At 39.4% G+C, this 65,810-nt stretch overlaps 1 protein-coding gene across 2 annotated transcripts; it reads left to right on the top strand.

The window, feature by feature from the left end:
• Window positions 1–5,553: 5,553 nt before the first annotated feature.
• Window positions 5,554–43,508, top strand: MED23 (mediator complex subunit 23). Of its 2 annotated transcripts, XM_048297503.1 has the most exons (30): window positions 5,554–5,699; window positions 8,479–8,510; window positions 8,615–8,702; window positions 9,483–9,607; window positions 9,748–9,859; window positions 10,626–10,724; window positions 11,277–11,378; window positions 12,324–12,393; window positions 13,987–14,099; window positions 15,271–15,366; window positions 15,906–15,923; window positions 22,342–22,542; window positions 23,969–24,112; window positions 25,575–25,720; window positions 26,286–26,531; window positions 26,709–26,851; window positions 27,385–27,559; window positions 29,276–29,439; window positions 30,578–30,702; window positions 31,187–31,392; window positions 32,333–32,513; window positions 34,026–34,196; window positions 35,398–35,614; window positions 36,447–36,683; window positions 37,769–37,934; window positions 38,867–38,939; window positions 40,071–40,285; window positions 40,815–40,935; window positions 41,601–41,732; window positions 42,393–43,508. In XM_048297503.1, exons 1-30 carry the CDS (start codon window positions 5,640–5,642, stop codon window positions 42,564–42,566), a joined length of 4,152 nt encoding a protein of 1,383 aa, XP_048153460.1. In that variant the 5' UTR covers window positions 5,554–5,639; the 3' UTR covers window positions 42,567–43,508. The 2 variants fall into 2 exon arrangements, with proteins under 2 accessions (XP_048153460.1, XP_048153461.1); XM_048297504.1 differs by lacking the exon at window positions 15,906–15,923.
• The last annotated feature ends 22,302 nt before the right edge of the window (window positions 43,509–65,810 follow it).

Below are 65,810 nucleotides of genomic sequence, written 5' to 3'. Positions count from 1 at the left end.
GTGAGAGCAGGAGCCTGCCAATTAATAGCCTAAACAGCTGTAGCAGCTGTAAATCCAGTATAGTGCGTTCCTATCAAATCTGTCGTTATCTTCAACCCCTCTGGCCTCACACTGGGTGCCAAAAAGCACACTTGTGGATTGCAGGCAGCTCAGACCCACACAGACACTCACACCGTCCCCTGCTGTGGGAAGCAGGGAAGAACAGGAAGGGTAGAAATGAGAAAACTTGTGAGTTGAGACACAGGCAATTTAATAGGTAAAGCAAAGCCATGCACACAAACAAAGCAAAATCACTCCATCGCTACTTTCCACCAGCAGGCAGGTGTTTATTCGAGGAAGGTAGAGTTCCACCACGTGTCATGATTACATGGGAAGGTAGACACCATGACTCTGACCATTCCCTATGCCTTCCTTATTTTTTTCCCTAAGTTTTATTGATGAGCACATTCTAGGACATTCCTTACCAACAAAATTAGATTACAATTAAAAAAACTTAATAAAAATTGGCCAAGAACCCAAACTTTTCTGTTTCAAGATCAAAAGCCTCACACGTTAAAAATACTTCTTTTTATCCCTACCAAAAGGGAAAAAAAGCAATCCATATGATCAATACATAAGAATAAAGAAAGCAACAAGAAAGAAAGAAATAATCATTCTTTCTGTTCTCAATTACTAAACCATAAATTTGAGTGACCATTCTGCCTACAGACTGACACTATACAAATGCAGGGAGAGGGTGAAAAAAACCCCATTCCCCTATAGTTACACTGCAGTCCTCAGTTCATCTGGCACTTTCAGGAAGAGGAAGGTGTTTTCAAAGAACACAGGCAGGACATCTCTGACATATACATGTTAACAAGCACATCAGGAAAATGGGGAGAGTAATTTCTGAATAGCACTTCGTTGTAGACACTTTCAATTTTCACTACTAAGAAGTCAAAAGTCCTCTAAGGCATGAAGAACTAGGCAGGCCCAACACACCATGAATTCTAAGATACCTTTGTAGTCATTTGTCATCTATCTTCTAAAATTAATGGCACTCACTTAGGAAAAAACACTCTGAAGTTTAACCATTTTTCTCATAAATGTTTCTTTTCAGCCATAAACATTAAAATTATCATTTTGATGAAGGTGGTTTTGCTAGAGTACTACGATATTTACAAGCATTTTGAAAAGTGCATTTCTTTTTCTGTATCTGGATGAAGTGAGTCATTTCATCCTCATGCAAATGCTGCTTTCCTGCTTTGTTTGGTGAGGTGTGTGGCTCAGTGATACCCAGTACAGAGTCTAATAGTGGTTCATGCCTTGGCAGGCCCACCTGGGTACAGTCGCTCCAGGGTTAACAGCAGTACTGTTTCTCCTCCTGGATACGTGGCTCCCTTGGGCAAAGCAGGATGACCTTTGCCTAGGGCCTGACCTTCTGTAGCACCCCTTGCTCCCAGCTCCATCCCAATAACTAGATTCTCTGCCAAAGTGTGACAGAGAGAAGTTAGTCAGGTCTTCAGGTGTGCCCTGTCCCATACACACACCCCCTCTCCTTTACAATTGTCTCCGATGGGAAATACGATTTGTCCTAAAATAAGAATACCGAGTGAGAATACTAAGATAAGAACACCCAGCGAGCATTCCAGGAGGAACTGTCTGGGTGTTCCTATAATGACACATTTCAGAGACAGGGAGCTGTCATGATTTCGACTGACTTTGGCACACATCAGCCTGCAAAAGTGTTTAAAATACTTCTGGAGACTGGGCCAACTGGGCAAACTGGTCTCCCAGGCTGCAGACAGCTTCCAGGCAGATCCTCCTGTCCTGGCAGGGGTGCCTGCAGGGTACATGCAGCCCAAAGGTGAGGAACACTCACTTCTGGTGAGTGGACAGGCAAGTAAAAGCACCAAAATCCTAAAGAGACAGAGACAAAATCCTAAAGCAGCTCCACAGGTGCTTTGATGCTTTGCCACTTGCCTTTGTAAGGCCAAAGACTGTGAACATGTACATTTCTAGCTGGTTATAATATAAGCTGGTTATAATATGTTTAGACATGCTTATATTGTATACTGCTTTGGCAATATTAGGATGTTGTATTAGCAATAAATCTAATCATACTCATCCACATAATATATCATGCTTCTTGTGCCTGACCAAGAGTCTCCTCTCTACCACTCTTCTACACAAAGGTAGGATCATAGGTAGTTTGGTTTTGTTAAAATGAGATCTGGTTAGACAAGGTGTTCATTCAGGACATAATTCACCATTTGAACCTCTTTGAGGGTTCAAGGCTATTACATAGTTGAGTGGTTGAATTTTAAAATTCAAAATTTGGTATAGTATTTGGGAGAAGTTGTGAAACAGGACCCTAGCTAGGATTAGACCAAGTCTGTCTAATAGAGGTGACCAGCTAGATTTAGGCTTGCATGCTAACTACTGTTGAGAATGCACGTTGGCTAATGACCTAACATCAAGATAAAGTTGTATTAGGCACAAAGTAGTGGACAGATTGTATGTTGGTAATATTAGGGTTGGATAGGAATGGCTGTTAGCCCATAAGTGTGACAAAGTAGTAAGGCAGAAAAAAGTAAGAATAGTAGATTGGTCCTCAAAATAATAATAAGGCATTATGATGAGTAAAACAACTTCTTTTGGGCTCAGTTTCCAGTCCTCTTATGGGTCACTGTGGGAATGGATTAGGAGCATGGGACAGAATTTGAGTAGACACTTACCCTGGGCATTGTCATTTTAATAAAATATGAGGTGATCTGTCCAGGATGGACAAGTACTGACACTGGGTATTGATGGAACATGCATGGTGTCCTGGGATGACTGTATGATACTGTATTCTCTATCGTCTTCCATATGTCAAACATGAATAATGTCAGATTGTTCTGCAGCATTCTTTAAATAAGCATACAATGAAGAGTATTATCAACATTTTTTACAGAATAAATAACTTCATGTTAAAACTGAGGCCAACCCAATTCTAAGAGCAAGACAAGCATGTACAAGCAGACCTTCAGTTGCATCCCCTCTGTTTTCAGTGATCATCTGTTACATGTATATGTAGGTAATAACACACATGCAAGCATTATTTGTTTCCTAACCAGGTACTTCCCACTGCTGACAAGAATGCACTGACTTCAAAGCATCCTGTACCTGTTGGCTGCAACACACGTCTGCTAGCTGTGCAAGTGCTGATGCCCCATGTATCACTGTCTTCTGTGGTACTTCTTAAATTCACTCACAACATTTCTCATTGTTTATGTGATCTGTTCTTCTAGGCCTGTTTACACAGAAGCCGTTTATATTTAAAACAAGCAATTGGCTACCCATTTCCATGTTCTGCTACACACCCTGCTACCTCCCGCTCAACTCCAAGCCTGGAAATGTTAACTTTTCACTGCTCTGAGGCCCCTAGTTATCAGCTTAATAGTTGATCAGACAGGGAGGTGAACAGCTTTATTTTTCCATTGAAGACATAAGTTTGTATCTGTTTACCAGCACTAGCTGGATGTTTGAAGCCAAACATCCACAGACAGCTCAGAAAATACAGCGTCAGCATCAAAGATACACAAAATTTTAAAACTGTCTTGATTTGGCATTTTATGTTTATTTTTAGTATAAAAACCTCTGGATATATAAATAGATATAAAATGCTCTCTACCAGATAGGTGGTTGTGGACAGCTGGAGGTCAGCCACATGTCTCAGGTAACAAATTACAGGACAAAAGAAAACAGCCTCAAGTAGCACCAGAGGAGGTTTAGATTGCATATAAGGAAAAAAATGTTCACTGAAAGGATGGTTAGGCATTGAAACAGACTGCTTAGGGAAGTGGTGGAATCACCATCCCTGGAAGTGTTCAAAACTGTACAGATGTAGCCCTTGGGGACATGGTTTGGCGGTGGGCTTGGTAGTGCTGGGCAACTGGTTGGACTCGACGATATTGGAGGTCTTTTCCCATCTTAATGATTCTGTGATTCTAATGTAATACTATTGTGCTCATTTTTAAATGTAATACTATGGTATTTTACTGTGTCCAGTTTTGGCATAGGAGCTCCTGGAGTGGGTCCAGTAGAGGGCTGTGAGGATGACTGGGGGACTGGAGCATGTCTCGTATGAGGAAGGGCTGAGGGAGCCTTTTCAGCCTCAAGAAGAGACAACTGAGAGGGGACATCATCAATGTCTGAAAGCATCTGAAGGGAGGGTGCCAAGAGCATGAAGCCAGGCTCTTCTCAGCAGTGCCCAGCAACAGGATGTGAAAAACGAGGTTCACTCTCCTGTGAGAATTTAAAGGGATTAATATAAAGACAATAAGAGAGACATAAAATAAAGCAAAGAGGTAATGGCCGGGTGCCTTGGCGCTCTGCCAAGAGCACACCTGATGCTCGAGGATAGTCCTTTTTATACCATTTTTACTGTCTGTTCTCTATGCATATTTTCCAGGAGCTGTTCTGCATGGCCACTCCTTGGGTCCGCCTTTTTAGAGCATGCGTATTCTTCTGCCTTGCGGTTTTATTTCTTTTGATTCTTGGGGTTGGGCTCGCTAGGTAAGAGTCGATGGTAGGGTGGATCTCTTAATTCTCCAGACAGTCAGGGCTGATTGCAGCTTTGGGCCTCTTTGCCCCCCGGGCAGAGCGGTGATAGTGGCTCTGGGCCTCCCTGGGCCCCCGTTCTCCGGGCGGAGCAGCCTTTGGGCCCTTTTGTTCCCTGGACAAAGTGTTGATTAGCAGCTCCTTGGGCCTCATCCTCTGCTCGCTTGGAGGTTATCTTACTTGCTCACACTTGCTAACATTCTTGCTAAAAAAAGAGAAAACTACATCCACACAGCAAAAAGCATTTCTAACATTATATGATATCTACCTTTATACTTGTGAGAAGCCAATATTATAATATATGTTTATATCAAGGACAAGAGACAACAGGCAGAAACTGATGCCCAGGAAGTTCCAGCTGAACACGAGGAAGAACTGCTTTATTGTGCAGGTGACCAAGCACCAGAATAGATTGTTAGAAAGGTTGTGGAGTCTCCCTCACTGGAGATACTCAAGAACTGTCTGGATGCAATCCTGTGCCATGTGCTCTGGGATGACCCTGCTTGAGAACGGAGACTGGAGCAGATGATCCACTGTTGTCCCTTCCCTGTGATTCTGTATTCCTGGATGTCTTTAGATAAACGCATTTTCAGTTTGTCCTATGACTAACTATAGGAATGAATAACTCCACAGTAATCACACCAAACTGGGCGCAAGTACAAACCAGGAGAGCAGTGGCTGGAGATCAGCCCTGCGGAGAGGGATCTCATCATAACGCAAGGAATCCTCGTCGTAAGAACCAGAACCAGCATTTCGCCAAAATATTCTAAAAAAAGATTATTCTAAGAAAAGATTATTCAAAAAGCAAAGAAGCCTAAGCAAATATTTTCGTAAAAAGAAAAAACCAAATCACTCCCAAGTTTTAAGCGGCTGATGCTTTCCCCCCGTCGCGGGCAGGCCGGGGCGGGCGGTGCCGCCCGGAACGACCGGGCCGAGCAGTCGCTTCCCGGGGAGCGGGATCCGCGACGGAGCTTCCGGCGGGGCGGAAGGAGGAGGAGGGCTGGGCGCCGCCGCCTGCGCCTGACAAAGGGCCCGGTAGGGCCCGGCCCGGCCCCATGGCGATCCCCATGGTTCCCATGGAGACGCAGCTGCAGAGCATCTTCGAGGAGGTGGTGGTGAGTCCATCCCCGGAGCGCCGCCGCTGCCGGGGTAGCGTTGTGGGCAGACCCGCGGCTCGTCCAGGTCCCCGCGGCCCGCCGTGCTCCCTCTGGGGAGGGGGTTGGGCCGTACTGAAAGAGATTAAAAGCAGGTGGGAGAGGCGCTTTTGGTTTTCCGGGCGCAGTTGGTGCGGTGGAGCTCCGCCGCCCTCCCCGGCCGTGTTTCGCGCTGTTCCCGGCGGGGGCGCCCGGGGGAGCCGTGAGGGAAGGTGCTGCTTCAGGGGTGAAATCTGCCCCCGCTAGGCTTCATAGGAGAGCTGGGACAGAGCAGGACTGGGCATAAAACAGCGTGCTTAGCCAATACCGAATTACAGTGCGCTGAATTTACTGTAAAATAAGCAGTTTAAGGAGTTTTGAAGAAGACTGTGAGAGGATGTATGTCGCGAGGAGACGTTTTTCTCCAGCCAGCATAGTGGCATGATCAGATTGTGGAAATACACACGCTCAACGCTGCCTGCAAAATGAAGTAGTTGGCCCAAAGTCTTCCTCGTTTCTCCGTACGACATTCCTTCCAGCACTTTCACCAGCTTTACTGCCTACCTTTGGATGCATTCAAGGATTTTCACATCCTTCTTAATTTGTGGGCCCCAGAACTGCTCAGAGTACTCAAGGTGTGGCTGTACCAAAGCTGAGTGCAGCAGGATAATCGCCTCTTTTGTCTGGCTGGTTGAACACAGTGTTTGATGCATCCCAGGATGGCGTTTGCCCTCCTGGCTGCCCAGGCTCTCCCTGCTGGCTCACACTGAGCTGCTGCTGATGAGCACCCCCAGATCCATTTCTGCAGGGCTGGTCTCCAACCACTCTTTTCCCCATTTATACTTGTGCTCAGCATTACTCTGTCCCAGGTACGGAATCTGGTATTTGCTAGACTCCATGCCACTGATTGCCCAGTGCTCCAGTCTATCCACATCCTTTTGTAAGGCCTCTCCTCCTCAAGAGAGCCAACAGCACCTGTCAATTTAGTATCATCAGCAGATTTACTAATGGCGCATTCAACTCCTGCACCAAAATATAGATATCAATATATTGACCTCTAGAACTGAGCCCAGAGGAGCACCACTGGTGACCCATCACCAGCCAGATGCAGCCTCACTGACTGCAGCCCTTTGAGCTCTGCCTTCCAGCCAGTTCTTCACCCAGCACACTGTGAACCTGCTTATCCCACAGTTCAACAACTTGTCCAAAAGGATGCTGTGAGGGGTAGTATTAAAAGCATTATCCAGAAAAAGTACTTCCACTGCCTTCCCTTTGTCCTCTCTAGGTGGGATAGGAATGGTGGGATGCCTTATGGTAGAAAGATATTAAATTAGTTAAACAGGACTTTCACTTTGTGAACCCAAGTCAGTGGGTCATTAATCACACTTCTGTGGAACACGAATGAGCTTCTTGGTAGATGTCAGACATTCGCAGTTGGAAACCCTGGGATGACAGTAGCTGACAGTCCTGAATGGGGGCCTGACTGACATTTCAGACTAAAGAAGCTGATCGAAATATCTGAACTGGAAAGAATATGTAGGTCTCAGAGAAGCTGAAATTTATTTCCATATGATGAATTTCAGTAGAGGGAAGAAAAGCCCAACCTTTCTGTTTTAAGTTGGCCTTATAAAATGTGTGATGTACTTTTCTTTGTGTGGTGTTAAGTTGCTTGTAGCATATTAATTGCCTACACATGACTGATTCCTCATTTTGGCACTGCCATTCAGATTGTTTTCACATTTTTAACGTTGTCATTTGCCTGTGTTGTCACACTGCCCATTTTTATGCACTGTTACTTGCCTAAAATTGATATGGAACAACAACAAAATAGTTCCTGAGAAGATGTCACTGTATTTTTGGAGCCACGACTGAAAATATAGCAACTTACTGCTTTCTCTGCTGCTGGTACCGACTTGGGGGACAGCAGCAAACCTTACCTCGCTTACTGGGCAGAGCAGATGAGTGTCAGTTTCTCCTTTTCTTCTTGAGTAGCAGTGACAGGAAGTTCTGGGCCAAGTGATGGAAAAGGACCAGAAAGTTGATTTTGTTACATGCTCTTATGTCTGTAACATAGCAATGAAAATACACTGTGGTCAGTGATAGATCACAACTGAGCATAATATGAAATTCTTACGAAAGGTAGGAAAAGCTTTAGGACAGTATTTTCCAGAACCTATTTGCTGAAGTTTTAGAATAACAATGTAGAAGCCTTTGAGCAAAATGGAGTTGAAAAAGAAAAGGGAGGGAAAGGAAGGTCTTAGAAGAGATAAACTGGATATTTGTGTTTAGCTTTTTACCTAGTACAAGATCATTGCATCATTCAATGGAATTTAAAAAGCAATGGATCTAAATTTGGATGAGAAAGTAATTATATTTAATTGATCTGTGTAACTGAGTGTTGTGGAACATAAGTGAGACAAAAAATTAATGGGATTCAAAAATACTAATTTTTCAGATTATAAGAACTGTAATCATACAATAGAGCAATTTGTCCAAATTTGGGAAGTGAATTAATCTCTAGGTGTTTAGAAGACAAAATAATAACAACCCAAAACAAAGAAACAGCCGTAATCTGGATCTACAAGGTTTATATGAAAACAAAGCAATGTCATCTTTGGAAGAATGTGATTTAGCAGAAGAGATCCATTGTTCTCTGGTACAGTCCTGTAACAGCACAACTTACTCTTTTGTGCTTCATCGTGGTGGTGTGATAGTGAAAGCAAACCTTCTAACAGTATCACTCGGGGTTTTTCTCTTACAGAAAACAGAAGTAATTGAAGAAGCTTTTCCTGGGTAAGTGTGATATTACTTTATTTGTAGAAAATTTTATGTATAAATGTATTTTTCTACTTGTTTCATTGGGTACTGCTAAAAACTAATGTTCTTATTTGCATTAGGATGTTTATGGACACTCCTGAAGATGAGAGAACCAAACTGATGAGCTGCCTGGGAGCTTTTAGACAGTTCTGGAGCAGTCTTTCCCAGGTTAACATTTGATTTGTTGCTTATCTGTGTGAACTTTATATGCTTTTTTTAATATAAAGATACCTTTTCTGGTAGACAGACACTTAAGCTATTAGGGCTGTGTTCAGTCATTCAGAATCTGGTTTCAGACATGCCATAGTAAAGAATATAGGAAGACATAGCAAGGAAAAAAAAGGTAGTTTTGAGATTTGTGAGATTGTATAGTGTTCAGCAGAGGTTGTGCAGTGCAAATAAAGATAAGCAAATAGAAATGTTACAGTAAAGAAATAAACAATAAAAGGTAGTTTATTACAGAATTTCTGGTAGAAGTGAATAAGTAGGTAAAAGAAAAAAAAAATAGATGTTTAAGTTCAAAAATCACCTTTCAAAAGCTAGATACTCCAGACACTGCTCCATAATTGGACACCTGTTCATTAAATTTCACTGAATTTGATTATAACTGTGAAAAGGAAAAAGTAATATAGAACAATTGTATTTTACTTTAGTCTGTGCTAACTTACATGTGAAAACCAAAGATGACTATAGAAATCAGTGGTTAAGCTGGGAAATACTTCCTGTAGTGGACAGCTGACCAACTTCTGCTGGATAAGTGAGCTTCTTCAAAATAAGATTAAAAGACTTGTAGGAAAAACTGTTGGTTGGACAGCTGGATCACTTCTACTGATCTGTAGTCTTGTTCTCGTGTTAGTTTCATTTTTTCATAGTGGGATACTATATGAATTTTATAGTTTGTTTCACTACCTGTAAATACATTCTTTCTCCCCTCTATTGCTTTTTCAGGAGTCCCACGAACAGTGTGTCCAGTGGATTGTAAGATTCATTCATAGCCAACATAGTCCTAAAAGAATTTCGTTTCTTTATGACTGTCTAGCAATGGCAGTAGAAACTGGACTTTTGCCACCTAGGTAAGCCATGTTGGAATAATTGAGAAGATATGTGGAAGATGTTATATTGGAGGTATTTTTACAGTGCCATTGTACAGTTACTACTGGAAAACACGTGCTTATTACCTGCCATTCATTCTTGCATTGTGTTCTTCTGCTAGGATGGTTTGTGAATCTCTGATAAACTCCGATACACTTGAGTGGGAAAGGACTCAGCTGTGGGCATTAACATTTAAATTGGTCCGGAAGATTATTGGAGGTGTAGATTACAAGGTATCTTCCACTTATTCCTTTCTTTTTGCAGAGACATGTTATTTGCTATCTTTGTTTTTATGATTTTATCTCAGACACATCCAATTTTTCAAAGTCTGCTTTTCTTACAAATGAAAACTCAGACCACTTTTAATGCTTTTTCATGGTTGAACTTCACCCTAAGAGAGAATTTTGTATTTGTGTATATTGTGTAACTCTTCATACTCTTTTCTCTGTTACAGTCCCTTTCCACCTTTCTCAGTTACAAGCTAAATAACCCTAATTCAGTTGCAGAAGTGGTAAACACTGGAAAATAAAACTATCAAGCATTAAGACTGGAGTTCTGTCATCTACTTTAACCCCTGTTGCTACATAGCAAAAGCTCCTGAAAGCTGAGTCCTTGATGTGGCCCTTAGCTCCATGAGAAGGAGTAGGAAACCACACGTCTTGCAGAGAATCACCTTGCAGCATTGTTGATCATGTTAGAGCAGAAAACACAAAATAAAACATTGGTCAGGCTGCAAAAGGCATTGTAGGTTGAATGTCTCTAGATGTACATCAAAATACCAAGAGTTACTTTCTCTTTGGGAGCATCCTAAGACTGGGAAGTTCCATAAGGAATTTAATGTAATTAGTATTAATATAGTCAGTAGCAGTTTGTCTTCTGACGCTTAGCAACAAGAGCTAATTTGTCTGTCAAAATATTGTCTGACCATATTGATTGTGTAATCATTCTGCCAGAAATAAAGAATATCTGGGAATGTTAATTTCATGTGCTTGCTTTCAGGGTGTGCGTGATCTGCTGAAAGTGATCCTAGAGAAAATCCTAACGATTCCAAACACTGTGAGCTCAGCTGTTGTACAGCAGCTTTTAGCAGCAAGAGAGGTAACTATATGGGTTTTATACCACTGTAGAGGAAAATAGGCCTCATTCTTTTGTTATTAGTGAGTTTCTGATGGTTGGGATAGCTCTGATTGTTGGTATAGTTCAACAGGAAAGTCTTACTCTTTGTGTTCTAATTCTTTACTGTAATTGCATTTTATATAATAAACAAAGTGCTTTTGTGGGATATTGTAAATAAGTGTTAAAATCCCTGTAAGAGAGTCAGGCCCAATGCTTGGCTTGCCTAAGGTAAGATGTATAGGATATAGTAATGATTAATATTTTTTTCTTAGTGAATAGAAATAGTAATTGTTTTCAACACTTTGTGGGCAGACATAGAGGCATGGTCTTACTTAGGCTCAAACAGTCTAACTTATGCTTGTACAATTAAAAACAGGTTTTAGACTGAAGTATTACTGTCAGAATACAACTTAAGAATAAATATTTTAATTCTTGTATCTGTTTTAGTGCGCTGTCTCAGACTAATAGACAGATTTCACATTTATTTACCCTATCCAGGGTCTTTTACACAGATGTATTTTTTTTTATTTATAGGTGGTAGCCTACATCTTGGAAAGAAATGCGTGTTTGTTGCCTGCCTACTTTGCAGTTACAGAAATCAGAAAACTATATCCTGAAGGAAAACTTCCCCACTGGGTAATGATAGGATATCTAATGTACCCGGGAATTTTGTTGCACACAACACTTACTTTTTAAAACAAAGTTTATGTGAAAATTTAAACTCTGTTCAACAGTAAGCTCTGTGTTTAGTCACATAAAGGAAGATACGGTCTTGATGTGATTGCAGCAGTAGCTCCCTGTGATCTTGCATGAAACTGGTGACATAATTTTGTCTTATGGTCTGATGTTCAAAACTCTTGAAGCACTGAGTTGGTTTTGTTGAATACGTTTGGAAATGCAGGTCATGCACACCTGCCACTTTGTGCTTTCTCTATGGCTTCAGGATAAGAAAAATCACTTTAAAGAGCTGACCAGTGTTTTCTGTGTTTAAACTTGGTTACACAGAGATATTTGGGGCTCTGGTGGGATGAAAATGGTCATTGTTTCAAAAAAAGAATGTAGTATCAATCTAGTTTTTAATTTTGCATTCTGTTAAAATAACTAGGTGTTTGGAAGAGGATAAAATCCCAACTCCCTTGTATTAATGGGAAAACTGTTACTGTCTTTTGAGAGATTTGAAGTAGACTGTACTAATCTGGGTCATTTTTCTATGTGGAATTGTTATTCACTGGCAGAGATTTATTATGAACAGAAATTGCAGCTTATTTTAAATAATCTAAGTGTTATGCATTCAAATAACATAGTTGGTATAGGAGACAGTTCTTATATAAACTCCTACTTGAGTGCAAACTGGGAAGAGTGTTTCCTGCACTTCCTTTCTAATGCCACATTTTTCCTTATGTGGTTTTATGTTCCAGATGAATTTGCCAACTTTTTGAGATGCATAGGAAGCTAGTTATTTTAGCAGATTCCTGCATATGTTATTAAAATGCATATATATATATATATATTTAAGTCTTAAATATTCCTTATCAGTGTCTGGAACTTAAACCCTGATTTTTTTCTCCTCTTCTCACCCAGTTACTAGGTAATTTAGTATCAGATTTTGTGGATACCTTCAGACCTACAGCAAGAATAAATTCTATTTGTGGTAAGAGAATGACTTAATGAATGACTTTACAATAAATTCATTTATGTTGAACTATTTTGTTTCTTAAAACCTTTTGGGACATATATCTCTAAGCAAAATAATTCAGATCTTATGTTTCATGTAGTACCTCTACCCTTATCAGTTTGTTCTCAGACTTGGTTCTCTTCAGTTTTTGTTTTGAAGGGGAAAATTCATATTGATGAGATCAAAATAATTTTTTGCCACCAGCTGGTGGTGGAAGTGTACTAGTTGTTACATGGTTGTATGGTTTCTAACTACAGGTGACTAGTAGAGTAGGAGAATTGTAGGTTTTCTGTGCTCAAGGATTTTGAGTTAATAAATATCCACTGGTATGTTAGTCATGGAGTGTTTTGACTTCAGTTTCCATTGGAGCTTTTGTAGCTGCTCAGCCTGTTGTCACAGGCTTCTGGGTGAACGTTTCCTAGCTCAGATGAGTACTGGTTCTACTTTTCTGTGAAAGAAATGCTTATCTTCCTTTACTGTTAGAAATGTGATGATCAAAATTTGGCTGTTCTAATGTGATGCCTGCTGCATTTTTCTTCAAAAGATAAAAATGTCTTCTGTTTGCTTTGAGTAGTTTAATAACAGCTGCATTAGTTTTGAGCAAGGTTTGTTGTGATGGAGCTTCTTTAGTGCAGAGATTAAAAATGTAAATTCATCCGTAATGCTCCTAAAGCTTTTTGTTTCAGAAGCATCCAGTTATTCTTCTATTGAAAGTGTGGCATAGCTTTTATTTGTATGACTGACAGGGATCACATACTATTTTTTCCAAGTGTTGTGTGTGTAAATGACCTGTATAGATACAATTGAAGGGGAGAAATAAGCATTTATTTACATCTTGTTTTATGTGATAACAATATGGTCAATTTGGATAATAGAAATCACAGAATTTGAACTGAGAGAGGTCAAAGTTGAGGCACCTAAATTTACGTGCTGATACACAGGTTTGCTTGGGGCTCAGTTCAGAGGCTTATGTTTAAGCAACTGAAATAAAGGCTAGTTGTCTAATCTGCACTGACCAACAAGTGTAAATGTAGCCTACCAAACACACTTCCATGTGTTTTGGTCTCACTGGGGTACACTGACTGAGTTGACTGGACCTCCATTGACTTTAATTGGAATACACACGCTTGCATTTGAATGCTTTACTGAACACAACCTTGCCCACAGGGTGAATGAAGGGAAATTGAAAGACTTAGATTATACTTAGGTTTATAAGGCTATAATCTTTGTGGAAAGGGTCAGTCTGCCAAAATCAAATGCCTATGTCAAGCAATGGTAGGGGAACAGTATTCTGGTAATCTGTAAGGGTACTTTTAGAGTGATATTTGCAAATACCTTTATTTTTGGGGTATCCAGTCTGAATAAATGAGGACTTTATTGCTTAGATATTTTATTAGTTAAAAATTGATTAGAAAAATAAAATCAGTTTGAAACAATCCTATGGTAAAGAGCTTTAAACAGTGGAAATTTCAGGAGAGCATTAAAGTGGCCAAGGCCAGCTTTTGCATCAAAATTATTAGGCAATGGGCTAGTCTCACTGGTTGAGAATTTATGTTTCATTGCATGTAGGTCGCTGTAGTCTCCTTCCCGTGGTAAATAACTCAGGCGCCATGTGTAACTCATGGAAGCTGGATCCTACAACCCTTCGTTTTCCTTTGAAAGGTCTCTTACCATATGATAAGGTACGCCTTATTATACTTCCCAAACATGTTATATTCAGTAAAACAAAACTTCTATGTCATTAAAGCAGGGAAAAGTTTCAACTGTGAATATCCATTTGTTCCACTTAGGCTAACTTCGAAGGTGTAGATGTTTTATATTTCAATGATTTCAAGCTGTATACAGAGGACCTTGAAAGTAGTGTTTGGTGTAACTGCTGTCCAGGATGCTGAAGAACATGAGATATAATTTAATGTGCTTTGTGGGTGTATGCATGTGAGAAAGCAACTGAGAGCAGAGAATTGATTGGAAAATTGGCTAGATGGAAGAGAATGGGAAAGGAATTTCTTCTTTTCTGTGCTCTTCATTATTCCGCAGGAAGGATAATTTTACAATTCAAACTTAAAGTTTGCATATTTAACCTTAAAACTCTGAGTGTGAAGTAGTGATGTACTGAAAGAATTTAAAGGATCAGGACAAATATCTATGTTGTCCTGCATCCCATTCCCTATATCCTAGATGTCTAAGAAAGGAAATAAATACAGTATATCTAATGACATGTATAGTGCTGACAATCTACAGTCATTATCATTTTGTGTGTTTCCTGAGACATATGTGGTTTCTCTGTATTTAGTAAACTTTCATCTCCCAAATACTTGTTCAGTACTCTTCTTGAGTCCCTGTAGGCTTTTAGTATCCTCAACATTCCTTTGACAAGGAGTGCCACATTTCAGCTTCATGTTGCATGAGGAACCAGTTCCTTCTGTTTGTTTTGAAGCCAGCTTCAGATAATGTTTTTATTTGAAGTGATTCAGCTATTGGAAGATGCAGTGAGCAGTTGTTTCATATCTGATTTCTTCACATTAGTCCTGATTTTTATGCACTTTGGTCCATTGCCTCAGTTGTCTTACATTTTTTTCTTTGAGTTCAAGGCTGTTCCTGGAATTGTACCATCCTTTTATTGGATGAAGAATGTACTTCTACTTGGTCCTCATAAAATCTGCCACTTCTTAGGAGCTATGATTATCTCCTTATTTCTTTTGGTTATCAGAGAGCAAGACGATTAACCAGATAATACATATCTGCATAAATGAAACATTCATTCTTACATTGTTCAATTAAATGTAAACTCAGTATTAAACATCATCTTGAGGCAATATATGTTTGTATGTGATTGCTTGTTTCTTTTTCAAGGATCTGTTTGAGCCACAGACTGCTTTGTTGAGATATGTGCTGGAACAACCGTATTCAAGGGATATGGTCTGCAATATGCTAGGTCTGAATAAGCAGGTACTGTACTGTGCTGTAACGTGATTTAATTCTGCATAGAATCTGCACTATTCTTTTTCTCTTTTCTTTGCTATAGCTAACTAAGCAAAACAGTTTAGGTACAGAGAGTGATTTTTTTTTTTTTTTATGAGATCATATTAGGTTAATTGGACACTGTTATTCCTATCATTTGTATATTGCTTTACGAATGTTAAATTGAAAAGTAGAGATTTAAAATATGATTTTTTTTTGCATTGCTTTTTTTTCCTATAAGGCCAGCCTCAAGTACACCTTTGACAGACAGTAGGAGACTGGTTATTGTTGGTTAGTTTTTAAAGCATTTTCGTACTCTGTTATATTGGAATGTTATAATACTAGAACAGTTGAAAGCTGGGGTTTGTTTTGTTACATTTTTTCTTTTGAAACCTTAGAATGGGGGGGCTTAGTCTGACTTGGGGATCCTTGAGGCTGGCCTCATAGTCACTGTTTTGTCTTTTCTTTTTTTCTTCCTTTATTTTTGTTCTGTCCTGTCTTGTCCTGCCCATCCTCCAATGCTCTAGACCTTGAACATTGCTCAGGTATGTTCACAACCTTACTGTTGTATTGTGACTAACGATACGCTGGCCGCTTTGTAGCCACTGATTCCAGGTAGAGAATACGTGTACAGCCAGGGCTTGAAATTGGCAGGACCATTAGTCAAGGGCAAATTCTCTCTACAATTCTGTAGAGATATGAGAGATGTAGCATAAAGCTGACAGTTAGTGGTCCTTTGATATTAAAATTTTCGTTGGAATGGACTGCTACCATTTCCCTTACCAGTCATAACTTACTTTGCTGGAATTTTCAGATGAGGAGAGATTTTTAGTTCAAAACTTCTTTCCTTAAGCAGGTGGAAAAAACATCCACTGGACTTAATTGTAAAAATATAAGGCTGTAAATACATCATTTAAAAAAAGAAAGGTTTACTAGTGGAGTTTTCTTATCATTAGGAATCCTCTGTAAAGAACTTCCCAACAGGTAATTATAATATTCTCCAATCTAGGTGAAAGAACAGTAGTGCAGAGTACCACAGAAAAAGTAGTTCCTTAAAATTTTGACTACTTGTTTAAATAAACACCTGAGCAAATCAACCAAGTGGACTTCTGCTTGAAATTTGAAGTTATGTGTTACATTTACAGTTTATCCCTCATTACGCTAATAATTGCCACACCTACTTTAAAAAAACAGTGTTTAAGATTTTATAAAATAGCGTTGCTGTTTGCAATACTATAGTGAAGGTTGTGTCAGTGTTTCCATTTAAGAAACTTTTTTCAGGTTTGTAACTTGACTATAAAATTTACATGATCTTGAAACCTTGTGTATATTTCCCAATGTAATGGAATACACCAGTGCATTTTCTGAACTGGGACAATGTTTTTGAATGCATAGATTCCTACATCTTGGCTAACAGTACTCTGTGTTGTATATGACGATCTCTTGTATCTGAGACTTAAAGCAGCTGAAATGTTAAACCCTGGAATTGAGCTGCTTGGTTTACTGTTTAAATGAGTAGTATTTGTGCGTCTTTCTGTGTCTGCACTGAGTTGATAAATCAAACTATTCCTCTGTCCATCTTGTAGCTGGTAAATAGTACAAGACCTAGGCAAAAATTATTTTGAACCCATTTTATTCTTCTAACTATGGATGGTCTGTCCTTTCATGTAAAAAACCACTTATGTTTAAAATGCTGGGTTTTAACTCCTACTTCACTGTCCTCTAAAAGTAATTGAAGAAATAAAATGTATTAAATTATACTTCTTAAAATTTGTTTGCTAGTATAGGAATTCCTACACAAAGTTTCATCCTGGCATGAATTTTTATGGCCGAGGAACAAACGTGAAGAATGTAGCTTATAAAGGAAATGCTGACAGAACATGAACTATAGCTGTGCTACTACAGTTACACCAGCATAAAGATGTTGAAAATTTGTGAGTTGAAAATATGTGAGTTAAAAATACAAATATAGAGGTGGGTGGTACAGTGGTATAGGACAGGAAATATGTTCCATTTAAATGTTAATATACTCTGCTTAAACTGTGGAAAACATTAAAATTTTTCTCATTTTTAGGTACAAATTAGTGTTGTGTTATAGTTCAATTTGTTAATGTAGCCATGTGACAAAAATAGTAGCATGCTTTTCAGAAGTTGTGTAACTATATCAATGCTTTCAGTAAAATGGCTGATAATTTTGTATTTTATTATTAGAGAAATAACCTGCAGAAATGAACTGTCACTATAATAGAAGACACTTAGAAATGCAAAAAGTGCCAAGTTTGTTTCAGAATAAATACAGAAACAACACAATGATCATTATTTATTTATGATCATTATTTATGTGAAGTTGCTTGTATGCCCTGTCAACTATTTACACAGATCCAGTTGCAGGATTGGAGCCTTCATTTGAGTCTTTTGGCATCACAATCTAGGTATGGTTCAGCCAGATTTGTCCTAGTTCTCAAATATTCTTGAAGATGAACAATGAAATTTTCTGGTTCAGTCTTAACTAAGCAGATCTGTGTTAGAAAACCATTTACTCAAGCCATCACTGAGTTGTGTAAAAAACATACAAACCCAGCTGTCCTGTTAACCTTGCAGGGAGAAAAATGAAGGTAAAATTTCTTAAGTTTACAGATTCATGTGTTCCTTTCCGGATTCTACGTTTTCTTGAGGGATGAGGTTTTCTAATACCCTTATCAAGTATATGGCTTTAAGTCCAAATGTAATAATGTGGACTTCAAAACTTTTCTTTTGTTGGTGAGTGGGGTCTCTGAGTTTTTGCTGCTCTGTACTTCTGTGTGGGACAGTACATACTCTTTTATATCTGTTTGAATTGGTCAATAGGAAGTAAGACTCAAATTGTATTTTATCCTGTATGTTATCATGGTTTGCAGTTGGACTCTTAAGGGTCTTTTCCAACCTAAGTGACTCAACAATTCTGTGTCAATTTATATTCTGCTAGTTGGGGTGTTAATTTCAGTTCTTAGTTATTTTTTAAGTAATTTTTTGAACTATATAACAATTTTGTTTTTTGGAAAATGATTAACAGTTCAAAGTGTCTTAGTGCACTGATACCACATTAAGACTTGGTTTAGGGATCTTACAGTTGGTTCTTAAAAGGGAACTAAAGTAGTGTCTTAAGGATATGAACTCACTTTGGAGGTTTTGGATTATATCTTTACCTTCTCTGTACAGACTTGCATAAAGAATAAAATGCCATTTTTGCTTGCATAGTTGCATAGTTGCAGTTAGGATCTTGTTGCAGTCCTCCAATCAAAAACTATTATTTTGATTTCTCTGGTTTGGGGAATATTTGAGAGAGGAGGTAATTTTCAGGTGTCTTGTTTCTGTGATATACAAATGTTTAATTAGCAGCTATTGTATTAATGATTTTGCTCTTTAATTAGTGTATTTGGCTGGTCACCTTTTAAACCAGCAGTGGTAATCTGCAGCTTATCTATGCCTTACTCTGTGCAGGTGAATATGTAGTTGTGTTCTCTGCTAGCTACAAATCAGGATAATTAGCATGGGGACACGGTTGTAAGCAGAATCATTAAGTGAAAGGAATGACATAATGCAATATTTAAAAATTTACTTTCCTTTCACTTTTTTTTTTTTAAATTTAGGTTGATGCTGGCATCTTACTATCCAATTTTACTGATGATAACATGGCAAAATACTTAGTTTAAGGGGTGTGATTATTTTTTATATGTTTCTGATTGTAAGGGTATGTGTTGAGAACACTCAAGTACATGTTTTTTGTTGAAACTTACTCCTTTTTTTAATGAGGGAAACTTGAGAATGGCTGCCAAACTTGGAAGAGATTATAGAATCAGGTATAATATAAACAATAAGCTTTGTGTCCTCTTAGCATACAGTTTTGGAAAATGGAAGTGTGGGAGTAGTTCTGTCGTGTTAACTACTTTAGGCATTTTGAATTGGACTTCTGGAGATGCCATTTACTCTTGTAGGGAACTTGGCATCTGTGGTTTGGTCTTCTGAGTCCATTTCTTAAGTGTAGATACTTACTAAATGTTGTTTGTTTAAAATACTCAAAAGCTATCACAGCCATCAGCCAGCCTTACTGACTCCTTAAAATATTTTTCTTTTAGGAAGCCCTTTTAATGCTAGCCATGCCCCTGCCCCACTCTTAGATACCCACCCTGTCTCAACACCCCAAAAAAAGAAGGAATTAAAAATTCAAACCCAAATAAGAACAGCAAGCCACCATCGAAGTGAAGCTCTGATCCACTCTAAAGAAATACCACTAGTCCATCAGAGGGCTGGTCTTGAGAAATTTTGGGTTCAAGTTGTCATGGAAGCGCTTTTTTCCCCCCTGTATTTCTTCATGGTTTAATAATGTTTTAAATGAAATTACGTATTTTCAGATCTTTAAATGTTATTTTTAGAACAAAATGGGGAAAATGTTAGTACAACCAAATTGTAAAAATCTGAATCATGTTTACTTTAGGGGAAAAGCATAGTTATTTTGAATGCTGTATTTTTTCATACATAATCCAGCGTTCAGAGGTTTTTAGTTGTTCATTTTTGTTTTACTTAAGCCATGCCAAAACATGAATTCCTGCTTAGTAGTGAGGGTAATCAGCTCTCACCTATAATTTTATTCATCTCAGTTTATACTGAGATTTTCTTTCACTTATGAGCAGTTAATAAAACAAGGACCCAATCCTGCAAATTCCTGTGCAGCACAGTATTTTATTTCCAAGAGTTCCAAAACTATAGATACAAAATCTGTGCAAAAATGTATATTCACTGAAAATACAGGAAAAAAAATTGACAGAAAATTAAATTAATGAAGATAGAATAGGATGTACTGCTATTTTTCTGATGGAAAATTGTTTTTAAAACAATAAAAGTTGGTTTTCAGTATAAAAGAATTCATTTTTTTCATTTCCTGGCTTCTAAAATTTTCCCAGTCATAGAATTATTCAGAATAGTGAAAATTCCTACTGGAAATTCTGGCTGTCTTTTTAACAGTAGTATTTTTCCTGTTGTATTCTTTGAATAACTTTCTAAATTAATGTAGCCTAACCTGATTAGGCTTTAGGTTTACATTAACGCAGTGCTTAGCAAACTATTAAATTTCAAGCCCTGTACATAGTAGTTTTGCATGCTGGATTATAAACTAGTCTGTAGTGTTGTCTGTTGCACCCTGCTCTGCTTCATAATTAGTTGCTTTGGGAGGGGGAGAAAAGCCACAAAAGACCCAAAGAGTTCTGAACTGATGGTGCCAATACTGCTCTCTGTAAACCTGTACCGTGGTTGGTCTGTGATAATGACGTTGCGTACTGGGAGAAAAGGTATCATCGGTGCTTCCTGTTTTAGCTAGAGGTTTGTGTTAAGCATGCTTCAAGAAAGCACAGCTGGAATTGTAGCTTTCTGCAGTTTTGAGCTCGCAAAGAGCATGCAACAGGGGATGCTGTTCACTGTATTTTGTCAACTTCGCCAATTCTGTATTCTATTTTTAATTGAAGAGAATCTCTTTTTTTTCATAGCAAAAGACTACCATCAATGAAGGTAGAACAAGCATCTCCTTTCAGCATCTCTCTTTACTTTTATTATATCTTTCTAGTAGCCTTTCTTTAGGCTGCCTGGCTAGTAAGTCAAAGAATTCATCTAAGGCATCCCTAAAATGTTTTATGAGTATTTGGGTGATCTTTTAAAACTTTTTTACATACACTTTTTTGCCTCTAGAAAGGGATAATGCATTTTCATGATGAGTGTTTGAGCAGCTCAGTTCCTTTTCTTTTGTATCATTAAAGTAATATTTTTTTCTTTAAGGCTGCATTATGTTACAGGCATCAGGCCAAATAAATAAATGAGTAAATGTGACCATTCCTGAGTATAGATTGCATCAAAACAAACAGGTTAGATTATTTCCAAAGTGCTAGCACTTTCTGAAATAAATTAAATTCTCCATTGTTTTTTTTTTCCATAACAATAGTACATTATATGAGTGTAACAATACAAATGCAGGATAGTAATAAAAAGTTGTTGCACTGAAGAACTTGTAACATGTGACATTATACTTGGTAGTCTTGAACTGGAGATTTGTCATCGGAGTTCCAAATTACTGGTAGTGGACCTATTTTATATACATCTGTACTAACAGAATATATCTGAATATATAATGCATTCCTTATTTGCTCATTATTAAAAATCATCAGAGATGGTGTGTATTTTTAATTATTTCTGGGTTTGCATAGTTCAGTGTGAAGACTGTGGCAGTCTAACATTTGAGGAGCTCCTCACTCTGATGTGTAATTTCTGTTCTATTTACGGTATGTAGAACGTACCACTGATTAATTTTCAAGCCTTTTTGATGTTGTCTTGTAGCCTGTGGTGCTGTGTCAATAGGACAGCATCTAGTGATAGGAGCATTAACCAGATGTTAATTTTGCTGCTAGTTGTAGGCTGTAGGTGAACCCAAGTAAAAAGAGAGTAAAAAGAGAGTAGTTATCAACTACCTTCATCATGTATTGGGATGTTTCCTCTGCATTTGGTGGTATAATTGATAGATCTTTATGGTGTTGCCTACTTTTGAAATGGACTTAATGGTGAAAAGAAGGAATGAAAAAAAAATCCAGCAAAAAACCCAAAGAATGGGCTTTGTTTTCTGTGAATGCAAGATCAGAGGAATAACATTCTGCATGAATTTGTTATAAAACAGCAAAAAAAACCCCAGATGTTATCTGTGCATTGATGAGCTGTGTTCTGGAACTGAGTAGGGCATTATGGAATATATGATAAAATGTAAAAATCATTGTGACCTGTAACATAGTGCAGCTTTAATACACTGGCTTATCCTTAACTTAAGTTCAGACTTCATCTCATGCTTCCCAGCCTTCTGTCAAAATACTGTGCTGTAACTGCAACTGTGCAAGTTCTGGAGTTAATGGCAAGGCTTTTGGAATACTGTATCTGATCTCTGCCTTACAGCACAAGCAACGTTGCCCTGTGCTGGAGGACCAGCTGGTGGATCTTGTGGTGTATGCCATGGAACGGTCTGAGACTGAAGAGAAGTTTGATGATGGTGGAACCAGTCAGCTTCTGTGGCAGCATCTCTCCAGCCAGCTCATTTTCTTTGTGCTCTTTCAGTTTGCAAGTTTTCCTCATATGGTCCTGTCACTCCATCAAAAGGTAAATTGTTTGTATCACTCCCACACGGTAAGAGGGATTTAAAAAACAAACCCAGTATTTTTTAAGAAGTGTTGCTCATCCCTGCAAGAACTAGTTTATGTGAAAGAATTAATTAAATTTTTAATCACTGGTCTCTCTAGAAGTCAAATTCTCAAGTTATGGTTCTGTGAGCTAGGTGTGTTTTTAGTGTATTCAGTTACAGGATGTTGCACTATATTTGGATTCAAAGTGTGCTAATAACTAGAATAAAGAGGTAAACTGGCATAATTCAGAAGATCCAAGTACCGTGCTGTTGCATCCAGTTTACAAATGAGTTTTGAACAGAGTGAATGCCCTGTTCTGTTTGTGGACTAAAAAAACATGCCAGGCAAATGGATGTAGGAACTTGCTATTTGTCTAATCAATCTACTCAAAGCAATCAAAGGTAATTTGTCCAATCATAGTAATACTGGCAATCACAGTCCCAAGTTATTATTACTTCCTAGTAATAATTCCATTAAAACTGATACTAGTATTTGCCCTTTTCTCTGGTGCTCAGGGTTATAGTTCTAAGGGTGGTGATGCCAGTCCTCCGTAAGCGAAGCAAGGGGTTACAGTCAGTCAGCAACATCCTGAGCTCTTTGCTGAGAGCTGTATGCTGTTGATGGTTCTTTCTCCTCACTGTAGGATCAGCTTGTGGCTATTTAGGTGCAGTTTCTAATATGCCCAACACGCTACTCCGTCTTCATTTGTCCACAGTTCTGTGTTGCATAAAAATTTACTATGTATCTTGTGTTCTGCTTGTGATGGATTGTAGTTCTCTGCTCTTTGTTTTCCCTGAAATTAGTTTTACCAGGGCTGTATTTCTGTAATTACTGTTAATAAACCACTGAAACAATAGACATTATACAACACAATTGCACAATCAAGTATAAAACTACAGCAAGGAAGATAAGAGTAGAATATTAGTTATTAGGGAGTTGCTGTTACAGATAAAGAAGTTAATTAACAACAAAAAAAAAAACCCCAGGTGAGTCCAGATGAAGCAAACCCAAGTTGTTCTGGCTCAGGGACTTCCTTTGTAGGAGTTTATAAAACCTGTGGCCTGATGGCAATGTGGTACTTCACTGCGGGCCTACAAGGTGACAATTTAAGACCAATATTGAAGTGTTGCTAATTTTTCAAAGCAGTGAGCCTCAGGAGTTAACTGCATTTTAAATCTTACCATTAATTGTTGTGGCCCTCGCAGAGTCTGTTTGTGTGTTGCAGCTAATGTACCTATTTCCCTTCTTTCTGGAAACACAATGTATGTTTCTGCCTAGGTCCTGCTATAAAATTCTCAGTGACCTCTGCTGGAACTGTTTTAGTCTGCCCTTCTGCTTTTATAAGAATCTTTGCAGTGATTTTTCTTCTGCATGCTGTATTTGTTACTGAGTGTTCTTGACAGTTGGCAGGCCGTGGTCTCATTAAGGGGAGAGACCACCTGATGTGGGTGCTACTCCAGTTCATCTCTGGCAGCATCCAGAAGAATGCACTGGCTGACTTCCTCCCAGTTATGAAGCTGTTTGACCTCCTGTATCCTGAGAAAGAAGTAAGTCTCTGATACTAAAAGTTTCATTTTTAATTCAACTTAGGACCTTCATATGTCAATATTATTATCATTCTTGAGTCACTCTTAGAGCAGTGTGCTGCATATTTGGAGGGAGATGTTTCATAAGTAAATGATTTTTTGAGGATTTCCTATCCATGTAACCATGTTTGTTTTTAGGGGCAAGAAAGACTTGTGTTAACTCCTCTCTTTCTTGACTTCGGTTTGACTTCGGTTTGAAGGAGCTTGTTAAAGCACTGAGGAGACTGTAAAGGAATAATGTGTAATTCTATTGTTACATCTGGGCTGTAATAGAATAGTACTTTAAATCCATTCTGCAGGGGCAAATTGAATCACATTCATACTTTGTACATTCCTCTAGAATCGAAGTTCCTGAGGAGGGGGCACTTACAGGAAGTTCTTAAGCTTTAATTCTGGCAGCACTGTCAGTGTCAGGTCCTGATTGCTTACTCTTTTCGTTGTGCTTTTTACTTGGGTGAATAGATGGTATAATACAAATGTGTGATGTATCAAACTCATATTTTTCCCCCTGCTGCGTTAGTTTTAACCCACAGAAATTCTTCAGTAAAATTTGTATAAGGAGTTTTCAATTGCTTTTGTCAGCATCAAATATGGGAAGAGCAATAGGACTATTTACTTCAGCTGTAGTGATGGCTGTAAGTTACACTTACAGAAAGTCTGTGTTTGACTAGTGCTTTTTAAGTGCTACATTTTAAGTGCTTGTGAAACTTAGGATTCAGTTTCACAAACACTTAAAATGTTATTTCTGGCTGTTGCTCTTAAGAGGATCTGTCTTGCTGTCCTGTTGGTTATGTATTGGTGCTGTCTCACTTGCGCTGTCAGTGGTGCTTGTGCAGCAGTAACTGTATCCAAGGGAAAGAAATGTGGATGTTGACAAAAGGAGAGAGCCAGAGTTCCTTTTCCAGTGGCAGTACTATAGCTGTCTGGCTCCAAAACTTTTTAATTTTAGGTTGTATCTGCACCTTTTCATGAGAAGTGTTTAATGTTTAAGGATTAACTGTGATGCTGAACAATTAGACATTTTAGAAAATACTGTTGAACCACTGAGTACCTGCTATGGAAGCACATACCACAACTGGCTTCTGAATGATTTGTGAGGCTGAGAGGAAAAGTATATGTTTTGTGACTATATATGTCTGGAAATTGTATACTCTTAAGCATGAATTTCCTTTTGCCAAGGTCTTAGACATTTTGTTTGGTTTAGGTGTTTTTCAGAATAATTACTGAGGTCCAGGTCTCTTCCATAGCTCTTGATTTAAAATTACAAACACTAATGAGGGTAGAATCTGTTCTTTAAAAATGTTCCTTATGGTGTAGCAAGTCAGAAAAAAGGAAAACCTGATCTTGTGAATACTGGCTATCTAAGTTGGCTTTCTGTACATTAATCCATGTGGTATGTCACATTCATGTGTTCTTTCTTTAGTATATTCCTGTACCTGATATTAACAAACCCCAGTCAACTCATGCTTTTGCAATGACCTGCATTTGGATTCATCTGAACCGGAAGGCCCATAGTGACAACTCCAAGTTACAGATTCCCATTCCTCATTCTCTTAAACTTCACCATGAGTGAGTGTGGGGGTTTTGTTATGTTTTGATTTGTGTCTAGGCATAATGAAATAGGCAGTTCCAAGTCTGTATTCAGAATGTATTGTGTGATGGGATGCTGTATAAAGATTATCAACAGAGTGACTTCAAAGTCATTCAAAAAGACAGAGCTCAAACTCAAAATGTTTCATGAAATGCTGTTATCCAGCTAGTGGAAACTATATATTTTATCTCAGAATAATAAGTCTTTATTAGTGATAGAGAATCTGAAAGTAAATGGATGATTTTGTTTTGTTATGCTGTGGTTTGGAAAGTGTGGATAAGCAGTACATTGGGTTAAGTTTTTGTCAGGAAAGGTGATTTTTAAGTGTATTTCTTTTCCTGAGGTGTTTATCTAATGTAGAAAAGTCGTAATACAGTGAAATTGTGGCATAAGAAATAGTTGTTTTGATGTGGTGCAATTAATAACTTTTGATTTTTTCTACTATTTTCTAATCGATTTTTTGACTGAGATTGTTGTAGCTGTATTCCTGGAATGCATGTGTATTCTTCTTTCTGCTTAATGTTTAATCTTTTTGGCACACAGGTTTTTGCAACAGAGTTTAAGGAACAAAAGCTTACAGATGAATGACTACAAAATTGCCTTGTTGTGCAATGCTTACTCAACCAATTCAGAGTGTTTCACTTTGCCAATGGGTGTACTAGTAGAGACTATTTATGGAAATGGCAACATGAGGACACCTCTTCCAGGGACTAATTGCATGGCATCAGGGTCTATTACCCCATTGCCAATGAACCTCTTGGACTCACTCACAGTTCATGCCAAAATGAGGTACAGTATACACAGCTAGCTTTTCTTTTTTTTTTAACCTGTTAATCTGTGTGTAGCTAATTATCATCAGAAAGGCTTTCTGGACATGTCATTTATAGGTCTGTTCATTTACTTTAAAAATGTGTTAAATTTCAAGTCCACGTTTTTGATTGAAAAACACTTTCTCTCTTTCCTCAGTCTGATTCATAGCATAGCTACAAGGGTAATTAAACTGGCTCATGCAAAATCTAGTGTGGCCTTGGCTCCTGCTCTTGTGGAAACCTATAGTCGCCTGTTGGTTTATATGGAAATAGAATCCTTGGGCATCAAAGGCTTTATCAGTAAGAAAACCTCTTTTTTTTCCCCTTTCTTTCTGTTAAGCAGTATTTTCTTTTAATGGCAACTGGAGACTGTAGTAAAACTGAAAATGTAGTGATGCAGCATATATAAATTATTTTAACATACAAGAAACTGTAGAAGTTGTCCTAGTGCTGCAGTAAATTCCAGACTAGTTGTGCTACTGTCCCTTTAGGCCATCACTTGTATGGCCAGGACCTTCCTGGTTGTGCTGCATTGTGCAAAAACATGCTTAATGGAAAAGCATAAGTGAAGTTACTTTATGAGACACACAAGATACTTAATTGTTCTTGTTAAAATAATTTGCATGTCTGCTGTATATGTTCATTCAAAAGATTATTAAGCTCTGTACATTTACAGCATCTTCAGACAGCACTTGCACATATGCTGTTTGGAGGGAATACATTTTTCAAATCAAATGTCTGACTTGCAGCCTAATAAAACCAGTGTACTCTGTAGTTATATTTTAAGGTGTGATCAGCTGTAAAACTTACTTTACAAACTTCTTTTTCATAAGGTCAGCTCCTGCCAACAGTGTTCAAATCTCATGCATGGGGAATTTTGCATACTCTGCTAGAAATGTTTAGCTATCGAATGCATCACATCCAGCCTCATTACAGAGTCCAGCTCCTCAGCCATCTTCATTCCTTGGCTGCTGTGCCACAGACTAATCAGAACCAGCTTCATCTCTGGTGAGTGACATTTGCCATATTTGACCATAGTCTCAGATTCAGCTGCATGAGAACTGTTTAAATGATACTTCCCAGTCTTAGTTCTGTGGTTAACTTGTTTTGGGGTATCTCAGCAGGGCATGTTTCAGCAGTACAGTTGGATGTTAGCAGTAGTGCTCTTCAGAGTTGCATGAGGCAGTGTTTTGCACAGACATGGCAGCAGTGTCATGAGTCAGCACACAGAATGTGCACCAGAACTATCATGTCCAGAAGTGCTTCTTGCATGGTAGATAAAGGGCAATGCCTGTAACTTGTAGTCAGTGCTTGGCTTGTCTGCCAGTGAGACTGTCCTTGCTTCTTTCTGTAGAGGATGCTTAATTCCATTACAAGAGTTAAGTTGGTTCCCCTTAATTCTTATGTGAGGTTGCTTTTCAGTCAGATCAGAGAATTAATCTGGTTTACCCTGCAGCTGAAAAGGAGTTTGTGCAAAGCTGTGGTAACTGTACGTGAACCTGAGTGGAGTCCCTCATAGGGGGTGTGTCCTATCAGCCTAAAACAGTAGCTAATTTGAATACAAGAAAGGTGAAACAGCTGGTTAGAGAAAGTCTAGAAAGGTTATGCAGGTAATTCCAGGCAAAAGCTCTGAGTTTACCTTAGTGTTAACGAAGTTGAAGAGCATGAGATTCAGTTTGTATGTAGAATCTGGGGCTTGTCAAAAATTGGAGGAAATAGTGTCCTTTCACTCTTAGAGTACAATAAATCTTGTTGGGAGTATGTGAGACAGAGTAACTTCATTATTACCAGTTCATATAGAGAAAGTCTAATTATATACTAAATTCACAGATTCGTAGAATGGTTTGGGTTGGAAGGGACCTTAAAGGTCATCTAGTTCCAAGTCTTTTTCCATGGGGTGGGACACCTTCCACTGGACCAGGCTTCTCAATTTCTTAGTCCAAATTCAAATTGCCTAGTTGCTTATCCTGTACCAAGCATAAAGGAAACAAGTTAAGACAAGTTTCTCCTTAAATTCAAGGCCTTGCTCTCTTTATTGACCTCAATCTTGTTTTAGCATCATAGTCTGTAAAATACAGATGTTAGTCACTTTTAATGAGCACTGCATGCAAGTAGAATAGAGTTAACGAAATTATGGCTTTGGCATTTCAAAGACACAATGTCATAAAAGTCTTTCCAATGACTTCAAACTGCCTGGTGTGAAAAGTGCTTCCAACTAAAGCACTGGAAATTAAAGTGCTTTTAATCAAAAGTTGTACTTCCTCAACTTCCTCATTTCTTTAATAAGGACAATTTACTGCTGTCTACTTGAAGATGGTAGTTAGCTTTGAAGATTTCTATGCATTATTCATGCATTTTTATTTTGGTTTTGCATATATTTATTTATCTGTGTATCCTTCGTTAGATGAAGATGTGCAAAAAAGAACAATGGGGGACTCTAAACTGAGAGACTTGAGGCTCTTTTTCAAGGTCTCTGCACTTGGAATTTTTGCTAAAGCTAGTCTTGAGTGCTTTATTTGAAAACAAGATACTGAAATAGTTGATAACAAATTTATTAAACAGTAGAAAAACTGAACTTTTTCAAAAGGTTAAGAACATAGTCTTTAAAACAAATGTTTCTGTATTATTTGAAGCAGTAAATGGAGGAAAAAAATAGGTATTTTTGGAAACTTAGAAACATCAGCTTAAGCATTATTTGCTAACTGGACTGTTTCCTTCTTTCAGTGTTGAGAGTACTGCTCTAAGGCTAATCACAGCTTTGGGCAGCTCAGAAGTCCAACCGCAGTTCACACGGTTCCTCAATGATCCCAAAACAGTTCTTTCAGCAGAATCAGAAGAGCTCAACAGGGCTTTGATCTTAACTCTGGCAAGGGCAACACATGTGACAGGTAATGGCAGTACATCCCAGTAAAAGCTGTAGTCAAACAGTTTCTCTAAAGTACTGTTCAAAAGAGTATTATGGAAATGACCTACTAATAAAACATATCCCATGCACTTCTGGTTTTGAAAAAAGTTTCATTTTAATTTCCAACTGCTTCTGTTTAGGCAAAAAGGTATTATTGAAGCAGTAGTGAAATGAGACATTCTTTAAAAATTTATGCTGAGGTACACTGTAGGGTTTGGAGTTTTTTAGTGTCTTATTTTGAGTTTCATTATTTTACATCTAAATGTTTGGATTGATTACTGATACATGCTATTTAAAAAAACAAACATGAAATATTCACAGCAACTGTGCTGCTCATTTGGAAGCCAGCCCCTGTACAGCTTGCATTTAAGAAAAAGTAGTCTGCATTTTGGGTTTCTTTTTTTGGGAAGAGAGAAGAGGAAGCTTTCAATGTGTCTTCTAATGTTCTAACAGTGTGCAGTTATGGGACATGGATCAAGTTTTTCTTAGCTTTGAGGGGGATGTTTTTTCTCTCCTTTTTTATGGTTTTAGTCTGCAGCCTCGCTGGAGTGTTTGAACAACTGATTCATAGAGACTGGTGGAGGTGATTTGAAAGGGAAAGGACTTCTTTGTGTTGGTTTCTTTTTTGTTTTTTTAGCCATTTCTCAACCTTTGATGAAATCAACCCAAGGATTGGGGGAATGAGGCTTCTGTTTCATATCTACAGCTTAATTGGGGGAGGTACTACTGAACAGCCTTTTTGAAGCTATTTTGAATATAAAATGGCATCTGGCAATTTCATCATCACTATCTTCCTCAAGATTTTTTTCTAAAAGTCTAATCAGTTAATTAGCAGAAGCTTGTTTTAGTGACATTACAGGAAATTAAATATAAAATGTTAAAATCCTGATTGCTTTATTTCTAGCTCAAAACTTACAAATAATTTCCTTATTGTTAATAACATAAAAAAGGTAATATCCAGCTTCTTCTGTAGAGAAATAAAGTCAAAGAAAGGGGCTGTGAGAACTCAGACAAAAAGGAAACTGTTGAACTAGAAAAGCCTGGATGCATATGATGACAAAAGGAATACCAATAAGAAATGGTTTTGTGTGAAATTCTAATACCATCAATCTGTTTTCTAGACTTTTTCACAGGCTCTGATTCAATTCAGGGAACTTGGTGCAAGGACATACTGCAGACTATCATGAGTTTCACTCCACATAACTGGGCATCACATACACTGAGCTGTTTTCCAGCTCCTCTGCAGGTAATAGTTTAAAACTGAAGATCTTAAAATTAGAAATACTGTGAATTTACTCTCTTAACAAGATCGTTTGCCTTTTGTGGGTTGGTGAGATTCTTCCCCTGTCTAGGGGAATTGATTTCAAGTCCCTAAAGAATGCAGCGTGATTATAACATTGCTATTTCTTTAGAAATGTGTCAGCTACATTCCCCTGGAGTATTCTAAGGCCAAGTGTGGTCAACTGATACTTCTCGTGAAAGGTCAGTCAGATGGTTGAAAAATGAAAAAGTAAAAAGTTGGAAAAGCCATTTTTTCTTGTGGCAATTTGTCATGTGATTTTGTTAGTGACAAAACAGTCACTGTGGTATCACGGTGAAATAACAGCCCTCCTTAGGAGGTTGTATTGTACAAGAAAGTAGGAACACATACAATGCTAAGTCAGGCAAAATTTCCCTGTTCAAATGTTTTACTGTAGGCTCTCAGTCACAGCAAAGCCTCCTTTTTTCAGGTGTTCTTCAAGCAGAACAATGTGCCCCAGGAAAGCCGTTTTAACCTGAAGAAGAATGTAGAGGAAGAATACCGGAAGTGGAAGTCAATGACCAGTGAGAATGAAATAATCACACACTTCTCTGCGCAAGGTTCATCCCCACTTTTCCTTTGTCTCCTCTGGAAGATGTTGTTAGACACTGATCACATTAATCAAATTGGTTACAGGTGAGCTTAAAAATGTGCTAATTTAAAGTTATTACAGCAGCATTCTCGGTTCTGAGGATATAGGTCTTGTGGATTAACAGCTTGTTCTTTTAATTAATCCAAAGCATGCACAGCATGGAAAAAGAGAGTGAAGATAGGTAGTAGCCAGCATGCCATGATACTTGTGTAGGGTTTCAGATTGGTTCCACCATGCAGTGGTCCACAGTGCATGTTTTACCTGATGAGAAACAAGGATGTGAGGTGTTTGAATTAAGCAGTTTACTTGTAATAGCAGTGTTTCAGGCAATCTGAAAGAGTAAACAGAAAATCTGAAGCATTCATTTACTTAGCCTTTATGCATGAATAAAGGCCAAACATTTCTTTAAAAAACAAATGTTGGATTCAGATGAAAATTCATTACAGAAGTAGTAATCACCTGACTTTTAAGATTTGTTCCTAGTAGAAATAGCATTAGTTCCAGCTGTGAAAAATATATTTATTTCTTTTCAGTCCTTCCTAGGTCTGCTGAAACAGTATTTATGGTAGCATGTGTTACTCTTGTGTGCAATGAGGAAATAGTTTATAATGCTATGGCTGTATTAAAGTGCATAGCATAGGAAATAAAAGTTGAGTTGCAGAAGGTTGTCCTCAGAGGTATATAACTACAGTTACATAAGTAAAGCATGGGTTCTGGGCAGAATACTACAGATGAAATTGGTGAACTTGAAGCATTTCTCCTGATTAGTATTTGGACATAGGAATTCACTTGCTCTGAAGTTGGGTTTTTTGCTTTGCTTTGGCATTTCCTTCAGTTAATTTAATAAAAGGGAGGAAATTTTGTCCTTTTTTTTGTTTAAGACAGTTGTGTTAAAACCTGTTAAGTCATATCAAATAGACCAGTTATAAATGTATTAGGAACTGTAACAATTTCTTGTTGCCTTTTTTTTTTCTTCCCTGGTAGAGTGTTAGAAAGAATTGGGGCCAGAGCTCTGGTGGCACATGTCAGGACATTTGCAGATTTCTTGGTGTATGAATTCTCTACATCTGCAGGAGGACAGCAGCTCAATAAATGTATTGAGATTCTCAATGACATGGTGTGGAAATACAATATTGTAACACTGGATAGGTTAATCCTCTGTTTGGTAAGTATCACTTCAGAAGATAAGATGGCAGTTCATGCAGTCTGCTTTCTGACTCATTTTTTAGGAGCAATCTTTTTAAAATGGATTGTTCTTAAATAGTGACTATTTGCTAAGTCAATAATCGAGTAAAATAAAGAGATTACTTCTTTAAGCAACATAAAATTCCAACTCTTACAGTTCTCTGAGTCTTCAGGGAAGCATTTCTTCGTTATTTAATGGCAACCATTGAACTGGTATTATTAAATGTTGTGATTAGTGGTTTGGGTCTCTGACCTCAGAGCTGTGCAGTTGTTTAGGCTCCTCAGAGGGACCTGGACAGGCTGGATCAGTGGGCTGAGGCTGCTTGTCTGAAATTCAACAAGGCCAAGTGCCGGGTTCTGCACTTGAGTCACAACAGTGCCACGCAGTGCTACAGGCTGGCCACTTCTGGGCCCCTTACTACAAGACAGACATTGAGCATGGCCAGAGAAGGGCAGTGGAGCTGGTGAAGGGTCTGTGAGTAGCAGCTGAGGGAGGTGGGGTTGTTTAACCTGGAGAAAAGGAGGCTCAGGGGAGACCTTATCACTCACTACAGCTACCTGAAAGGAGGGTGTAGCCAGGTGGGGGTCGGCCTCTTCTTCCATAAGAAGTGACAGGCGATAGAACAAGAGGAAACAGCATCAAGTTGTGCTGGATTGGATATTAAGAAAAATATCTCCACTGAAAGAGTTGTCAAGTGTTGGGACAGGCTGCCCAGGGATGTGGTTGAGTTACCATCCCTGGAGGTATTTAAAAGATGTGTAGGTGCAGCGCTTCAGGACATGGTTTAGTGGCAGTGCTCAATTAATGGTTGGACTCAATGATCTTAAAGGTCTTTTCTACCGTAAATGATTCTATGGTTGTGCGATTCCTGCAGCCTTAGAAGGTAGAAGGGAAATGGCATGCTATGATTCAAGCATACGGAAAATCTTGTACCCATTACAGTATGCTTTCTTTGCTTAGAAATCAGCCTGTTTCATCATAATAGTAAGACAGAAATGGCATTCTCTTGCTTTTCGTGTTATCCTATAAAATAAAGCAGTATTCACCTAGAGAGAACTACATTTGCATTCAACAGTTGTCCTTTATATATAATTTTAAATCTCATCTTAATGTAAAGCTGGTTGTTTGAATTCTAATTTGGTTTTCAGACTGAAGTTCAATCATGTCAGAGTGGCCAGAGGTTAAAAGCAATCTTAATTTCATTGTCACTAATTTATTATTTTCAATAAGACAACTGACAGATAAAAGAGAGGTAGAATTTGTGGAGAAAGTGCTGTCACTGGGGATTTTGTAAGACCTTCTGCCCATGGAATAAAGAACGGGATAGGGATTGAATCTGCCTCTTTTTCATGTCTTCACTTGAAAAATAGAGTTGAAAGACCATATATTCATTGGGAATTTGTGTGCAGATGTAGCGAATTTGGCTGCCATGTTTTAGAGCAGACAGCAGTGTCAAGTGTGATTTCATGTATCTGATCTATTTTGTTTAAGGCTATGCGTAGTCATGAAGGAAATGAAGCTCAAGTTTGTTACTTCATAATCCAATTACTCTTACTGAAGCCTAATGATTTCAGAAACAGAGTGAGTGATTTTGTGAAGGAGAATTCTCCCGAACACTGGCTGCAGAATGACTGGCATACAAAGCATATGAGTTACCACAAGGTATCACAGCTAATAACATTCTTTTATTGTAGTAATTTCTGTGGAATTGATACCAGCCATCATTTACAGGACAGATTTATCAATTTTTGGACTTGCCTAATAAGCTGTAATTTGTTTAGGCTAGTACGTAATAACTTTGAAGTTATAATGCAGTAATATTCAAAGATAGAAGCAGCTTAAGAATTTGGTGGATGTTCATTCTTGCTCATCTAAATAAAATAATTTTAAAATCTTGGTTTTACTGAAATTCATTTAGAGCACAGTTTTTGTGTGTCAAGGAGAAGGTATTTCTTTCTGGTGTTTTATGACTATACCAACAGTTAAACCTACATTTTCTTCTAATTATTAAAACTTCTTCCATCTTCTGTGTGGCAAGAACATGATAGCCTGATATTTAAGAGAAGAGAATTGCTGAGATTTTAATGCTCCTGTAAGCATACTGGTATCTGCTGGCTAGAAAGGGATGTGCCAATGAGCTGTTCTGTCAAAAAATAAACACTGAGGTGGAACAGATACAAGCAAACTCTCATGTAGCTCAGTACATGCCATCTAGTTTGATCCAGGAGCTGTTTGGTCTATATTAGCCCTCTGACTTGGCTGTGCAGTGTTTTGACAGTGCCTAAAAGTGTAAGGGTAGCAGGGAAGCAAATTAGCCTGGAAATGCTCTGACATGGCTGCACAGTCACGAGACCCAGCCTGGCATATAGAAAGTTCAGTCACAGGTAAAACAAGCTCAACCCTCAGCAGTACCCATCTGTTATTTGAATACACTACAGTTCTTTCCCAGGGAATTATTTCATTCAATTATTTCTAGTGTTCCAATTCAGTATATGATGCAGAAACTTCCAGTAGTGCTGATTTCCCCTAGGTTTTCTCTTCAAGTACACGACAAAGGACACTTCAGTGCTGGCTGCTTTCAGCTTTGCTTTGGGATTCTTAATGTTCTGCTATGCCCATTTTGAGTGGCGGTGAAACTTTGTTCTGGGGCTTTCTTTAAGATGTTATCTACTATTCTAATATAGCCAGTTTAAGTCAGAGTTCAATTTTCTTCAGTAAGCTCTACAGTGAAATCATCTCACTGAATTCAAATGTGATAAAGAGGGTTATGAAGTGTCTTTTTAAAGCAATGTAGATGCTGAATGTTTAACCCATTGCTTATAAAGAAAGAGATTTTGATTTTGTTGGATTTCTTTCCCTCCAGAAATACCCTGAAAAGCTGTATTTTGAAGGCTTGGCAGAGCAAGTGAATCCCCCAGTTCAGATCCAGCCCCAGTACTTACCAATTTATTTTGGAAATGTATGCCTGCGCTTTCTGCCAGTGTTTGACATTGTAATTCACAGATTTCTGGAATTGCTTCCAGTGTCCAAATCACTAGAAACTTTATTGGATCATCTGGGAGGTTTATACAAATTCCACGGTAAGTTAACCGTGAATACAGACGGATATATTCCTGTTGTGATCATTCTGTCCTCTTCACCTCTTTCATTCATAATGTTCATGTCTTAGCACAGCAGTGCTTTATTCCTTTCCTATTCTCTAAGCCCCGTGTACATTTACACAGAGAAGTGCATTTCCTGTTTAGTGAATTTCAGCTTACTAACAGTGAACTTGCTTTTATTCGGCTATCTCTTGTTAATTCATGCTTCCTTCACACTTTTCCCTTCCATTCCCTTCTAGTAGTAAATACTTGGACCCCTCTGTCCTAACAAACTTTCTATTACCAAGACTGAAACAATTGAAAAGCTGTTCCTCTCTCTATCCTTACTTAAGATTCAAATAGTTTGACCTGATACTTGAATACTTTTAGAAATGCACTTTTATAATAATTTTTTTTAAATAGGTGTCATTGCTGTGTTATGCTCAGACAATTTACAGTAATCTTTTTTACTGTAACTTCGTACCTGGATTCTTCTTACTTAATACCTTCTATATGAAGAGATGATTTAGTCAGTTTACTTACAAATACATTAATATTATCATTAAGGTGTGAACTGTTAGTAATACTGACCTTCCTTTTTCCACTTCTTTTGTTCTGCATACGCACTAAAGTATGTACAAGACAAAGGAAAATCAGTTTTGTAGAGTACATTGAAGTAAAGAACATGAATCAATTCCATAAGTGCTGTTTTTAAATACATGCAACTTAGTCTTGCAGAGCTCTTGATTTCAGTTTTGTTTCCTACCAAAAACATAGAAGTGATGCTGGAAGTTATTTCTGGGTTTTGTTGTTTTCCTTTCCTCCTTGGCAGACCGACCAGTGACCTACCTGTACAACACTCTTCACTATTACGAGGGGCATCTCAGAGAGCGCACAAACCTCAAGAGAAAACTCGTTCATGCCATAATTGGCTCTCTCAAAGATAATCGTCCACTCGGCTGGTGTCTGAGTGATACTTACCTCAAATGTGCCATGAATCCCCGAGAAGAGAACCCATGGGTTCCTGATGATGCTTACTATTGCAAGCTCATTGGAAGACTGGTAGACAATATCCTTGTAAAAGCTTGCTTAAGTAAGCTGTGACAATGTCTTACAGCTTCATTTCATCAAAATATGAAGTTCAATTTCTTTATTATTCTAGAGAGGGGCTGTGCTGCCCGAGTAGATGCCTTAAAAGATACGGTGAAAATGAAATTCAGCTGTATAAATATTTCACTGTAGAAGCATCACTTAGAAATACAGTTACTTGTGTTTATGCTTTCTGAATTGGATTCTGATCATCCAAAAAAATAAGCTTGATGCAAAGTGTGAGTATTTAAAAATTTTTTCGAAAATGAGATTACTGTTCTGTAATGCCAACCATTAAGCATTACTGAGAATAATATTGGGAGCAGTGCCACATTTAAGATGTGGGAATAGCTGGCAAACTAGAGAATAGGAATCTCCTTGGATTTTGGCTTCTTTCTGAAGCAGCTTTACACGAGTAGACCAATTTTCAGGATGTTAAAAGTTCTTCCACTCCTTTTCCTGAACTTCCCTTTGTTTAATGTGTAACTTGAAAGAAGTTTATTGGGTGTGAAAGCTAAAATTATATAAGCCCCTGCTTTTATGCAAATGTTAACTCTGGAGACCTTTTCTGTATGTATTTCAAATAAGTTAGTCTTGTTTGGGAAAATGAAATATTTTCAGAGACTAAGCAGGTGTTCCTTTTGCATAAACTGTCACCCTAGAAGTCTGCTAGAAGATCTTACAGAGAGGCAAATTAATGGTTTCTGAATATACAAGTAGAAAATTCCTGTTATTTACATTTTCTCATCTTGGAAGCAGACAGTGAATGAGATGGTTGGTGTTGTTTTTTCCACCTCCTAATCAGGGAAGTTTATCCTTTGCATGGTCTTGTGTGTGTAATATATTTATAGCTATGTATTCCCACAGTCCTTCAATGACTGAGTGTCAGCATCTTATATTCATACTTTTTTTTCATGTCTTTTTTTAATGAAATGTGGTTGTTCTACTTGTTTTCAATACCTTTCAATTCAATTTAGTATGTGGTTTATGCATCCGTTTTCAATCACTGTGCTGCTTATACTTGTCTGTGTTGGGGCAGCTTTTTTTTCCCTTAACCATTGCCACCTATGGCAGGCAAATCACCTGGTCCATTTCCAAATTGTGACTGGAGGTTCAATGAGTTTCCTAACCCAGCTGCACATGCCCTGCATGTTACCTGTGTTGAGCTCATGGCTCTGGCTGTTCCAGGGAAGGAGGTGGGCAATGCTCTGCTGAATGTTGTGCTGAAAAGGTATGTTGGCTTTCTGAAATGTTTTTTTGCAATATATCATACATAATTAAGAGATTGCTAAAGTAGTCTGTGATACTAATTTTCCAATTTTTAAAAAAATTAAAATATATATAGGTAATGTTTTATATATAAGGTATTTTTGGATGACAAGGTGACAGGGATCAAGCAGAGAAATCACGTTGGACTACTGTGGTGTAGTGGATTGTGTGCTTCAGGAGCGGTCAACTTGGCATCATGCCCATAAAAGTTAGAGGGAAGATCTCACACAGGCAAAGATCTTATCTTTTGGGTTCAGCAAGAAAGCCTGGAGAAAGCCTGTTGTTCTTTGAGGCGTGCTGAGAGAAGGACATCTCATCAGTTGATGTCACAGCATCTTTGAGTGCCAAGAAAGGGATAGGAGTCATTGGCAGGACTGAATCTTCCCAATGCTGATGCAGATCAGAGGTACTTTGAAACAGTGGTGTGCCAAGGGTGACCTTTTGTCACGATGCGTTAAATTTGACCTATACCACTGAAAAAAACTGCAGTGGGAGACAGGACCTGATATTCTTGTACTGAGCAATGACAAACTGGAATTACTCAGTTTTAGCCTCCTTCAGCTTAGTAATACATTATTGTTAGCTCTGTTAGGGGAATATGCAGGGAAGGGGTCAATAAAGGGACAAACAACCCTTAAGCACTAAAGCTTAAGGAAAAAAGTTTGAAGCCTTTGAAGAATACCTGCTACTAATGCGGAACACGCCCGAATAAAGTTTTGCATGCAACATCCCAGTAGCATTTATACAATCTTTTGGCTCTTCTAAATACCTGTATGTGTTTTTGTAGTTCTCTCAATGTTCTTGCCCTAAGTACACCTGGTCTGTAGATGCACAAGAAGCACAAATTGCAGTTGTGTATTTCAGAGCCTTAGTTTTCTTTTTCTTTGTCTCTAGTCAGCCCCTGGTGCCAAGAGAGAACATCACAGCTTGGATGAATGCGATTGGACTGATTATCACAGCCTTACCAGTGAGTCAATATGTTGTATTTTAAAATACAAAACTTAATCTTCCATGAAAGATTTATCATCTTTCTAGTGTACATTGTAAAAACTTAGAGCCAACATCTGTAGATTCCACAGCAAGCTATTCAGAAGGCTGTGTGCATGTTTGAGAAAAATCTACTCCTCCAGCATGGAAAAATTGACCATGTGTTTTGTTTTTCTATTATGTTTTGAGGCTAGGATGAAAAGAAGTAAATCACTCCTGTTCAAACATATAGTTAAATGCCATGTGTGTAGTACTGAGAACTGGAGCTATGTAATAGGAAGATCTATAAGGGTTCTCATGCAAAGTTTTTTTTTTTGATTAATGCTTGCACTTTTACATCCTATAGTTCTTAAACCATGTAAATGAGATGTGGCTAAGATTGCAAAAGGAAATGTGTGCAGTACTGCAGCTTGTGTATCAGTAGAAACTTTGATTTTCTGAATATCGTGACTCTTGGTACCTGACAAAGACTGCCTGAGTAATTTCCATTTTGCCATGTTGCTTATATGTGTCACAGCTGTCTTTCCTTTGTGACCTCTCTTCTCCAATAAAATGGTTCCTCTTCTTGGAGGGAAGACAACATGGATTTAATCCTCATTATTTTTATAATGGTTCTTATTCTTCATGTTCTCCCTCCTTGCATCTTCATGTATATTCTTTGCCTTTTGTACCTTTTTTTATTTCCTGTTTCCATCTTGGTTTTTTGGTCTGTTTGTGCCTGCACTTGGAAGACTAGAAAATTCTCAGACCTCTTCCACTAAGGCTTTTTGCCTTGTCTTTGCTTCTTTTAGAAACCTTTATATTAGGTGATTAAATAATTAAATTTGTGAGATATGTCTTGATAATGCCACACCCTTGAGTGTGCCATACCCACTAACATGGATGCTTTCTGTGTGGCATGTCTTAAATTTTCATCTTCATCAGACATGGTTATAAACTACCATGTCATTTATAACAGTTTTATATATACCTATGTATATATTTTTATATACACATTTTAGAAATGCAATAGTAGTAGAAAGAGCTGAGGAAGCATTGTCTTAGGTGATGTTCTTTTTATAAACAATTCTGACTTTTTGGGGTTTTGTTTGTTTGTTTTCTTTTCCCCCAGGAGCCATACTGGATTGTTCTCCATGATTGCATTGTGAATGTCATCAACAGTCCCAGCTTGACATCAGAGACAGAGTGGGTTGGTTACCCATTCCAGCTATTTGACTTCACAGCATGTCACCAGTCTTACTCCGAGATGAGTTGTAGCTACACTTTGGCTTTGGCACATGCAGTCTGGCATCATTCCAGCATTGGACAGCTTTCTCTCATTCCTAAGTAGGTGTAATGATACTTGATAATGTAATTTGTCTTTTAAATTCCATACATACTGTAGATAACAAAGCTCCACCTATAGCACTTACACCAGCAAATAAGTATGTACAGGGGAGCTCCAAAATTTGCCAGATGGATCACAAGGTTTTTTCCAGCTCCCTTGTCCACTGACATAACTCTTGTTGTCTGTGGGCTTTAGGGCTGTCACGTGGTGAGACTGCCTTTAATAATCCTTTTTTAATCTTGATTAGCTTTTATGCTTTTATAAATTTGAATTTTTCTTAAAGCATGGACTGTAGCATGTTCCTAAAGCATCAAGTGTAACAGTAAATATTATTCTAAATTCTAGAGCTGCCCTGAAATAATATTTGAAATAGTTCATATTTGCAGAGGCACACTGTTTTTTTAAAATAAAGGTCTGAATCTGTGAGAGAGAATGTGATGTTTTGGCTAGAGCTTGGTACAGGTGAAAGAAATGAAAAACCCCTAATAACCAAACAGTTGATGTAGTAAATGTCTTGACATACTGCAGGTTTCTCACAGAAGCGTTGATACCCATAGTGAAAACAGAGTTCCAGTTGCTCTATGTTTACCACCTCGTGGGCCCTTTCCTGCAACGGTTCCAGCAGGAGAGGACACGGTGCATGATAGAGGTAAAGTCTGCTTTATACTGTATAGATTATTTTACCTTTGCAATTATCTTATGAAGCAGAAAGGGATAGAAATCTTTAATAAATATTCAGAATTAAATTCTATACAAATTAAGCAGTAATTGCAAGGATCTGAATTGCTGAGTGGGTATTCAGTTTACCCCATTAACTGAAATCTTGTTGGATAAAACACCTAGTACACTTTTTTTAAGCAAGAAAAGAAATAAAACCCCAGAAATATCAAGCAATAGATGCTTTCTTTGGCTCTTAAACTACTTGCAAAATATACATCAAACTTACTGCCTGGAAGGGAGTATGCAAGAGGTGAATTGTGAGGATGGAGAATATAAGCTGTTTCTTACATGCATGTCAGTTGATAAGAGTAGGGGAGGAAAAAAGAGATGGAGCTGGCCAGTAGGCAGATGAGCTGAAAAATGTCAGATAGTACAGACCCTGCTACAAAGAAGAGCTTAACTTGGGAATCATTTAGTTCAGCATAATGGAATGACTTAGATGTGTCCATTTGTCCCTGTAAGAAAACAAATTGTTAGAAATCACAGCTACTTAAAAAGCAGTACATATTTATTATATTATTTAACAATATTTCTAATCTAAAGCATTTTAAAACCTGTTTTCATTTGGGCTGCTCTTTGTGTCCATGGAAACAGATTGGAGTGGCATTTTATGAAATGCTCCTGAATGCAGACCGGTACAGCTCCCACCTGAACTACATGGATCCCATATGTGATTTCTTGTATCATATGAAATATATGTTTACAGGTGACAGTGTGAAAGACCAAGTAAGTAAACATTAGATATTGATACTTCAGTTTTTCTTCCCATATAGTAATTTAATCTTTTTGTGAACCATTTTTCATAAGTAGCAGTACAACAAATTGGCTAACAGTTGATTAGTCCCTATATACAAATTAGGAAGTTGGTGCACTTCTACACATTTAAAAGCTTCAGATGGAGTAGTCTAGGTATCTCAGATTGCAAGATTAATTTATGTAGTCTAAAATTTAAGATACAGCTTCAGGGTGCTTTAAATACTATTACTAGAGCTATCACTAGAAATAAAGCTATTGAATGTTTCATAACAGTCTGTTTCTCTAAAGTTTTACTTATTTTCTGATTCATTAGTGTAACTTGACCTGTGACAAAGGTCAAAGGAAGATTTCTTTCATGTTCAATGAAAAATTACTCACCCAATTTATCTCTCGTTTATAACAGTATGCCCTTTAAAAAGTGTCAGTTGTGTGACCTGTTTTACAAAGCTTTGGTGCACAACTCTTACAACAGGGACAGTTTTTTAAGATTGGTTATCAGAAGAGGTCCAAAAGTTAGTATTTTTAATAAAAATTTTTCCATTCATTGTTGTGCTAATGTGATGTTTGTGAACAGTCTGTAAAAATACTCCTGTTCTTTACTGAATGCATTTTTTTCTTTTTTTAAAACAGGTTGAGAAGATAATTTGTAATCTAAGGCCAGCTTTGAAACTTCGGCTGCGCTTTATAACACACATCAGCAAAATGGAGCCGGCTGCTGTTTCTCAGCAGCCCCTCAGCAATGGGTCCCCAGCACAGCAGCCCAGCCAAGTGCCCGTCAACGTGGCTTTGCCAGTAACCCAGTGAAATGAAGTGCTGGGCTGACCTTGGTGTGAAGGCTTCCTCCTGTTACTGACCAAGGTGAAGCAGCATCTGATCTGAAATCTGGGATGCTTTATAAAAGGGCAGAGAACCACATACAGACTTCTGCTTTGATTTGTTTTGCATCATGAAGCTGCCCAGCTCTGTGCATGCTGGTCGTCTTAGCTATTTGTACTAGACACTAGATGAGGGATATGTTGCCTTTCTCTGAAAGCACTGAGTAAAGGTCCTCTGCAAGCAAATACGTGGATTTCTGAAGAGTGTACCATATTCTGCTCCCTATCCTGGGTTGAGTCATCTGGATTTTTCCTTTTTTCTGCCTGTGGTATGAAAGGACTCTCAGTGTGTGTGTAAAATGGCCTCTTAAAATTTGGGTTTGCCTTATGAAAAATTTATATTTTTTCATCCAACAGAAGAACTTAAATTCTTTTTGTCTTTTGGGCAGACAGTTTAAGCCCTTATACAGAAATGCTCCTACACAGAGAGATTGCATCAATTTTATTGAGTTAATTATGACATCTTTCCAAAGACTAAGAATGAACCTTTGAAAATATTTGTAAATTTTGTGTGTACAGATTTCATTAAACACACCTCAATGGGTTTGATGTTGTGTCAGTTACTAGACTGCTGGATTACACTCTGGAGGCTGTCTCCAGTGAATCTGTTGGAAGTCTGCATATTCTCTTCAAGCTGTGCTGGTTCATGTTTGATCTTTCCCACTTGGGAAGTGATGTAGTTTTTATTAAGTCAATCACACGAATTTTAGTGATCTTACTATATTTTGGATTTGTATAATATTCTGCCTCAAGGTTTATGTACTAGTTCAGCAGATTTTGATAAGAGAATTGAAAGGCTCAATGTTTTGTAAATACTCATCTTTTTGGACAATTTTTTCATTAAAAAACCCCCACACTTTAAGAAACTGCATTAGTATTTTTAAGTTGTTTTTTTTTCCATAACCATTACTTCTAAAAATAAGGATTGACCATAGCAAGGATACTTCCATGTCCCAAGTTTTCTATCAGCCTTACATTAATGACAGTTTTAACATGTTACAGATAGAGTACAGATTAGTAAACTCAGGTCTGATTTATATATCTCTAAAAATTTAGCAGTTATGGAAAGAAGTTGCTGGCTCAGTGGGTTGAAGTTGTTTAGTCTGCTTTTTTGCTGTTCTTGTACTGGGATCCTAAATTCTGCCAAGTGTAATCTGAGTAACAGAACTGTGAGTGCTCTTTGATGAACTTGTAGTCTGACAGAAAATCCCATTTGTCTATTTATGCTGGTAGCCGGTCACAGGTGGTGTTCCCCAGGGCTCAGTGCTGGGGCCAGTCCTGCTTAATGTCTGTGTCAGTCATCTGGACAAAGGGATTGAGGCCACCCTCAGTCAGGTCACAGATCACAGGGGGGAGGCCACACTCACTCAAGGGGAAGTGTTTACCTTCTGGAGGGCAGGAAGGCTCTTCAGGGGGATCTGGACAGGCTGGATCCATGGTCTGAAGCCAACTGTATGAGGTTTAGGAGGGCCAGGTGCCACGTCCTGCACTTGGGTCACAACAACCCCTGGCAGTGCTGGGGGCAGAGGGGCTGGAAAGCTGCTCTGCTGAAAAGGACCTGGGGATGCTGGTGACAACAGCTGAACATGACCCATCAGTGTGGCCAAGGAGGCCAATGGCATGCTGGCCTGGATCAGGAATAGTATGGCCTGCAGGACTTGGTGGGATAGTATGGGATACTACTGTGCCAGCAGTACTCAGCACTGGTGAGACCACACCTCAAACCCTGTGTTTGGTTCTGGGCCCCTCACTACCTGACAGAGATTGAGGTGCTGGAGCATGTCCAGAGAAGAGCAACAGAGCTGGGGAAAGGTCTGGAGTCTTACAAAGAGCAGCTGAGGGAGCTGGGGTTGTTAACTTGGACAAGAGGAGGCTCAGGGGAGACCTCATTGCTCTGTACAACTGCCTGAAAGGAGGTAGCGTGGTGAGGGTCAGTCTTTTCTCCCAAGTAACAAGTGACAGGACAAGAGGAGATGGCCTCAAGTTGTAGCAGGAGAGGTTTAGATTTGGTATCAGGAAAAATTCCTTTGCTGGAGAGTAGTTCATGCATTGAAATACACTGCTTAAGTAGGATCACCATCACTGAAGTGTTCAATAAGCATATGGATGTGGCACTTGGGGATGTGATTTAATGGTGAACACAGGGGTGCTTAGTCAAAGGTTGGACTTGATGATCTTAAAGATCTTTTCACCCCTTAGTAATTTTATGATTCTGTGTTTTTAAACATCTTGTATTCCATTCCAGAGTCAAGTCACTCTAGTGCCACTGGGCTTGGTTTTGATAACAAGACAAACAATAGTGGGTCAAATAGTTGGTCCCCAAAAATCCAGTGAACTGTTCTGTACAGGCCTTCCCATAGGCTTTCTGGGAAGACCCAAGAAGCAAAATTCTGGTTGTGGGTTTGCAGACTTTTGTTGGCAGTGAGACTTCTCTTCCTAAGCACTTCTGGAGCACATAAATAGGAAAGCCTGTAAAAAGAGTGTGTTTTGTGGCTGTTCTGCCTGCATGTTCTAACTGAGCATCTTTCTGAATTGTCTTATTTCATATTGAAATAGTTTTGGTGCTTTATGTGACACCTGGAGTGTCCCTTTTAATATTTAAACCAGCACCTGTTTTCAGTCACAGGGATTCCAGAGGGAGTATTGAGGAAATTGGGTAGCTGTCATCAGCAGCAAATCCTGAGAGTTGTTGAAATTCTTTAAAGCTCCCTCACTGTGCTCTGTGTCTTTGCCACGTGTGCAGTTAGGTTAAGCTGACTGTGGAACACTGGTCTGGCACTATTGGGGTGGGATTTGCCTCAGCTGAACTGACACTGGCAAATCACTGAAAAACCTGTATTTCATCAATAGTGGACTCAATCTGAGCTTTTGTCCCACAGCTTAAAGGCTGTGCATCCCACTAACAGTGCTGTGAATTGGGACCCTTGCTCACCTAGTAGGATTAGGGATTTACATGTTCTATATGTTGTAAAATGCAAAGGAAGGCCATCTGTTCTCCTAGCACGCACGCTCTTTCTCTGCAAAACTCACCAAGTTTCTGAAGTTGCTAACCCTCACTAGTTGGAATAATATCTCTTCTGCAATCATCTACATTTGCATTTTCAGCAACAGTAGTGGTCTAAAAATCAATTCTTACTGGTGCTTGCTTTGAGTTAAACATCTTGTCCTTTAAAATCCAGCTAACCGAATTCCCTTTCTAAAGTGCTAGCACACCAAGACAAAATTTTAGTGTAATTTCAGACATATGTTTGTTATTGATTATGGCTGTCATATGGCTGGGTTTTGAAATTCAAAATATGTCAGTCAAAATCTGTCAGTCTGCTGGAACTCAAAGTGGTTGAAAGTAGTGAGGAGTAACATTAGTCTGAGGTTTGGGGTTTGACTTACAGTTTTTGTTTTGTATTCCAAATTGCAGGTAGCCACTATTGGAGAGACACAGTAGTACCAGGCTTCTTCCATCTCAGATCTGACTCTCACAGAGCGTATTGATTAAGTAGGACTTGAAAGTCTATTATAATGTGACTGGCTGAGTCAACAGATTCCTAAACCTAAAAAAACCCCAACAAAATTAGTCAGGAAAAATTTGAATTCCCTTTTTAGCCACCAGAGGGAGATTTCTTCAAAAAATATAATCTGGTCTTCAGTTGTTTCTGAGTATAATGCAACATTCTGAACACTCAGATCGTCATTGGATCTACCAACATTTTTATCCAAGATTTGACAACATAGAGGCCACATTACACCGTTGTCCTTGATGTTTGAAATATGTTTTATTTATCTTCCTCAAAGGCTTGCTGGAGGACCCCAGAGAGCTATGGGATTTGCAAAATCTTCCAAACAAATACAAAGATTTTTAGTCTTTCAGAATTGTCTCAGATTATTTTTTTTTTATAAAAACCATTCACTTGATTCATGCAACAGATACCAGAGTTGATGACAGATTTTTGTACTTGATTACCTAAAAAAAAAAAGCAGTAGATAAAACCATGTATTTGAGTTTGATTTTTAGCATGAAGGCTTTTTAGGACATAAATGGATACCTGTGGCTTGGCAGGCTGTACCTGAAATCATGCAGCCTTTTCTGAAGGTGGACCTAACGAGGGCAATATCTCTGTAACTCTTAAAGGTGGTGAATATTTTTGGCTTTCCCTGTGCCTTTGTTCCTTCAGCAAATATGAGCATAGTAGGGATTCTTTTTCTGGTTCAGGATCCAGAAAGCCAACATGGCGAGGTTCCCATCCAACCCCCCTATTTATTCACTTGTGCACCTGCTGTTAGCCATGATCAGAGAGATATCACTGTGCTTCTCCATCCATTCTTATCATTTCAGTTAAAAGAGAGGTCTTTGTTTGAGGGTGTGGGGGTGGTCTTTTTTTCTTGGTTTCTTTTCCTTTTTTCCTTTTTCTTTCCCTCCCCCATATATCTGTTCTGTATAAGCTCTTGTGAGCTGTGTTGCTGTTCAGGTCTGGTCCTTCACATCATTAATGTTTCACACAGAGACTGCTCTGTGACCTGGCGATGTGCATCTGATGTCAGATTCAATAGGCATGAGTTGTTTCAAAGGTAAGTGGGCACCTTCTAATATTTTTCTCCTGAAATATGAGGGAATCCTGTGTCCTGGTGAGAGGAATGCAATCGGTTCCTGTCAGCCATTAAAGGCAGAGGATCTATAGTTCTGTCCCAACCCTGTTTCAGACCTGAGCAGGCCCAGGCTGCTTTACAGTTTAATTTTTAATTGAAAAGCTGAAAAGTCCCTGCATCTAACTGCCTCCACATCAGTGCTACATGGGAAATTCTTAAGCAACCCAGGTACCTTTGAAGCAAAAGGCTTCAAAGTCCTGCATGAAGGAGGAGAGACTGAGGGAGGTCATGCAGCCAAAGGAAAAAAACCCAGCATTATTAAATAGTTCCTAGGTATATAATTTACACGTTGTGTGAGGCTCTGATCATATTGTTGTTCTAAAAATAAATCAAAAGTTTGATGTTCCAGATTTAAGATGGGACTCCATTATTGATTTAGCTCGGCTCAGCCTACAGTGAATTCTGCACATCCAGAAGAGCCATTCTCACAGTTACTGTCTCTCAGGTGCAATTTCTTCATCAAATGTACAAAACAAGTTTCATATGCCTCATGTTTTTATGATCCTGCTGATGGGATATAATATCTAGTGATCTTTAGGGCATGTTAAATACTGCAAAACAAGCAAGGGGAGGACATAAAAGTGTCAGTGACTTTATGTCTCATGTCATTATAAACACATGACTATGTGGCTATGAACAGGGGAAAATGAGCAGACAGAAAGCAGTCTGGCAGTCCTGTGTAACATTTTTACTGAGGTACACATGGCCTGTTCCATGCTGGTTTGAAGACACTACCTGTCATGACATCAACAGCAGGTATATTTAAAATTAGTAAAGTTCTACTGAAAGTTGTATAAAACACAATTAGCATGTTCTGTGTGAAATGACAGCATAGCATTATCTGTATGATTTGAGAGGAGTTGAGAAATTCAGTGTCAATTCCTACTGCAGCTATAGCTCAAGGCATGCTATTATTTAGTAAATATGTCAAAGTCAAGAGCACAAAAGAAGGTCCCGAATGAGCCAGTCCTTAGTGAGCCAGTCCCTGCACTGGTGAACTTTCAACCTAAAAATGACACTGTGCAGAAAGAGAAAAATTGCATCACTGAGGAAGAAAAAATTTGTTGGGTTTTCTTATTAGAATATCAATTTTCCTGTGAGTGCTGCAAAAGCAGGATCTATGTGTGATATTTTTGAATTAATTTATGGAGGTGTTTGGCAGATGAAGAAAAGTCTTGAGAGGTGAGGATGAGATGAACATGGGAATGGAAAACTGTTAATGTTCTCCAAAGGGTTTTGAGGTTGAATTCTCTAAGGAAATCCTCATAGGCTCTATCCTTCCTTGATGCTGTTTCAGCTAAGATGTAATTTAGCAGAAAGGAGTCCTGGCTGTAGCTTATCCCATCAGTATCTTTTCGGTTGTGTGTTCATATTATCAAGCCCCAGCTGAACCAGCCTTTAAGGACCCTTACAGGAGTAATTTCCCTTTTTTTTTTTTTTTTTTGCTGTCATTCTTTAAAAGGCTAGATAAGATGATTAGAGAAGTGTAGATTGACTCCATGCATGATAGTAGAGCAGATTGTCACCTGCCTTCAGCAGGCACTGAGCCTCTTCAGCAGCTGCAGTGTTCTGACCATGCATAGAAAGGGGAAAGTCAGAGAATGTATCCTTTCTACCACTGCAGAACTAGCATTGTTCTGTGAGTGAAACCATGTTAAACCGCATCATAGAAAGAGTTCAGCAGCAGCACTATCTTCTACTTCTCCCTTCCCACCTATTCATTTGTGGCCCCAGTGACTCCTCTCCTCCCTAACTGCAGAGCTACCCTGTGAAAATAAAAACTACTTTTCTCTTTTGGGAGTGAATCCTGTCTGGTATTTGGCATGGGAGAGGCTGGATGAGCACCAGGGCCTGGGGTAAGATCAGCATCATGAGCATCTCCCAGCCTCCATGCTGCAGGAGGCGCAACTTGTGGTGAAGGTGCTGGTGGAGGACTACATCCTGAGTGTGGACCAGGAATGTTTGAGTTACTTGGTAGCTTTAGAAGGGACAGGAGACACCCTGTGAGGCTGGAATGGAAGGTGTGGGTGCAGTGCTGATCTAACTAAGCCACAGCACAGACTGGTGCTGGTGGAATTGCAAAGGACCAAGCCCACGCTGGTAACGGGTCCCTCGGCCTGCATGCACCCACGCTCTGGAAGTGCAGGTCACACATCAGCCATGTCACCTCCTCTTCTTTGGTGGCTTTGTGCCCATTTTCCTCATGAGAGCTTGCCTTGTGAATCACATATTTCCAGAGAAATTCTAGGAGCAGCTGGAAACAGAGTCTTTACAGTCTTTTTCCTACGTATGATCTCAGATCGAAACTTGTGATGCCTTGGAAGTATCATGGCCTTCCCGAGTATAGGACAGGATGGATTTCCCCTCTCCTGCTACCTCCTGCCTGTTGGCCCTGCTTGTCCCTCAGAGGGGCCTGGCTGTAGGTGCAGGGAAGCAGGTGCTGAGGGCTGACATGTTGCAGGTCAAGCTGAATTTCGACAGTGCCCTATAAAGCCTTTCTGAGCTTTCCACCTCTGGAATTAAAGCAGCAACTGAGGGAAGCCTGAACAGCACCCAGATGTTGTCTGGAGTTCTGTGGGCCTCAAATTTAACATGTCAAAAGCACCGTATGTGCTGTACCTAGCTGAAGAAGCAGCCTCAAGTAAGATTATTTTGTTATGGCACACAGCTGCCTATTTCCACTCGTCAAGTGGAGAATTTTAAACTTTCTATTCTCTAGGATGAGTAAAACTCCCACACTACAGATGGGAGAGAGCAGCCACCATAGTAATTTCACTTTAACTTCCCCTTTTTTCTTAATAAAAAGGCATCTTCTAATATCTGGATTCAGTTTTGCATATTTGAATAGCTGGTTTTGACCTCTGCAAGGTTTGAGGTTTGGAGAAATAAGCCAAAAGTGAGGAGTGTAATGAGACACTGCTGAGGGGCCCAATTATCCTGAACACTGGGCAAAATTAACTTCTCATTTTCCCTAATCAACCCCTGTGTTAAGCTCAAAGCAAAGACAATCCTGAAAGTTCAAAAAATGTCAATCCTGAAAGAAATATTTATGAAAACTCCTTCTCCTCCCACTATAAAAAAAATGTGGATAAGAGTTTTCCATATTTTCCATGAAGCTCTGGGGTTTTTTGTGCAAAAGGGAAAAACAGCCTTGAAGAAAGGTCACAACCAGTGGCAACTTCATCATTTGCAGTCTCACACGCTCTGAGCAAAGGTGTTTCTAGATTGGTCGGGCAAAAGCTGGAAATGCTGTTTCCTGTGCCTTGGAAAGAGGAGTTCCAGTTACTCCAGCTCACTGCTTCAACTTGACACTCATTATGACACCTGCAACACAGGTGAAGTTGCTCGAAGGAGGAATTTGTTTTTCTTTCCATCCACGGGCAAAACAAAAGCACAAACCCAGCCACAGCTGTTACTGCTTTCTTGTCCTTGAGCTGTTTTGCAGGGTAGCAATTGTTCTACTGTTTTCTTAGACCATCTTTTTGCAGTCTGTCATATGACTGAAATGCCACTTTAGCCGATTTTAAGAAACACGTGTTTCCATGACATACAACGCTGGGCAGCACCTCTTGAGTATCTTTGAAGGAAAATAGCATTCACAGAATATGATTCACGTTGCTATTTACAATTAAGGTCAAATTTTTTTTCTTTTTTTCCTTTTTTCCCCTCAACAGGTTCATTTTACAGTAGACTTAGGCATTTGCTTTAATAAGATGGATAACCCTTGAGAGATAACAAGTCTGTCACCCCCGCACTTTGGCAACTATTTCAGATTCCCATTGAGATTTCCTTGGGGTTTTTCCTATCTTTTTTTTTTCACTCGGCATTTTCTGTCGGAAAAGACTCACAAAATCAAGGCCAGAGGACTTTCATGATTCCCCGCAGCATTGCTACATATCTGAGAAAAATTCCTGTGCTTCAGTGTTTGCGAGAAGCTCTGCCCTGATGTGAGGCACAAGTGGGCAAGCACGCCCGGGGAGCGCTCTGCAGAGCAGGGACACATGGTACCTTTCCATGCCTGCCTTCCCAGGCTCGCCTGCATTCGGATCCTGCACCCCTGAGCTTTCTCCTCTCTCACCCAGCGAGCAACTGGAGAGACTCCAGACCAACCCATGAAGGGTGGCCCTGTCATGCATGAACCACTGCAATGCAGCTTCTTGGTTTTCCACAGCCTCCATGCTGGCATTATCCCATTTCTTTCACTTTTCCATGCTCCCACTCTCACTGCTGTCATCACAGCTTTCCTCTGCAGAACCTCAGTGGCCACCAACCACAACTTCCACTGGATTCAGCCTCCTCCAGCTCTGAGCTGTTCACCCCCTGTGAGCATGGGAAGCAGCCAAGAGCTGAGCATGTGTATTGCAAATAGTAGTAACCGTTTAGTGAAGACCTGGGACTTTCTGTCTTTAAAAGAGGGCAAGAGCAATTACAGCGATCAAGAAAATAATAGATGCATTAACTATAATTTCTCATTATTATTGTCAGAGAAAATATAAAAATCCCTTGATTCTGCAAAAATGCAATGACCCATATTTGCCATGCAACTTGAATAGAAATTATTTATTTAGTTGTTTTTTTCCTCTCTCAGTCACTCTAACATGTGAGTAGGATCAGAATATTTGCCACCTGCAAAGGAATGTCACTATTTAATTTTATTTTCCATAGCTTTCTGAGAGATGTGCTATATCACATGAGCTGTGGCAGAGGTCCAACCTCCCAGCCTGCAAACAGTTTTATTGAGTGTGTTGATGGTGCTCTCGCCTCTCTCAGAGGAAGCTTGGGGCACCTCTTTCTTCTCTTCAAAATGAGCACTCTCACCAAAGTGAAAATAACAGAGTGCTATAATTATACTCTCTTTTTCTCTCAGTGCGTGGAATTAACACTGGAGAAGATGTTGGCTTGAGCACATTTCCGGGCAGTGTGCAAGCAGAAGCTGCAGCACTGCAAGCTGTGAAACAGATTCATGTATGAACATTCCTGGTCTGGGCCTTACACTGGAAATTGTATGCAGGGTGTTCAAGTCGTCCTGCTCAGGAGGCTTTTCTAGCGTTGTATCCCAAAATACTGGTACAGCCCTTAGGATAATCCTTGCTCTAGGCACCTGCCCGATGTTTGGGCTAGTGCAAGAGTCTTGAAGCGAAGAGATTGATCAGAACTGTGTTCCTTTGGGTCCTCTGTCAAACTTCGGTGAAGCCCAGGGAAACCTTGTCATCACTTCACTGGGATATGGATCTCGGATTTGCCCTTCTCAGACTGACACACACAGCCCAGCCACCAGGTTTAACAGCTGGGGTTGCTCAACAGCTTCCTGCAACTGAGTGAGGGCCCAAAGCAGGTTATGTGGCATAAATGATTGATTTAAATCTTTCCAAGTGTGCATTACATCGACCTTAAACATTTAACCCGTGTTTCTATATACTTACTTGTTTTAGATTAAGGTGTAGGAGCATACAGTATTCAGCGAACTCAAGGAAAATGCAAGATAGATCGTTGAAGGAATTAAAAACAGAGATGGTACCCTAGAGCACATGCAATGCTTCTAAAGAAGCATCCTGTGTCAACCCTGTTAGAGAAAAGAAACCCTTTGAAGTGGATGGGGGACCATAAAAATCCAATTTCTATGATCTGTCAGCAAACTATTTCTTCTACTCCAGTAGATGACACGCTAGCAAAGCTTGTTTTAGCAAACATTTCAGCTTGCTTAATAAATTATAAAAGGCAGCTTGCAAATAGCACACTTCATTCGCAGTGACATAAATCTCAAACAGATTTTTCAGTAGTGTTACAAATTATATAAAGTGATTTATAGGTTTCCTTGGCATCAGTTGTCTATCTTTTTCCCTGAAATTAGACAAACTAAAAGATAGAAAAGTAGGACAGCATTAAAAAATCATTAGGATGAAACATGACAGAGTGGGAGTATTTGAGAAATTAAAGTATAAAATGCTGACAAACAACCAGGGCTCATGGCTGAGGTATGGGAAGGAACTGCAGGTTTGTTCTCCTTCTCTGACAGTCTTCCCAAACGATCTTAGACAAAGCTCTGGAATTCACTATTAAAACTTGGCAAATGATGCATCCCTACCTCCTGCTTGGGCCATGTAAAGTACTCGTGTACATAGCAGTAATTGGGAAATAACAGGGATGGCCATAGGGAAATAACAGGGAAAATCATGAAATAACTGCTAAGTGCATCCTTCTCCTTGAGCCTGGTACTGTCCTCTTTGGCTTCTGCAAAGGTTCTCAGACTTGTGCTCCTGTGCTGTCACCATTCTCACTGTCAGCTGCTGCCCTGGTTTCTGCCTGTTACAGAAAATATTCAGTTGTCTGTAGTATCTGAAATCATGGCTTAGGTGCTCCACACCAAATCTACCACAATTCAGGCAGGTCAAAATCTAAAATGACCATCAAGGTGGAGGTGGGTTTTGTTTTCCCCTGAGGAAGAAGGGTAGAAAAACAAGTTTCAGATAGAGACATAAGCATTCAAAGGACAGGATCATATTTCTTCTACAGCATTTTTACACACCCCTTGTTCATCTAAGTGAGTGACATTTCCTGCTGAAATCACTGTCCACAATCCTATTTATCAACATGTCCCACCCTCTCCAGCCTCAGGCCATGACAAGGAACCTCACTGAGGCAGAGGAGCTGCATGATGGCTCCTTCATTCTTGAGCTTTTCATCCTGCAGCCAGGTGATGGAGAGAAGACAAAAAAAATTAATGACTGTGTGTAATGGGAAGACTGTTGACAACCTCTCTACATGCAAATGATTAAATTAATCCCTGTAGTAACTTAGTCAAGCCCCTCCATTTGAAACTGTCAGGAAGAATTTGTCCAGAACAGAGTTAAGAGCTTGTTTATAGCAGAGCTTGTGCAGCTCAGCCAGGCTGGTGCGTTAGAGTGGTACAACTCCATAGCTCATGTTGTGGTTGATATATAATGCCCCTTTTGAGCTCTTCCACCTTGCAGCGAGGTTGCTGTCCTTGTCCTTCCACTGTCCTTGTCCTTCCACTGTCCTTGTCCTTCCATGTGCTGTGCCAAGGGCTTTTAAGCTTCTTTAACCTCTTTGTTTACAAAGTGGTAAAGTAACAGCACAGCTATAAATGAGGAAAAATTGGACTCTCATAATTTGCTCAGCTCTGTATCGAGCTGTTTTTCCTGTGACCAGCACCTCTGTAGTACTACCAGGAGTCCAGTGAACAGGATGAACAGGCAGATATGATCAGGGAGCACAGGCAGGCTGTGACTTAACACCACTGTAGTCCCTGCCTGGTGTCAGGCAGGGGGACATTGTGATGGCCCTGGCTGCTGCCAAACAAGTCATGACTGGACAACATGGATACCTACTATTCTTTCAACACAATAGCATTGTTTTCTCATCATGCATGATGGTGAAGAAGCAGTTCAGGGGAGGATCTCCACCTGACTGTAAGAGGTGGTAGGGATCGTGCTTTAGGTTGCACAGTCCCTGTTTCTCAAACCAGTGTTTTTTCTGGGCAAGTATTTCCTAGCTGAGCCCTGGAAAAAGAAAAGGCAAATCGTTAGTTACCCCTTCAAGTGAAAGGTGGTATGAAGACACTTACCTTTCCCCTTTCCCTTCTCTTTCTCCTTTTCCTTCCCCTTACCCTGCTAGAGCTCATGTTTTTCCCACATGCAGATATGCAAGACTACAGTGACTTGAAAAGCATCACTTCTGATCACATGAAGAGCTGAGACTTGATTTCCCCACAGTTTGTCATCTCACTGTTACCAGTTGTTTAGAAATGGGTATCAATGGGAATTCATTGTCAGAAACTCTGGTGCAGAGAAGCTTTCTCTTCTATCAGCTCTCTTCCTCCTCCTTTCCTCCTCTCCCTTTCATAACAAAGGTATTTCCATTACTTTTCTGAACATTCAGAAACAGACCTCATTTGCAGAGTGCTGTAAGGCCTTGCCAAAGTTACAGCTTCCAAAACAGCAGCTGCTCATATCTGCAGGTAGTGGAGGGAAAAAATTTTGAGTGGTGTTATACAAATTTTGAGTGGAGGTTCAGGAGTGTGTGCAGGAAGACAGATTACATAGTGATGCCTTAGAAGTCCCAGTAGTCACACAGAAATACTATGCTTAGCTTTGCTATTCCCCTCAGTTTACAAGCAAGATATTAAACTATCTTTCAACTGCAACTGATGCTCATACTAAATGATCATTTTACATTGGCCAAATTCCCTACATATTCAGTGTGGTTGTCCATTGTGTCTCATTATATACAAGGTCAAGATTTCCCTGGGACAGAAATCCTCTCTCTTATTGCATCTGTTCTCAGTAACTTGTAAAGCAGAGCTTTAATTCCCCTCAGCAGGGCTTTTAGGCACAGCTATGCTGCAGCATTAGGTGCTTGAAAATCCCAGACCTTCAAAGATGTAGAAATATGCAGATTCTGACATTTCATGTTCGTTGAGATGTCTGCACAGCACGTCGCAAAAGCTTTGCTTGTCTTGCTGAGAATGCTATGAAATAGTCCTCTGCTGTTCATGCTTTTGACTAAGAGCCTTGAAACAAAGTCAATAAATCGTAATTTAGAAGGATCTTTTATAGCTTCCTGAAAGGGGGGAACTAAATCCAGGTATTTATGCTGGCATAGCAACCTTCCTCATAATGATAATGCTGCCACTTCAATAAAAAACCTTGACTTCCAGGGGAACTGGATTCAGCCTCACTAAGAACATTTTAGAAGAATGGAACCGGATGCATGCTCCATTTCAGAAAGCATGCTCTTTCAAGGTGTTATATCCTTGTCATATAAACTCCCAGCGAATTATAGCTGTCAATTTAGTCATGCTTTCATTTTATGTATTCCAAAGATCACTCATCCAGTCCTGAGTGTTCACCCTTACACCAAGTAGTGCTGTGGACATAAAAAACCTTGATGTGAAAGTGCTTCAAAACTATGTGGAATTGATTTTAGCAGAGTAGAAATGTTGCAAGTATTCAGTAAAAGGCAGAATTGTAATTTTGTGCATTACAGTAAGTGAGAAATTTTTTTAAAACTCACAAAACTTGCAAATGAAAACCTGGAGTTTACTCAAGCAGCACAGCTCTTACAGTTTTCCTCCAGAAAGGAGGAAAGTCAGACACGTGTTGAACAGCAGTCAAATTGTGACAAAAATGCAACTGCCCCACTAAGGTAAGGCAGTATATGACATGCAAGATTTTATACTTATCAGTTGCTTTTCTTGGGTTTATTTTATCAGTAAATATCAGAGATTTTCCTTCATTATTTCTCACCTAGGGAAAGAGTATTACAATTTTTCCAACTCCTAAAACACCGTGATAGCACAGTGGGGGATTCATGAGTGCTTTGATTAGGACTTAGAATCACAAGGAAATAAAAAGGAAAAAAGAAGGTTCTTCTTTGTCATTGTGATTTAAAAAAAAACAGAAAGGAAGATAAGACATACTGCTGTGTTTTCTCGCTCTGCAGAGAGTTTCCCTGTGGTGGCTGGGGGTCAGGAAAGCAAGATGAGTAGAGCAAACCTAGCACAGAGCTGGAGATGCTCTGGGATAGTCTGATGCTCACCTGAACAGTGTCTGGCCTGCCTAAAGTATTTCTCAGGCTGAATGGGCTGTTAGTGGGCAGGACCTTATCTCTGAGTGGCACAGGCAATGCCCACCAGTCTCCCCAGGCTAAGACAAGCATGGTGAGATGGCTCCAGGAGAACTGGGGTGAGAGGCCAAAAAAAGAGCCAGGTTTGGTGCTGGTGGCTCACACTGCTGCTTCTTGCAGCTCAAACGTCGTGTCACAAGTGGTAGAACAGGGAGGGCAAACCTGCAATGCAGCAAACACTGGGGCCATGTCTACTCACATCCCTGTGACCTGCCACACTTTGGGCTGGTAGGAGACACAGGGCACATTGCCCAGTCCTGCCCAGCGGTGAGGCCACAGTGCCATGCTCAGCATGGTCAGACTGTAAGGGCTTAACCCAGCACATCTTGCATCTTCCTTATATGAACCAGGAGCATTCACCTTTTGCTCTGACAAATGCAATATGGCTTTACCAGGAGCCTTTTCTGCTACACTGCCACTGCACATTTCCCATTTCTGTAAACACTTCACTTCCCTTGTCAATAGAAAAGCTGTGGAAGGCAGATTATGGAGAAGCTTTGGGAGGGCAAGAGGAATTTCTGGACCTTGTGGTAATATAGCAGGTCACAAGCCAGTGCCAGAATCTGGAAGGGCTTTTTTTTCTCTACCAACTGATGGACCAAAGTCAGAGCTTTTAATGTAGGTTTCTATCAGACTGGGGGAAAAAATCATGATCTTAGTGGAACTGAAATCTGTTGAAATACTTTATACTTGTATTTAAATAATTCAATAATTGCATATTTAATATACACTATTTAATAACTCAATGCATGTAATAATAAATATATAAAAACATAACCTGCAATTTAAGAATTTGCTGCTGAAAGTGGTGTTCATAGGGTCCTGTTCAGTAATGATTAGTGAATTTTTGTCAAATTCCTCTAAATCTATTTGTACATCAGAAATATACAATTTTATATAGCCCTCAGTGCTATAGCATACTAGTACCTCAGAAAACTCATCTATATCTCTATCTATATGTATATATAGGTCAGTTCTGCTTGTACTCACTCCACCCAAAACATAGATATGTAAAATCCCTCAACATTAAAGAAAAGGGACATGGAAATAAAATATTGGTATGAAAATGTCAACGCGTTTCATGTTAATGCTTTTGGACTACAATGGTTCATTCAAAACCACAGTTTCTGATATAGAAAGGAGCAAAATTAAAAAACAAAATTGAAAGGAGTTTAATTCTGTTCAACATATTTTGTTTTATCTGAATGAATTGTTGACTTGTTTAGGTTGTTCTCATCTGAGAGGGAAATACTTGTTTTGGTGTAATTAAAGCTGTTTGTTTCCAAGAGTGGGGAGGTCAGTAGTCTCTAACTGTTCACGTGTGGACCTAAACCCCTGCATTTATACGCCTCACCCATTCTTACTCCGTGTCCTTTCTGAAAAATTCCAGAAAAGCCTGGTTTGAGTCTCCTTGCTGTCTGCATCTCAATACTTCCCTGCGGCTCCTCCCTTTGACTCTGCCGCGCTTCCCCACGAGTCTTTCATCTCACCAGCCCTTGGGTAATGGGCCATTAAAACACGTCAAGCGTCCTTGGACTAATCAATGGTTACTATCTGTGCAGCCTGAGAGCACACTGAAGAGTTTATTCAGACACAACCTCATTCTTTAACAGTGGTTTCAGTGCATTTTCCCTCATCAGGATTGGCCCCTCCTAAACCTCTCTGGAGAGGTCATTTTACCATACAACGTTCTCTCTATGATGAAGAAACATTTTTTCAGTAGGGGCCTTTGTTTGGCTTTTGACATGGAGAAGTAGAACAACAGCAGCACTGCTGCCAATTCAGCTTTAAAAAATATATAAAAAAGAAGCTGCCTTGTTTTTATCCTTAAATAATTTCAATCACAAATAGAACAAATTATGTAACAAACAGCTACCTGGTGAGATAATTAGCGGTGAATTTTCTAGTTTGAATTCATCAGCAGTCATATCACCAGAAGCCAAAATCAGGAAGAAACCTTTTATGTTATTGCTCTAATACTCACAGCTTTTGCCTCAAGTGAGAGAGAGAGAGGTTGCCTGCCTGACCGACTGATTGCATCACAGTCTGGTGGTGAAGGAAAGCTATGAGGCTTTTATGGCTGCTTGGGAGATGACAACAAATGCTCTGATGGTGTCACTCCTGTTTGAGCTGGAACATGCAATCATTTCATGCACAGGTACAGAGGGGCAGAATTACCCCGATTTGTTTATAAGGTCCAGCAAAGGCAGGTGGCACTGAAGTGTGAGTGTGGAAATATAATACATGCTGGGGAGATAAAGCTTTTGTAGCCCAAAAGCTCCCATAGATACTGCATCTGAATAAAGAAAAAGGAATTGATGACAAATGTGTCCCACACAATCCTCATAATAGCTCTTCTTTCTAAATGGATACTTTTGACTATTCTAAAGGGACCCAATAATGTATAAGACTTGCTTTGTTCCAAGGAGCATATACACGTTTAAAGACCGTTCAAAAGGCTCTGCTTGTTCAAGAAGATGCTCTGTCAACAATCCCCTTGGTTGCTTTATTTTTTTATTTTGCAAGTTTCAATAAGAACAAAAGCCAGTTGTGAAAAAGATTTTCTGTGGAATTTCAGACAGAACTGAGTAATAAACAGTGGTTTTTTTACAGACAATATCTACAAATATATTTGTTTACTCAGTACCATTAAGACTGGTGAGATCAGGTGAAAATTGCCTTCTTTCCTGAAGAACTTGAGTTCTCTGTTGCCTCTGGTTCATGGGAGTCCTTCCACTGGCTCTGGTAGGAGGTAATGATTGGAATTAAAAACATTCTCAAAAGTTTCTGTACCCTCCAGTCAGGTGTCCTTACTCATGGGCAATCTGTCTGGCTGCCTCAGCTTGGGGTCAGAGAAGGGGATTTTAATGGGAGAAGACACGTGAGAAGTCCAGCACAAAGTGTCCAAAATACAGCAGTACAGGGTAAAATTCAAACATATATTCAAATCTGAAATAAGAAACCAGTAATGAGCAGTACTCAGTACTCAGAATGACAAATTCATGGGAGCAGAGTTAAAAGAGACTGAAATTAGTCCAACCTGGTGTAAGACGCAAGATTGACTTTTAGAACTATAAATACTTTTTTGTTTTACGGCTCAATTTTAAATGACTCAGAAAACAAAAGAAAGGGAAAGCACCACCAGTCAACATTTATACCTGGTGTGCTTTGTGGGTACACTGGAAACACACTTGTCTGAAATTCTTTCTTACATGTCTTTCTTACAAACAGGAAAAGCTCTCTTTGTGTATTGTGAGTATATGTATATATGCGTGTGTTTCTCAAACTGGGTTTATGCCCTCCTTCCAGAGGAACAGCAACTTGGAGTCCTTCCTCCTAGGCACCTCTGAGGTCTGGGGTTGTAAATGCAATGATTCCTGCCCTGAATTTCCCAAGCATCCTTCCTCCTTCCCCTCCAGCTAATCCTTTCCCTTGAAGGGCACAGCACAGAGCTTGGGGAATACCAGAGCAGTGTTATGGCTAGCACGTAATTTCATTCTCTCCCTCATGCAGGGTGTCTCTGTACTTTAAGCATTGAATGTGAGTCCTTCTATCAATGATTTCTTGCCAATCTACCTATAGAAGTAATAACAAGTAAAATTCCTCAATGATTCATGGTGTTTTTTTCATATCCTCTGTCTGCCTTGATAGTAAGACAAGGGGTCAGTACTGCCAATTGTCCTCACCATATTCTGCCAGCGTGTTACCCAAGCCTTTTGTAATCCGAAACCAGTATTCTTCTCATCTTTATAAAAGATGTTGTAAAAATGGATACGTAAACTATAATAAAAAGTGGAGAGTATCAAGTTCTCTATCCCTAGTTCCAGCTGTCAAAATTTGACATTACTGATATGTAAATGCATAATTCTTCAAAAGTTTCTACTGTTGCCTGTTTCCTTGCATGCTTTATATAATCTTTAGATAAATTACCCAACTGAAAACTTTTTATTTCCATTTTGTAGAGGGGTTGACTGCTTTCTATTTGTGTAACTGTTTCCCTCTACAGATGAGAAAATGCAGAGGAATTTATTCCTTACAGAGAACAAATATTAATAGTTCGTGATGGGTTTGGCGTGATGGTTGCAACAGAGAAGTATCTGGTAAAAGCTACCTTACAACACACCTTTTGTTGTGCATGTTTGCACCTCTTAACACTCACAGTGTGAGTTATACTCAATGGGAGACAGGGAGGTTGGTTTCTTTTGACACTGGCAGTGACTGCTAACGCCCTGATTAACTAAAAGCAATGGCATCGTTGCTGAGTGAGTCATTAGCATCGCCAGTGAAAAGCATTAATGAGGAGGGAAAAAAACCCAATGGCTTAGAAAAAAGCACAAAGCACATGATGGAGTATTTTAATTTGTTCAAAAATAGTTTCTGCTCCTCTGCTGGTATAATTAAGGCTTTATTAATTTAGAATGAGAACAGAGAAGAACATGAAGCTTTGTGTGTCTGCATCAGCTCAGGCACGGCTCATGAGCCTGAAGAGAGACCACCAGGAACCACAAGCTTTCAGGGGCAAAGGTTCCTTCACGGTACAGGCTGTGGGAGAAATGAACACCAGCCCCCTCTGAACCGATGTCTACTTCTGTATCAGATTTTTGAAGCTTGCCCGTATGGACAATGGAGAGACCTCAGAAGTGTTACAGCTTAGTCATGTTCAGTACAATTTGCTTTCTGTAAGCTTGCAACAAGAACCAACAAGTAACATGCAAAAGAGGCAAAATCCTATGCCTCTGCATGTAAATGGGAATGGGCATTGGAGTATAACCAGGAGTTCATCGATAATGTACTAATGTTCCCACACCAACTTTAGTATATCCATGTGGAAATTACCGCCAGAGAAATTCCTCAGACAAAAAGCCATTGAAAATTACAATAAACTCATGTATTGGAATTACTGAGGTCTCTATCAGGCTCCAAGCTTGGCTCTTGGAAATCCAGACTTGGGAATCTAATTTTATTTTTTTAGCCTTCAAAAAGTCTGGATCAACATTCCAATATTATCTGCAGGAGTACTGTGCAGAAGTTCAGAAATTAAAATTTTTATGATTGACTCCACTGAACATATGCAAAGAAAATAAAGCATAACCTTATCTAGGTCATCCACTTGTATGTGTGGACATGGAAAGTGACTTGTGTGTTCAACATATCAAGGAATCATAGAATCATAGAATGGTTTGGGTTGGACCTTGAAGATCACCTAGTTTGAACTCCCCTGACATGGGCAGGGACACCTTTCACTAGACTAGATTACTCAGAAAGGGAACATAACAATTCATGACCAAAGAATGAAGGTTTACCCCTGACAGGCTCTGTGTGTCTTGCAACATAGATTCAGAAAAACCACAGAATAATTTAGGTGGGAAGGGATCTCATAAGGTTCCTTCTACTCTGACCTTCTGCTTGAGGTCTAGTCAGATCACCTTTTCCAAGGGTTGTGTCCAGTCAGGTCATCCAAGGATGGAGGTTTTCCAACCTCCCTGGGCCCTGTTCTAGTATTGGACCACCCCCACGCCAAAAAAGGTTTACTGATATCTAACAGGAATTTCTCATGTCTTCTGTCTTCTCAGATCTTCTGATCAGGCAGAGGCAGACAGCCAGAACCTCTCCCTTGAACCTTCTCTTCTTCATAGGCTCTTAAAGAACTACAGTGCACTTGACTCCTACAGATCTGCACTGCTTCCTAGTATCAGGCAGCGTTCCTTGCTGTGGGTAGCCAGACTGTGACATTATTCATTTCTACCCACTTTTCTCCTCTGTTTGTACCAGGTACCCTGTCTCTCTCTAAAATGCTATTTTAAGAGAATCATGACTTTTAATCTAGTTGCTGGCATACCTCCCTCTACCCACAGGAAAGCACAGCAGCCACTGAGACAGGCACAGAAAATCTGTGCCTGCCATTCTCACCCTGTATCCACCTGTGTGCTGGTGTTCCACTCCTGTGCACATGAGGTTAACCCCTGCAAAAAAGCTCCTATGAACAGAAGTGAGATTTGAGTCCAGCACTTTAGGTCCAGATTTAAGAAGCCAAAAATCTCTATATTAACTACCATACTATGTGCATCCAGATGTGTTGAAATCTCAGCACTGAGATATTACAATATTATCTGAGGATACAACACAAAATAAAAATGAGAGAAAAATGGGAACAATAACAGCATAGATGGAGGCTTGCATCTGTGGAACTCACTCTTTATGTTCCATTCTTTTCACTAAACAACAGCTGGAAATAAAAAGTTGGATAGCCCAACTATTTCCTTACTGGTCTTTAATAGAAATCCATTTTTCTACTCATTGTTATAGAATCATAGAATCTAAGATTGGAAAAGACCTGAAAAACCATCAAGTCCAACCTTCGACCTAAGTTTAATACTTTAATACCGATTTCAAGGAGATTTGCAGGTGAGTCCAGGCAAAGGTCTTTTTAGGGCCTGTGTAGGCTTGGTTTTCAAAGGTAACATGTAACATGGCGAAGAGGATTCATGCAGACTCCTCAGGTGGGGCCTTTAAGCAGCATTGCTGATGCCAGAATGACAGGCAATGCAAGCATCTCTTCGATGCTTCAGCTCTGGGCCCACACAGCTGGACTGGATGTCTGGTCCGTGTGAGTACAGCAGCAACTGGGAAACCTCCAGGCTTCCAGGCATAGGATAAATTTGCCTTAGGATCTTGTTCTCAGTGCTAGTGTTGCAGTTACATGACAAGTAGCTAAACTTAGTGTAGGAGATTGGACTAGGTGACCTCCACCCTAAATTTTACTGTGATTCTGTGAGTTGCCAGATTAATGTTAAGACTTTTCCCTTCTCTCTGAGGTTTTCCATAACTTGGTATTGCAAAGGCTGATGATTCAAGGATGCTGAAGGAATGTTTTAGGTCTAACCTTTCCTGAAGTCCTTGAGGCTTTCATATCTGATCCAACATTCAGGTTCATGTGGCCCTCATGGAGCCTTCTGGAAAGCAGCAGTATCATACTTTTAAGAACAGCTTTGTGTAAGAACTCAGGTGGAAGTTGGCACCTACAGTACTCCTGGACAGCAGGACATTGCAATATCTAATTTTTAGTCATGTTTCTCTCTAGGCCATTAGAGTTCTGATTAAATCCACTGGGCCAATTAAGTATCTAATACCTAGTTCAAGATAATACAGCAAGGAAGAAATAAAATAGCTATTTGCAATTCCTCTTTCCATGAAAAATGGTGTCATTCAAACCAGAAGGCTTGATGAGTTCTCTGGTGAACTGCAGAGCATCTCAATGGCTGTTATCCACAACTACATTGAAGACATGGGTCTTACAGAATGCAAACAACAAAGAGAATAATCTTGGTCTTCCTGCTTCAGGTGGGACTTCTAATAAGTGATTAAGGTAGAAAATAGGATTCCAGCTGTGCAATTGCTCTTGTTCACCAGATGTGACAGAAGGATTATACAAACCCCAGCAGGTCCCAGAGCAGTAGCAAGGAGGGAAGGAATCTTCCTGAGAAAGGGGATTTGTGAGGCTTTGACTCCCCAGGCAGGAAGCCAAGGAGCTTATTAGAGAGAGTGCCAAAACCCAGGAGTGGGATACACTTGGAAGGTTGCAGGGATCAAGGTTTTGAAGATCATACAAATTTTGGAGACAAGTAGGTAGCTAAAGCCATCTATGAAATCAGTCTCCTTGATTGGAATTGACCCTGTTTATTATATAAACCAACTGATAAAAAACCAGAATATTTTTCTAAAATTATACTGCATAGCACATTTTCTTTCTTCAGGAAAGAAAATAATCTATTTCACAGTCTTTAAATCTTGCATAATTTTAGTGTCCTGGGGTGATGTTATGAAGCCGCTTTATTCCTTAACCATCCGCTCAACGCCCAAGGACGCTGTGCCTTTAGGATGGACCCGGGGGCGGGGCCACGGGACCGAGTGCGGGGCGGTTGAACGGCTCAGCCCAAGGGCTCGGGGGCTCTGGGGCTGGGCAGGGCTCGGGAGGGAGTGCGCCGGGAGCGCTGTGCTGCTCTTTGGGTTTCCTTTGTGTTCCCTTTGTGTTCTAGGTAGATGGGAAAAGGTTCTGTTGGTTTATTTCATGCTCTTTTTTCCCTTCCCTTCCCCTTGCCTCACTGCCTCCCTTCCCTCCTTGCCAGTCCAGGGAGCCTGCGGGTGGCCCCAGCTGGTCCGAGCCCACGTGTATCTATTCTCTCTCTGGGAAATTGTTGTATTTTGAGGGGTTTTATTCCCCTGTTCTACCCTGTTTTGTTTGGGTGTTAATAAACAGTTTGTTTTTTCTGCTTTGACTTGCTGTGACCTATTTGTCTCATTGACAGAGGAAAAGGGGAGGCCCTTTTCCCTTTGGAGAAGACATTCACTCCAGAGTGTTTCCTTCTGAAGTTTTGTCTTAAAAACCGAGACAAGTTTAGTTAAATCATATTTAAAATTCATTAATCATTTAACTGCAAGCTTGTCTTTTAAACTGGTGGATATTTTCCAAAATGTAGTACTTTTTAATATTTTTTATACCAAACCCCTCAATCTCAAATACTGAACGCAATGATTTTAGAGAGTGAAAAAAAAGAAACTTCATCACTTTTCTGCCTGAACAGAAGAGTAGTTCATATTGATTAACATTTTTTTTCTGTAAGTGTTGCAGACTCCTGGTTACCAGGAACCCAGGAAACTGTGCATTTGCACTTTAGTTTAGCAAACAGAAGCCTTGCTGTTCTCTTTGTTTAGAAAGGTTTAGATCAGCATTAGCAAGCTGATAAAATACTTTGCTTTAAATTTTTAGAAGAGTCTAGAATAGGTCACATTGCTATGTTGTCATGGTGATGAGAAGTGCAGATGTCAAGTGGAAGCTAGAAAGTGGTGGTATATATGATGGTTTGATTATTACAAGACTTGATTAAAG

This window comes from Corvus hawaiiensis, chromosome 3 (assembly GCF_020740725.1).
Source record: "Corvus hawaiiensis isolate bCorHaw1 chromosome 3, bCorHaw1.pri.cur, whole genome shotgun sequence".
Taxonomy (NCBI): Eukaryota; Metazoa; Chordata; class Aves; order Passeriformes; family Corvidae; genus Corvus; species Corvus hawaiiensis.
This window is presented reverse-complemented; position numbering and strand designations above follow the sequence as displayed.

Excerpts from the sequence above, each read along its gene's own strand:
- MED23 (XM_048297503.1), top strand. The coding sequence starts at position 5,640 with ATGGCGATCCCCATGGTTCCCATGGAGACGCAGCTGCAGAGCATCTTC. Across the intron at positions 10,725-11,276 it reads AGCTTTTAGCAGCAAGAGAG|GTGGTAGCCTACATCTTGGA; the intron begins GTAACTATATGG and ends TTTTATTTATAG. Across the intron at positions 22,543-23,968 it reads TCCTGTCACTCCATCAAAAG|TTGGCAGGCCGTGGTCTCAT; the intron begins GTAAATTGTTTG and ends TGTTCTTGACAG.